The following is a 71,523-nucleotide window of genomic DNA, read 5'->3' as shown; positions in this document are numbered from 1 at the left end:
TATGTTTAACCAGAGAAATGCACCCGTTCATCTTTGCAGACATTTACTGAGCGCCTACTATGTGCCAGCCCTGGATGCTCGCCATCCCAGCCATCTAATCAGTGCTACGCGCGGGTACGGCCGTCTTTCTGAATGTCAGCCACCCAATCCTCGGCTTTGTGCTAGGTCTCTTTCTTCTTCACTCTCTTTCTTTCTTTCTTAAGCCACCAACAAAACTCTGACCTCTCCCCGCACACACAATGCAGGCAGTCACTCATGCATTAACAACCACCGGGCCCCAAAGGTCGTTTCTATGACAACCCCGGGGTCCTTAATGACCCTGGCAGGCCAATGATTTTGTTTTGTTTGAGAGTGAAGGAATAATAAGTCAGGCCGGCTCGCTCGGGCGCTCGCCCCCTCCCCCGCGCCCCCTCCGCCAGCCGCGCTGATATACTGTTCATTATCTTGCTGCTACATCAGCCCCAGAGACAGGGCGGCAGCCAGCAATGAAAGACAGGAGCCCGGCTGCAGACAAAGAGCCGTAAAGGACCAGAGTGTGCCCTGCGTACGGGGCCGCCCGGGCTTCATTAATTCCATCGCCGGCCAGGGAGTGGGAACAAGGGCCCTGGGGTCCCCGGCTCCCGGACTCTGAGCCACAGTGCAGAGCCCAGTAGGGAGGTGTCTCTGTCCAGGAGGTGCACCGGCTGGCGGCAGGCAGTGCCACTCCCAGTGGCGAGACCTATCATTTTAATGATGTGATGAACAAGGCAATTAACGCGCAGCCCCACCAGCTTCCATGTGATCCCCAGTAACTTCGGAGGCTGGGCCCGGGCGCCCAGACAAAGGAAGGCCGCGTGGCCTCCCAGCTGATTCCTCCTGCCCACCGACTCCGGCTGGGGCCTTGCCTCTCTAGGTTCTCCTGAGGGCTTCTCTGGCTCTGCCCTGAGAAACTTCCTGGGGAGGAAGCTTTCATTGTCTTCTCATCTTGGGGCACACCGGCCTCCAGCTTGTCACATTAATTTTCAAATGTGATGTTTGGCAGCATGGGATTTTGCTAGCAGACGCTTGGAATTATTTTTGTTGTGTGTGCACGGCTGAAATCCCCCAGAATAAGTCATTATCCTGTAAGGAAAAAAAAAAAAAATCGGCTCCTAGTGGCTGCCTGGTGGCCCAATCAGCTGACTCATTTTCCACGCTTTCCCTCAAGTAATTAGCGTTTTCATTTTTCCCAACCTGCCTATTAGATAAACTCCGGGATCTCATTCTGTGGAAGCACATTTTTGTGAGTTGACTTGCCCCAGCTTCTCCCCCAAGAAACAAAAGGAGGGGTCCTGGAGAAAGGCACAATAATGTGTGATTTAGGTCCACGTTCTCCCCAGACTGCTTCTTAATCAAAGAGGTGGCCAAGAAGGGCAGCGTGTCGTTGTTGGGGGGGGGGGGGGGGGCGCCGCGCCCTGAGGGTGAACTCCAGCCTCTAATGTTGGTCTCCCACTTGATGCGCCAAGTTCCCTGATCATCCTGGGTCAACCCCAGGGCGGTTACTGAACCCCTCGCAGAGCTCACCAATCCACAGGTGCAGAAACAAGACGCTGCTGGCTATGGGAAGAGCGCCTCCCGTCTCCTAGCCCTCTCTGGCCTCAGTTTCCCCTCTGTCGAAGGAGGCGCTTGTTCTAGATCAGGAATGGAAAATTCTAGGGCCTCACAGGCCAGCAGCCGGCATCGATGATGAGAGAGGTGAGGCGCGGTTGGGCAGACTAGAGGGTGCACGTCCTGCAAACTCGGGCAGTGGTGCCCAGCTCCGGAATCCACTGCCCCGTGGGAGTATAGACCCAGGATGGCCAGAGATCCCAACGTTTCTCCAGAGAAGACAGGGTTTGGATTTTTTTTTTTTCCAATGTGAAATCTTCAGATTTTAAAACGTGTTCCACTAAGTCTAATATTTGAGGACCTTGTGCCGATCAGAGAAAACACACGTGCATATACTGTGTGGTCCCAGGGCTCTCGGTTTGCATCTGCTCTACACTTTTGCAGCTCCAAGTGTGGGCAGACGACCAGGCACGTCAGCATTACCTAGAGGCTCACTGGAAATGAAGACTCTCAGTCCTCCCTCCAGAACCCTTGCCTCATAAGCCCGTGATCCACAGGCCCTCAAATGTTCGCGAAGCTACGGAGCGGGTCTGCCAGGTCTTTGCAATCTGCTCTCTGGCTTTCCTTACCTGGGACGTTCTCCGGCACCTTCCCTGAATTCAGGTTTGCTCTTTGTGCCTCCCATGCACACCTTTGTCACATCCCAGGAAGGAGAATGGCCCACTGAGGCCAACGTGTGTAGGCTCACCCGAGGGGCCCTGGACTCATCTGGTCCAAACATTTCCCTAGGGCCATGGGGTGGGCGCTGGGGGTGGGGTGTGGAAGAGTTAAGCCATCCAGGGCAGATGGCTGTTTATTCTATCCTCCAGGAGCTGAGGCCGTTCAGTCCCATACTAAAGGTGTACTTTCTCAGTCCTCCTTTGCTAGAATTTATATTCTGACTGACTGCTATTCTTTCCTTAATTTCCCTTCTCAGAAGGTCTTGATCTGACGTCATCCTGGTTTGTATCCACTTCCTCAAAAGACTTCCCGGTCTACCCTAGTGTTTCTTTCCTTCTCTAGCACTCAAAATGCGGACCGTCCCCGGGTCTCTGCGATCTGCTGCGGCCTCCACGACAGTGTTCTTCTGAGCCCTCAGACCTCTGACTCTGCTTCTCAACTTTGATCTCTCTGAGGGGTAGTGGCATTTTTTCAACTGCCTGGTGGCACCAGGCTCAAACGACCTAGAAGGGAAGCACGATGTTTGCTCCAAAGCTCATCCTGCTCTTGGTTGCACAACTAATTTTAGTGGCTTCTTCGCTCAGGCTCTAATCTGGGGATCAGCTTGGCATAACCTAAAGAGCCCGGAGGCCTGTGCCCTGATGTAAACCATGCAGCTTAAATTTTCTCATCCCCAACACGAAGTGCTTCTAGGAGGTGCTTGCTCTAGAAACTGACAGGTCAGCAAAATGATTTTATGAACGTACTTTGTTTGCAACTCACAGTTATCATTCGTATGTTTCTCACCCTCCTTCTATCCATGTCCAACAGCTGCATGATTCGGTGTATGCCACCTCCTGGATCTCGCTCACTCACCTCTCTCCACCGTCACCCCAGGCTGTGCCCTCATTCACTGTCACCTGCAATGCTGCAGGAATGTCTAGGTGTGAGCGTTTCGGAGCCCTCCAGACTAGTCTGCCCAAGGCACAGTGCTGAGTGAAACTCCTCTCGTGTGGAATCGAGAATGCATCCTCCGTGCTTCCTACAGGAAGCCCACAGTCTTCATCCTGCCTTTCAGAGCCCTACGCAGCTCGACCCTGTGTGTCCCACACTCTTCGGTATGACACACGCCAGAGTCTCCAGACAAATGGAAGATGTGTGTTCTCCTACCGCTGGGCTTCCTGTAGCTGGAATGGTCTTTGACGATCAATTTCACCTAAATCTAAGTGCCTCCTAAGTGTTTGAAGCTCAGCTCAAGGTCACCTCCCCTGCGACTCAGCAATTCTCTCCTCTCCTCCCTAGTTCAATGCCGCTGTGCTCTTGCCCCTTATAGAGGAACGTGATGGGCATTATCTTAGTCGGCTCGGGCTGTCGGGACATAATACCATAGGCTGGTTGCCCCGCGGCAGCAGAAACTTATCTTCTCATGGTTTGGGAGGAGCGAAGTCCAAGATCAAGGTTCTTTCTAGCTTGTAGATGGCTACCCTCTTGCTGTGTTCTTGTATGGTCTTTCATCACTTCAGGCTTTTGGAAAGAGAGACAGAGATGGAGACAGGGTGGGGGTGCTCCCTGGTGTCTCTTTTTAGAAGGACACTAGTCCTGTAGGATCAGAGCCCCACCATTATGATTTCATTTAACCTTAATGACTTCCTGAGAGGCCCCATTTCCAAACACAGCCGCACGGGGGGTAGGGCTCCCCATACAAATTTTGCAAGGACACGGACCTTCAGTCCATGACAGGCACCTTGCCTCGGTTGTGTGTGCATCTCACTTCCTCTTCTAAGCCGCAAGGTTTCCAGAGACAGGCCTGTGTCTTGCGTGTTTAATGGTAGGTAATGATTCCATCAGTGTAATAGGTGCTCAGCAAACATGTGCTGGTTGAGCCTGCAAACAAGGTCTCCATCACCACCAAGTCATTGACCCAAAAGTCACCTGAATGGCTCTGGGGCTTTGTAATTCAGTGTCTTTGCCCACACGCTGCCCTCTACCTAGATCTTCCCCTTCCCTCCGCCTGCGATGCAGGAATTAGCTCATCCATCACTTTTTTTGAAACTCTGCCTGATTCCACCAAGTAGATCAAGGGCTTCTCCCCAGCCGGGTGACTATCTACCTGCCTATCTTTACGGCATAGTGATGCCCATTTTGTTCATATGCCTGTGTCTCCAGGTGAGGTTCTTGGGGCAACGACTGGAGCTCCTCGTTTTCACGTACCCAGGACCTGGCATATTGCTTGGCAGCCAGTAATAGCACAGTTAAATGTTTGTTGAAAGAAGAAATGAATAAAAACAGGAACATTCGGAAAAGTTTTCCTGATCATTCCTATAAACTTCCTGAAATTGCCTTTTAAAAGCAAAACTATGATAACAGCTCGGACAATCCCTTCACATGACCGTTCACGGGATATTCTGATTTCAGATCCCATGTCAATGAAAAAAACATGATTAGTGTACAGAGAAGGTGAAAGAAGGGAAATTGGAGATCTGCATTAAGTCCGAAAAGAAAACTCCTCGATAATTGTAGCGTCTTGCCATTCATGAGAAGTAGGTTAGAAAACCGTCACAAATAGTCAGTTTCACTTATCCCCGGACCGCATGCAGTTTCCATCCAGGAGAACACAGGTAAATGGATGGTCTGTAACAGGTCTGATAACAGTCACATCAGGTCTGTAACAATTCTGATAACAGTCACAATAAATGGTAATATAGCACTGAGCCAAGCATTCTGCTAAGTTATCAGAACATGTTCCCATTCAACGCTCCCTACAATCCTGAAAGGTCAGAATTATTATTATTCCCATTTTATAGTTAGAGAACCTGAGAATCAAAGAAATCAGGTAAGTTGCCCAAGGACACGAAGCTTGTGAATAGTTAGTGTAGTCAGTCATCCACTTTGCCCAGGATGTGGGTCTTTCAGTGCTAAAATCAGAGAGGTCCCCACAAAGCAGGATGAGTTGGCCATCTTATGACTGATACGTATAGGGTTTGACACGAGCATCTGATGTCGGAACTTCAGCTGTTAAACGCTTCTCAATACCTGCTTGGCAAAGTTTCCAGCTACCTTATTTATGAGCTAAGATAAAATTTTCGAAATGGTGAGTTCAGAAGTACTATTAGGCATCATACAGTGTAGGAGTTTATCTTCCAAGATGGGCAGCTCCCTGAGGACAGGAGCTCTCACTTATGTCTCTCCCGTCATCTCACGATCCCAACATTAGACTTTGCACACGGTATATGCTCAGGAAGGGCTTCTTCAGTGTGAAGTTCTTCTCCGGTCACCAGGAGTGGCAAAATGCAGCCCATCCTTAGCTGGTCACTGGGGTCCTTGAGTGCCGTACCCATCTCAGTTCTCCCTCTTCTTCCCTCCCCCTGCACACACCCAAATGGCTGCCTTTCTCCCCCTGATGCGTCCAGGTTTCTCAGCTTGTCTGCCGCACTAGAGAATGTGTGCCCCAGAGCATGTTCGGTGGCTTGCTTTGCCTTTCCTTCCTCAACACTGCCCTGTCATGCTCTTGGAAGTCGTAGGTCCCCTGTTTGCCTTCCTGGGATTCCTGTCCTGGGGAATTACTTACTTGGTACACCCATGCTGGGGGTCAGACATCCAACTGCAATTGCCAATAAGCCTGCAGGCCATTGCACTGTCTTTGCCCTTCCCCTAATTTAGGACTTTGTGAAGGATCAATCGATGTGGCAGAGATCCTCGGTTGTCACCCGGTATCCATTTTCCTTTCTCCCCTGGGAATAAAACATTTACCAGGGTGCGTGGCTGCCCTCGTCAAGGCCAGTCTCTCTTGCATGGCCATGTGACTAAGTCCTGGCCACTGGGGTGTGAGTGGCAGTGTCCCATAATATCTCCCAAGACCTTTGCTGATGAGAGCTGGTATTCTCCATCATTTTCTCTCTCCTGGAACATCAATTCCACCTTAGATTATGAGGGCAGAGACCACACTATGAGGATGGCAAGGTGGTGATCTAGAAGTTTCCTGGGCGCCTGATCCCATGGGGCCCTATGTGGGCCCTTGATCTGCCTACCCAGATTTCTATATTAAAAATAAACAAGTTTCTATCTTATTGAAGCCACTGCTATTATTTTGCTTTTTGTTTAGTTACAGTTTTAACCCCAAGGAAAATAGTTGCGATGATTCAAGTCGCTGCCTGACATGAAGGATGTGTCACCTTATGCTCAATTACACCTGCAAAACACAGAGCCACCGCTCAGCTTTGGTGTTCACGCCGTGGAGATGGAAAAACAGAAGCCCTCAGGGGGCCATGGGATCGTCTGCGTACCCCTCGCTGTCCTGTGGTTCCTGTTGCTCTGTGTTGGAATGGCCATGACCAGGGTTTTATTCCGGCTTCAGCCGACTCTGCCAAATTTCTGAGGAGCGACTTCTCCCTCTGCGCACCTGTGTGCCCTCTGTTGCACTTCTGGTCTACATCACAGCCAAAGAAAAGATTTTTGTAGGTCCTGATTCTCGATGTGTTTAAATGAAGAAACTTCCGGAATAAATATAACATGAAAAGAGCTCCCCAAGGTGCTATGGTAGAAAAACAAAACAAAACAAAACAAAAACTGCACAGCTGCCCCCCTCCCCCAACCGATAATGGACTAGAGGCTCCCGTGCCAAGTCCGCCCGAGTGACCAAAGCTCTCGACGATGACCTGGCCTAAGGTAGCATAGGGTACTCGGCAAAGTTAGCTGACTCTGAGTCATGGCTTGGAGCCCAAGTATGAGGTCCTCTCTCATTTCAGCTCTCTTGGGCACATGCTGTCTCTTACCCTTTATAATATAAAGCTTATATTAGCTTTAACCAGCAGTTTGTTATGTAAAATGTTCCACATGACAGCTCAGCTTTGCCCTAATTCCCCCATTTCCTGCAACCTCTCAAAGATCTTTCTTAATGTCCTTGCTCTGTAATCCATTAATTTCTATTTTATGAGTAGAGACTTCCCTTGATATTTCTTGGCTACTACCTGTTTTTTTCTTCTTCTCGGTCTTTTTTCCCCCTCCTCTTGACATCCTTTCTCATCAGGCGCTTCTCCACATTGGATACAAATCTCCCCTGTTTTAGGTCAGGCCTATTGCCCAATATTTCATCCTGCATACAAAGAGAAAATAAACGGTCAAGACAGCCTTCTCAGAAACAAAAGCATAAAAGGTTTTCTTTGTGCAGTTCAGGGGTAAGACCTATCTCAAAATGCCCATTTCACCCTCTTGGATCTTTTTCCTTTCCTTTTCTTCTCTGAGCTCCGTTACCTCTGTGCTCCTCTCTTCCAGCACTGACGACACATATCTGATATAATAAGGCACTCGCTTCCCCTCCGCTGCCACACTATGAGATCCCTGAAACCAGGGATCATATCTTTTACTTTTTTTGCATGGGGCCAAACAGCCGCATGCACATAGAAGGTTCTGCACAAATGTTAAAAGATTGGATGCTGTAAATCCCTCAGCTGTCTTTGTTTTAAATCATTTTCCGATCACGCATTCGGGAGTTGCTGGATATCCTCAAAATTACCTGATGAATGGGGCTTCATCAAAAGTTAAAAGTTCTGCTTTTTGAAAGGTACTGTTAAGAACGTGAAGGAATAAGCCGCAGACCAACAGAATGTAAAGGTCTTGTATCTGAATATTTAAATAATTTCAAAAATCGGTAATAGCCAAGTAACCCAATAAATAAGTGGCAGAATATTTGAATACGTGAAGAAGATATATGGAGAGAAAATAAGCACATGAAAAGGTGCTCTTCCTCATTAACATTGGGGAAGTGCTCATTAAAACCATAATGAGATACCATTCTCTATTAAAGTGGCTGAAACTAAAAAGATTGATCATTCCAAGTGTTGATGATAAGAAGGAACCAGAATATACACATTGCTGGTGGCCATGTAAAATGGCACAACCACTTTGGAAAATAGTTTGAAGGTGTCTTAAAAAGTTAAACATGCACCCACCATATGCCCCAGCCATTCAATCCTCAGTATTTACCCAAAGACACACAAAGACCTATGAATGAATCTTCAGGGCAGCTTGCTTTGCAGTAGACCAACACCGGAAACAACTCAGATGTTGGTTAACAGATCAATGGACAAAAAAACTGTGGTATGCCCATGCAGTGGAATACAACTCAGCGATAAAAAGGAACGGATGTTTGATACAGAGTACAACATGGACAAATCCTAACACAATTTTGCAGGGTGAAAGAAGCCAGACAAAAAGTGTGTACTCTATGATTCAATTTATGGAAAATCCTAGGAGATACAAACTAATCTATAGCCACAGAAAACACATGAGTGATTGTTTAGGACTGGGGCAAGAGGGTCAGGGAGGGGCTGCAAAGAAGCAAGAGGAAACTTTGAAGGGATGACTGGACATGCGCACGATCTTGATGGTTTTATAGGTGTACGTATTTGTCCAAACGTATCCAACGGATACTTTAAATATGTGCAGTTTCTCACCGCAAAAAAGAACGGTAACTATGTGACAGGATGGAGGTGGTAGCCGAGAGGACCGTGGTCATCATTTTGCAGCGTATAAATGTATCAAATCAATATGCTGTACACTTTAAACTTACCCAATGTTACGTGTCAATTATTTCCACGATAAAGCCGGAAATAAATAAGTGTGGTTTATTATATTGTTTATACGCAGTTGTGTATGATAATTATTGTCTGTGTATTTGTGTATTGCTTATTGTTTATTGCGTATTTATTTATTTTTATTTTATTTTTTTATTTTTTTTTCAACGTTTTTTATTTATTTTTGGGACAGAGAGAGACAGAGCATGAACGGGGGAGGGGCAAAGAGAGAGAGAGACACAGAATCGGAAACAGGCTCCAGGCTCCGAGCCATCAGCCCAGAGCCTGACGCGGGGCTCGAACTCACGGACCGCGAGATCGTGACCTAGCTGAAGTCGGACGCTTAACCGACTGCGCCACCCAGGCGCCCCTTATTGCGTATTTATACCTCAAAAAGCCAGATAGGCAGAGATAGATGAAAGATAGATAGATAGGCAAATAGACAGATACCTTTGATTACTACCCACCATCCTTTCAATCGCTTTTGTTTTCCTCAAAAACTAGTCTCTCCACTTGTTTCCACATAAAATAAAGGTACCACTCACAGAGCTTGAGTCAAGGGACAGATGTGGCCTTTTGTGAAACTGGATGAAAGTTTTCTTGACTTTGCTATTAAAACGAGTATGTCTGGGAAGATGTGAGACTGTCGTATTATTGACACCTATTTCTCACTTTTTTCCTCGGGTACCTTGTCGTCAGCCTCAATTAGGAGCAGTGAAGTGGGAGGAACTTACAGTCCTGGCTCATTTTGAGACTCTAGGCATTAGCACTAAATGCATCAATGATCCTGCTAAACAGGGCTGGCTCTGAAGTCCCAGCCTGGGCCAACAGAAATTACCCAGAGGAAGGAGAGTTTCCATTATGACTTCTTGCCCACCCCCCCCCCTTTTCAGTGCCAGGACACAGAGATGAATTTGCCCCAGCTCACCCCTTTCGTGCTGGGGGTGGCTGCGGGGGTCAGCCCTTCACCTGGCCGGCCCTAACACAATGGGCTGAGTCCTGCCAGAGAGGCATGAACAAGTGCATAGGGAGCCCAGGACAGCAGTGGTGGTTTCCCCCTCAGACGTCAGTGAAGACAGCTTCTGCAGCGAGCACTGAGGGTGAGTAGAGCTGACCCAGGAGAGGGGCATGTGCATGTCAGCTAGAGCAAACAGCACGGAGGTAGCAAACAGTGCAATGATGAACCCTGGTGGGCAGTTGGTGGGGGGGTGGCTATAAAGAGAATGGATGGACTATGGAGCTCGACTCCGGGCTAATGAGGGGAGGTCCCTCAGCTGCTAAGCGGGAGGAGCCCTTCCCACCGGGCCACACTGCCGCGACCCGCTCAAGGCGACCTAGGGGCTGCTTCTCTCCTTACTGGGATTGCCCAACCGGGGGACTGTGCCAACAAGCAGTGACGGCAGCCTCCGAAGGCAGAAGGAACTCTACTCGGAAGGAGGAGAGTTTGCAAAGGAAACACGGGAGCAGGTGTGAAAACCTGAAGCCCCTCATCGGGCTCTCAGATCCCGTGTCTCCCTCTCTCTGCCCCTCCCCTGCTCACGTTCTGTGTCTCTCTGTCTCAAAAAGAAAGAAACATAAAAAATAAAGAGTCTTTCAGCCTCAAATGGGCTGAGGTAAGAGACCCTGACACACAGTAAGGTCCTATTAACCAGAAGGTGAGAAACAGCTGTTGTAAAGCCCATGCTGCCACCCCAGAGAACACAGGAGATGGTTCTTCCTTCAGGGGGCCTTGGACACATAATTATTGTGGAAGGAAAAAAAAAAAGCCAGAAGATAAGAGCGCTGAGGATTTAGCAGAAGTGACAGCTGAGACCAGAAAAAGTAATGATTATTTGTAAACACGACTGAGAAGGAATTAATTGTGGCCAGTGTCTAAAGATGGAATATATCTGCTAGAAATAACTGATACGTGCATGGTGATTCATAGTTTTTATGAAGTGCTTTCTTAAATCTTATCAAAAACATTGTAAGTACTTTTTAACCAAAATAGCAACGTCAACAACAAAACCCACGGGCTCTGGCATGTAAAAGTTTAGTTAAATTTAGCCGGGACGTAGACAAATGAGGTGCTGCTATATATATTTTGGAGATTTCTACATTGTCAGATGACAGAAATGACTATGTAAAAAATCCTTTTGTTTACTTGAAAAACTTTTATGCCTTTATTACTTTCTTCCGCAAGTAGCCCAAGATCTCGATGGGGATGTTATATAATACATGGAAAGGAAAAGAAGAAAACTGACCCATAAGTCTGACACCTAGAGATAAATATTGTTAACATCTTAGTGACTGTAATCTATATCTTTATCATAAACCATTATCGGATTATGCACGCTATATCGTGATTATTTATTCATTCATTTAAAAATATTTGTTTACTGTTTACTTATTTTTGAGAGAGAGAGAGAGCAAGTGGGGGAGGGGGCAGAGGGAGAGGGAGACACAGAATCTGAGCTGTCAGCCCAGAGCCCCATGTGGGGCTCAAACTCACGAACTGTGAGCTCATGACCTGAGCCAAAGTCAGAGGCTTCACCAGCTGAGCCATCCACGTGCCCCTATATCATGATTATATTGGGGCACCTGGGTGGCTCAGTTGGTTAAAGCATTGGACTTCGGCTCAGGTCATGATCTCGTGGTTTGTGGGTTCAAGCCCCCCGTCGGGCTTTGTGCTGACAGCTCGGAGTCTGGAGCCTGCTTCAGATTCTGCGTCTCCCTCTCTCTCTCTCTCTCTGCCCCTCCCCTGCTTGTGCTCTGTCTCTCTCCCTCTCTCACTCAAAAATAAATATTAAAAAATTTTATAAAAAATTAAAAAATATATATTGTATTATGGTCTCCCTCCCACCTAAGTATTCTTATAACAACGCCAGTTTTGATGGCTGGGAAGCTGTGCTATATTTTGCAAGCACTTTTATTATAGACAATGCTATAGTGAATATCATGCGTCACCTTTAGATAATGTAAATGTGAGAAACTCCCTGAGGTTTGAGGAAGGTTTTTTTCCTGTCCTTTAGAAAAACATTTCAAGCAAATATGACTGCATTCCAAGTAAGTTCCTGCATTCTGTGTGTACCCTGTCCTTAGGCCAGCCTGATGTGATGGTTAATTTAGTATGTCAACTTGGCTAGCCACGTGTGGTCAGACATTCTAGAAGCTTCTGTGACAGTGTTTTTGGATGCGTTGTGCATTTAAATTGCCAGACTTTGAGTAAAGCAGCTTGCTCTGCGTAAGGAGGGTGGGCCTCAATCAACCAGTTGAAGGCCTGGATGGGATAAAAGAATTAAGTCCTCCGTGCAAGAAGGAATTCTGCCAGCAGACCGCCTTTGGACTTCACCTGTGGCATTAGTTCTCCTGGTGCTTCAACACACTGCCTTTGGATGCGAACTACAATTCTTTACTGGGTTCCCAGGCCTCCCCAGTCAGATTTTGGACTTCCCAAACCCTCCCAATCACATGCGACAATTCCTTAAATAGATAGATAGATGATAGATAGATAGATAGATAGATAGATAATCTGTCGTTGGTTCTGTTTCTCTGGAGATCCCTGCCTACCACACTAAGTAAAGGCCCCTCCTCTGAGTCTTGGCTCCCTCAGTGGCATCTACAAGGATGAATCATAGCTGACTTTATAAGGAGTAGATACATTGTGACAACAGTTTCAAAAGGACAGCCCTTCTTTGTCAACATCAGGAATAGAATACTGGTATCAAGGGGCGCCTGGGGGGCTCAATCGGTTAAGCGTCCGACTTAGGCTCAGGTCATGATCTCACGGTCCGTGAGTTCAAGCCCCGCATCGGGCTCTGTGCTGACAGCGCGAGTCTGGAGCCTGCTTCGGATTCTGTGTCTCCCTCTCCCTCTGCCCCGCCCCCTGCTTGCACTCTGTCTCTCTCTCTCTCTCAAAAATAAATAAACATTAAAAAAAATTAAAAAAAAAAAAGAATATTGGTACCAATACACAGTCACGGTGGGGGCCTATGGCTACCCACATGCCAGTGATCACACTGGAGTTACGCACTGATACCTCTGATAGCATCTTATAGCATCTTCTAGATCCTCCCATTTTCCAGCTAAGTAGACAAGATCAAGAGGTTGTTGCAAGAGAGACCCTGGGTACCATCCCAGCTGGTCAAACTCCTTGCCTAATGGTCTACCTGCCACACCGGACTTGGCGGTGTGTTGGAGGTTATTTCCTCCCAAAACAGAAGAGAGTCTGGGGTCTTGAGGGGCCAGGAACCCAACTGCACGAGAACGATGCAGACAAGTTGTAGGGACAGGAGACATCTGGGTTGAGAAAAGAGCAAAGGAGGACCATGGTTGGTGTCGTCACTAATGAGCTCCTTATGGAGGAGGGATTTGGTTGACATGTTGCAGAGGCAGAACTGGGATCCGTGTGGGTGGAAGCCACAGGGAGGCAGATTTCACATCATCGTAAGCTGTCTGGGACAGGTAATGAGCTTCCTTTGCGCAGAGGAATGTAAGAGAGGCTACGGAAAAGAAATTCAGCCTGCATTGGACAGGATGGTCTTTTATATCCTTTCCAGCCCTGGATTCTGTGACAGCTAACCAAGCACACATAGCCTGGGTGCCCATCCCCTCCCTGCCCAAGCGGGATCATAGATAACAAAGCAGCCATCGCAGAAGAGGCACGAAGTCACCTAAGACGTGTTTCTAAGGCTGGCACAGCCGGTCACCCGGGTTCCCGTTTCCACCAGCCCGCTAGGACACGGGCCTTTGACTCGCTCAGGGTACCGACGATGGCTTCTGTAAGCAAGGCTCTGCTCGGCTCGCGACCCAAATGGTCTGTGCCTCACCGCACAGGGACCCCGTGTCTGTACGCCCGGGGTCTGCACATGTCTACAGGGCTGCCACGCTCCGGCCAAGTGGCCAAATAATTGATGACAGGGCTGTGAATGGCAGGGATTGAGCTGAGAAAATCCCTTGAAACTGGTTCCGGTTCATCCCAGCCTAATTCCCTGGGCCCAGCAGGTCCTGAGAAGATTCTTCTCCACCAGGTCGGGCATGGAGGGGCTCTGAGACAGATTGTATCTGGCTGACCCGAGAGAACCTGGCCCTGGTTCCCACTTCTCAGAAACTGGGGGCTTCTGAGAAGTCGCTCCCAATCACTGAGTCACTGCTGCCTGCCGCAGGACCCCCCCCCCCCCCACCTTCCGGGGAATGCTAGTAGCAAGAGTGGTTAGAAGGAACGTAGATTTCTTTCTTCCAAATGCCTTGGGACACCTGGCGACCTGAGGCTTCAGGAGGGCAGAGAGGCCCGGTGTCGAAACCGTGTGTGTGAGAACGGCTTGGACTTGTCTGGGGTCAGCTCGGGCTGTGTCAATGTTCTGGGGCTGCCAAAAGAGCTCCCGCTTCTCCGGGGCATTGGCGGTGCTGGGAGTGGGGACGGTGACAGCCGGCCGCTGCTCCGGCTCTGATCAGCTCATGTCAGCTCCGTGTTTCCCCCTGGGCGTGTGGAGCAGGAGAAGGACAGAGCCGGCCCAGTTTGGCAAAGTCGCAGGAGGCAGAGGGCTGGGTAAGACAAGGGGGACCTTTAACCCAAAGAAGCAAAGACAGGGGAGGACAGGAGAGTACTTCTCACACCTCTGCACACCTGTTGGGAGGAAAGGAGGTTGTATTCATCCCCGGCGGCCCGAGGGCCAGGTGGAAGGTAGAGGAGAGGGTGTGACGCGTGTTAGCCCCTCCATAATTCTAAACGTGACACGGGCTGCTTCAGGGAGCAGTGCGTTCCCCATCCCCTGAGGTGCGCGAAGTGCAGCCAGAAAGCAAGGTCACCTGTTGGATTGGTGATAGTGGGGAGATATTGCCAGCATCACAGGGAATCCCGTCCGGACCCAAGGGTCTCTGTCGTACATACGTCTCTGAGTCTCTATCAGTTACCTACTGTCATAAAAATGTAAAGTGACAAACAGAAAGTCGCAGCAGCAGACAACTGAGCACTTATGTGGCTCCTGCGTCTGCAGGTTGGTTGGGGGCAGCTGAGCCGGGCTGGGTTGGTTGGGAGGAGCTCTGTGTCACGTGATTCTCCTCCTCCTCGGACCAGGGAGCCAGCCTGGGCTTCTCCATCTCACGGGGATGGCAGGAGGGCAAAAACATGCAAACAGAAGACTGTAAGGCCTCCAGAGTCCTCGGTCCGGGTTCCATCACCCCTGCCTCATCCCACTGCCCCAGGCAAGTCACACGGGGGAAGAGGTAAGGAAGTATGTAGTGTCCGTGGGTACAGGGTGGGGCGAGGCCTCGGGCCAATAGTGCAGTCCACTACAGTGGTCACTATGTCAGTTTTGACAGACACACACAAAGTAGGTGTGCAAACATTGAGTGAACATGTGACAAGTTTCCTAGCAAACCGAGTCGTTCCTGAGGCAGGTTTGCGAGGAGATCGGAGCTCTCTGTAGAATGCGAAAGTTCCTGACCATACAAAGCCTTGCTGGGCACATACAAGCCTTCGGATTCTATGCTGTGCCTAAAAATCTATAACTTACAACAGGAAGGGGCCCCAGGCATCATCTAGCCCAAATATCTCACTTCACAGACTGGCAATCCAAGATCCAGAGAGGGGAAGAATCCTGCCCAAGCCCGTCCAGTTGAGATCTAGCTGTTGCTGTGGTGTTCCTTCTCCCCTGCACGGCCAGGGTCAGCGGGACTTGCTAGTTTCTGGGGTGACACTGCAGGGACCAAGTGTGGATGCAAATGAGACATAAAATGCAGCTCAGAACCCCCACCTATGATCGTTGTAAGATTTCGGTCAGATGACAGGTCTGTAATGCCTGGCACATGGCAGGTGTGTAATACCCGATGATCATTGCCAATATTACTCCATAAAGTATTTGGGTGCTCAGGGCAGGAAAAGAGGCTTGACGGGGGAAGCAGGAACAAGGGCTGCCTTTCAGAAGGCTTTCGTAGGAGCTGGGACTGCAGGGTATGGCTTGCGGGTAGCCTGCGGGGGCACACAGTTCTCTGTGCCCTTGTTCACACTGGCTTTAGCTGGGCACACTGGCAAGAGCCGATGTGGTCTTGGAGAAAAGGAGGCAGAGTCTGCCCAAGTGGAAAGATTGCTGAGTGCATGAGATGTCTCATGTCCTCAGTGTTATGCAAGCTGTGGTGGGGGCAGAGATGTGGACAATGCCCTTGAGACCCACACAGTCTGACAGGGTAGAGATAACTGCCAGCAACGACGGCAAACCAGTGACCACATGGCTGTGAGGACACTGGGAATGGACCCACTGATTCTATTTCAGTGTTTCATGAGTTTGGTCAAAACAGGGGCTGTCTTTCCCCAGTCCCTAGAAGAGTGTCTGGCATACAGAGGGTGCTAAATAAGTGTTGGTGGAATGAACGAGTGTCAGATGAGTCTGAGAGGTTTTTAAAGCCTTCCTGGAGCAGATGTAACCTGGACCAGGTGCTAAAGACTAGATGGGATTGGGAGCCACGGCGGTCAGTTATTCTGGATATGGATTTGCCTTCCGTGCACACAATATTCCTGCCAAGATTCCCATGCAGAATGCCTTATCCACGGCAGGGCCCTCCACACGTCTGCCTCTGATCGACTTACTTCACAGCCAAGTGAAGTGCCCTCGTGAGCCTGTGCTCATGAAATTCACTGGTCTTGCCATGTTCCTCACCTACGTGAAACAGCTGGCTTGATAGAACGGCAGAACAGTTAAGAAACAAAACCTTGCAGGGCTGCGGTGATGTCCTCTGTGGTGCTGCATCTACTGTATATCAGCATCCGATACGTGGTGCCACCTCTCTCCTTGCCAGGCTTCACAAGCCCAGGAATCAAGGAAGGGAAAAAGGAATGGCCCGCTCATTACTACCCCTAGCGAGTTTTTAGCAGAATTTTTGCTTCCTTGTCTCGTGACTTTATGCGCTGTTGGCTTAGAGGTCTTGGTTCCAAAGGAGGAATGCTTCCACCAGGAGACACGACAATGATTCCATTGAACTAGAAGTTAAAGATTGCCATCCCGTCCATTTGGGGCTTCTCGTGCCTCTGAATCAACAGGCAAAGAAGCTACCGTGCTGGGTGGGGTGATGCGTCCTGACTACCAAGGAGAGATCGAGTTGCTACAAAACAATTGAGGTAAAGGGAAGTAGCTCTAAAATACAGGGCATCCCTTAGTACTGCCAGGCTCTGTGATCAATATCAATGGAAAACCACAACATCCAATTCAAGCAGAGCTGCTAACGGCCTAGATCCTTGAGGAATGAAGATTTGAGCCACTCCACCAGGCAAGAGCCATGATCAGCTGAGGCACTTGCTAGGGATAAGGGAAGGTGGGGTGATAATGGAAAAAAATTAGTTATAAATACCAGCCATGACCACATGACTGGTGGCAAGAATGGAGACTGTGAGTGTTGTGTTTCTTCCTTATTTTGTTATGAATGTGTGTGTGCGTGTGTATGTACATATATGTATGCCAAATATTTTGTTTTATTTTATCTCCTATGCCCTCATCATCTAACATAAGATGTATTTGTAATAGTTCAGTATATATCACAGTATTTAAGTTGCCAGATATCAAAAGAGAAGAGTGAATATCACCAAAATACATTGTATCTTCTTGTATGGAAAGGGTTAACATGTTCCTGGTGTGTGCAAGACAGGTGCATCGTTGTCGGTGGAAGTATGGCTTTGTGATTATCTTTACTTGACAATTACGTATGGTTTCAGGGAATATATATTGGTGCCAAGTTGACAAGGGGTGGACTGTGATGGTCAGATTTATGTGTCAACTTGGCTAGCTTACAGCCCCTAATTATTCAATCAAGCATTAATCTAGGTGTTGTCATGAAGGTATTTTATAGATGTGATTAAGGTCCCTACTGAGTTGACTTTAATTGAGGGAGATTATCCTAGATAGTCTGGATGGGCCTGATTCAATCAGTTGAAAGGCTTTAAGGACAGAGCTGAGGCTTCCTAGAATAAGACGAAATTCTACTTGTGGACTACAGCTCCAGCTTGTGCCTGCAAATTGTAGCCTGTTCCTCCTGACAGTCTTCCCTACAGATTTTTGACTTGTCTAGCCAACCCTCACAACCCACACAATCCTGACAATTCCATAAGCCACCAGTTGTGTTTCTCTGGTTGAACTCTGACTGATACAAAATATGTGGAGGTCAACCCAGTGGAAAGGGCTAGGGAGACATGTTAGGGGGTGGGTCACAGGGACTGATTACTGCAGGGAATAAAAGGCACTTGGTCTAGTTAAGCCAAGACAGTAAGTAAGAGCTGGATTAAGTAGCATGATGTTTGGAGGCTGAAATGTCAGGCTGAGGAGTTAGAATTCAATGTTGTAAATGATGGAAGCCATCAAAGGCTTCCATGTTGGATACAGACTAATAAAAGTCTAGGCCTCTAAAAGATCCATCTGGCTCTCTTATAAGAATGGACTGAAGCTAGGAGAAAGTGAAAGCAGTGAGGTTCCCTTTGATCTGTTCTGTTTTAGGAGAGCTGAGTGCCTGTATGCAAGAGGTTAACTGGGAACCATTAATTTAACAGGAAGCCATTTTGTGCATTTCTGATGGAGGCGGGGGTGGAGGCAAAGATGTAGGAATGGTGGTGGCATATCGGCTGAGAGACAGGGAGAGTGGGGAAGTTAAAGCCTCACATGGTAGATTGGGTCATTTTCTCAATTCTTTATAGCCTCCCCGCATCAGAATTACACATCTGTAGCCATGGCCGAGATATTTTAGCAGTTGATGCTAAAGCTGCTACTAGACGTGGTATATGTCCCTGATGCACTGATGGTCGGGTGACTTTCTTTGGCCAGTGGAATGTATGCAGAAGTTACAATACATTAGTTCTGAACCGAGGCTTCCAAAGGCATCGCCGTTCCACTCTTGTGCTTCTGTGATTCTATGAGAAGAATTTTCCAAAGAAAGTAGCTGCTATCCCCTCAGCCTGAGCTCGAGTTTGAATATGTGTTGGGGCCATTCAGAGCCCGACCCTCAGTCTGGACCAGCGGAGGACCAAAGTAGGCCCGTGCAGCCAGGGTCGGCCTAGACCAGCCAATTCTCCGTTCATCTGCAGACCCTGGAGCCCGAGAACAAATCCTTACTGCTGTAAGTCCTTGAGCTCCGGGGTAGGTTGCTACCTAGCACTAATGTAGCAATCACGATCCTTCATACGAAGAGAGTGTGGCTGCTTCATTTCAGTGGCTAAATACGTACTGGCTCCAGAGGAAGAATCTGTTTAGCTGTTGGGCCAGAGCTGGAGGTGAAATCTGAGACGCTGCAGGGGAGTGGAGAGTACATTGTACTGACCCAAGTTCTAGACGCGTATCTGCCACTAATTCTCCGAATGACCTTTGGCTGATCACGTCCCCTGACCCAGCCTCCATTTCATAGTCTATGCAACTTAGTGGCTCACTAAATGCCCACCGGTCTAACTCTGCCCGGTTCCACTATCGGACTTGCTAGTATGTTGATCGACGACGCTACTAGCCGGTAAAACTGGCCTTGCTTCAAACCCTTAAAACTTTGGTAGAAAGGGACTGAGGTTGCACCCAAGCTCAGCAAGAACGAGCTCCACGGGTGGCCCCCCGGAAGTTAGGAAACGGTGGGGTGGTGATTTGCACTCCTAAGGTAACCACTCCCCGCTGGGAAAGGTGCACATGGGGGTCCGTGACAGCGATGCTTTGGGGCTACCTGTTCAGCAGGAAAGCCTGTGGAGCCGAAGCAGGTGCTGTCCGGTGTTCCTGGCACTGAGAACCTTCTGCCAGCTTCCCTGTGCCCGGTGCTTGGGAGCAGATCTTCTGACATCTTTGAAGCAACCAAATGAGCAATAAAATTGTTGCTTCCCTGAGCTTCTTAGAAGCTACATAGGAAGCAGGCTGTGTGTGCTGCTAACTTCAAATTCCCCGTGGCTGCCCCCGGAAGCTCTCGCGATGCCAGTAACCACTGTGCTTTCCCGAGCTCTGCAGTCCTGATGGAGCGTGGGTGTGCACACAGCATCCTCTCAGGGGGCTCGAGAGAGGAGCACAGCTCTGCCCTAGGATGCACGGGGCCCAGCTCTGTCCACAGCTCCCTGTGTCGTCTTGCGAGAACTGCGGGGCTTCCTGTCAGCTTCCTCATGTCTAAATTGTAATCCTGCAGCACAGGTAAGAACCAGGAAGGTGGACTTGGGCTTCAGGGTCCCTTATAGCTTCTACATGCTCTGTTTCTACTAAAAGGGAGCTTGGAGGGGCGCCTGGGCGGCTCAGTCGGTTAAGCGTCCGACCTAGGCTCGGGTCATGACCTCACAGTTCATGAGTTCGAGCCCCGCATCGGGCTCTGTGCTGACAGCTCAGAGCCTGGAGCTTGTTTCAGATTCTGCGTCTCCCTGTCTCTCTGCCTGATTCCTGCTTGTGCTCTCTCTGTCTCTCGAAAAAATAAATACATGTTTAAAAAATCTTAACATAAAAGAAGCTTGGATAGGAGACGTTTTACAAGAGACCGAGGGTTTGAGTTTACAGTCTTTGAGTCATAAGTGACAGAAAACCTAGGCCAAACTGGTTTAAGGGGATACATTTGACTGATAAAACCACAAAGCACAGGGATAGTGTTTGGTTGCAGGCGTGGCTGGGCCCAGGGTTTGAAAATCACCATAGGATACTAACACATTCAGCACTCCCTCCAGGCCTTGACTGTTTTCCTCAGTACTGGCTCTGCCTCAGGCAGGATTTCTCCAAGGGGTGGCTCTCAGCAGTTCCAGAATCTCCCACCTCCTAAAAACAAAAGACCAGCAGAAGACGGGCTTCATTTCTCTCCTTTTTTTCTAGCGAAATTTCCGGGATTGCATTTCACCGGAGGGCTCAGGCTCTGCGTCCATCCTGAACCAGTCATGGGACCAGGAGTGGGGGGCCCACCGCTAGCCCAGAGTTGACCCCACTTTCAAATACACGGACAGAGAACGGGAAAATGTTTCGAAAAGAAGGAGGGATGGATGCTGGAAAGACAAAACAACAGACACGCACACTCTGGGACAAGGTTTCTGTGTTTGTTTGCTGACAGCTGACCCAGCCAGGAGACATTCCTGAGGCTGGGAAAACCAACAACAACAAAAAAAAACCACCTGGTCACTCATTAGCTGGTGCAAAAACACCTGCCAGTATGTATGTGGGTATCTCTCATGTGCTCGGCACCACGCTAGTGATTTTTAGGAGGTAAAAAAGTGGCCTATTAAAAGACCCCCAATCATTGGGGGCATTCAAAGTCGTTGGGGAGAGAAAGATGAACACAGACAGTGAATGAGGGAGACGGGCTGAAGTGGCTGATTCATAGCAGTGCTCTGGGAAGCAAGACAGTGCAGGGATCACAGGGACCAGAACAGTGAGGACACGGGCCTTGATGGGGAGACTACCTCTGGACGAGTGCCAGGAGTAAGGTGGACATTACAGGTATGGGGTGGGTGCTGGGGGTGTCAGGATGATTCAAGGGCTCCACGGATACAGAGTAGAGCTGGCTGAATAGACAGGAAAGAACGGGACCAGACTCTGAGGAGTCAGACGCCACGTGAGGGATTAGATTTACACAAGGGGCGGCAGGGAGCCATAGAAGGCTTTAGAGCAAGGGCAGGGCTGGACACAGAGCTTGCTCTTCCTGCCAGCCCCACAGGTCTGCCTGGCGCAGCACCAGCCCCATCCCAGAGGACTCCAGAACGCCCACGTTAAAATCGCACACGTCAAACTGTCAAATAAAAGGGAAAGGGCATGGGGCGCCTGGGTGGCTTGGTTGGTTAAGCGTCCGACTTCGGCTCAGGTCATGATCTCACGGTCCGTGAGTTCGAGCCCCGCGTCGGGCTCTGGGCTGATGGCTCAGAGCCTGGAGCCTGTTTCCGATTCTGTGTCTCCCTCTCTCTCTGCCCCTCCCCCGTTCATGCTCTGTCTCTCTCTGTCCCAAAAATAAATAAACGTTGAAAAAAAAAAATTTTTTTTTTAAATAAAAAAAAATAAAAAAGAAGATGTTTACTTATTCCTTTTGAGAGAGACAAGGAAAGAGCACACATGAGCCAGGGAGGTGCAGAGAGAGGGGGGGAGAGAGAATCCCAAGCAGGCTCCTCGAGGTCAGCACGGAGCCCGACGTGGGGCTTGATCTCACAAACCGTGAGATCATGATCTGAGCCGAAATCAAGAATGAAATGCTTAACCGACTGAGTCACCCAGACGCCCCGCCACTTGCCTTTTTCATTCACCAGGATGCCTCAGCTGTCCTCTGGAATTGGGAAGAACCAAAAATGTCATCCAAGCAATGCGCGTGGCTCATTCCCAGAAGGAAGAGGTTTGTGCCTCGGACTGTCGTGCCAAGCCTGAGCGTCTCGCTGCCTGTAGGGTCGGAACGCTGTCCACGAAGGGCCACCAGGTGGCCGTTATCATTACCGGCCACCATCATCATTGGGACATCGTCAGGAACTCCAGAAGGGAGTCATGGCACCTGCATGAATACCACAGGGGCCCTTAGTTCTCCTCCCCGACGGGGGCCGGTTTCAAGGATCAGGCCTAGAAGCAGAGAGAGGAGCTGGAGGGGAAGGCCTTGCTTCACCCAGGAAGCCAGGAGACGGTGGGGCAGGGGAGGGGCAGCCAGCAGGCGCGGTCTTCCCCGAAGGCCAGCGCTGGCAAGGGACAGTCCACCGCAGAGGCAACAAGAAACTAATGAAGGCGACGAGCTGAACCCACATCCGCTCGTCCTTTGCTTACATAGCAGGAGAGTCTGACGTGCGGAAGGGGGTCCGAAGGAAAGACGGTGGGTTTCTTGGGACCCCTGGGGACCCCTGCTGGTTTCATCCGGTGGAGAAAAGGTGCAGACACCTTGTCTTGTATTCTCCATGTCATGGTCGCATCCAATCCCTTTCCACATCCCTGGGAAAGTCAGGAGCTTGTGAAGCTCTCCCGACAGGCACCGCATTCCGGGAGGCCCCCACTCCGCACACAGGGCCGCGCGAGAGAGTGCCCCCTAGAGCTGCACCGCCAGCCTCCCCGCCACACCCTAGTTCTTCTGACCACCTCCAGGAAGTGACCGTCGGGAAGTGTGGACCAGTGGAGAGAAGCCCCGCTGAGGGTTCAAACACACCCAAGTCCACGACCCCAGGAGCCCCCCACTGCTGTCTCGGGCCTGGCCGGCCCTCCTCTCCTCCACTCTGCAGCCCCAGACGGGAGGCGTGCTTTGGGACAACAAGCGGGAGATGACAGAAGCTTTTCAAAGGGAGGAACCCCCGCTCTTCGGAGCAGGCTTCTTTCCTGCTATGCCAGTCCCCTCCCCGTCAGGGCCCGCGCGAGGTTGTTTGAGGTTGTGCCACAGGCCTGGAGGGATCGCTTCCTGTGACTTTGTTTGTCTGTGCGGCTGATGCCCGTACTGAGCAGTGGGGCCGCAGGAGCGCTTCCCGGAGCCCCTGGCTGGGCCGCGCTCTCGCTGGAGGTGAGACATCACTCAAATGCACACACATGCCCCTGTGCGGCCGCGGAGAAGTTCCCAGAATAATTACTTATACCCAGTCACTTCGCCCAGATGTTTATACAGCTGGGGAAGATGACAGTGTTGGGGAATAAGGTCAGAAACCACAGTTATCGTGAGACTCCTGTTGGGAAATAGACGGAAAGGTCCTCTGATTGAACCTAGTGCTGGGAACACGGGGCGTGTTAAGCTACTTACTTCACCGGTCTGCTGGGAGACACCATGGTCCTGGGGCACACCTTGCCTGAAACCCTTTTCTGACTCTGCCACCCCGGATGGGCCCCCGTTTGAGTTCCCACAAGGTCCCGCTGCCATTTCTGCCTCCCTCCGTTGCGCTTTCGTTCTGGAAAGTTCTTCACCAGGGCCACAGCTCTTTCAGGACCCGTGTGTAGCCCCATGTCCGATTCATCTCCCCACTGTGGGTGCCAAGCACATGGCCTAAAGCAAAGTCAACTGTCACAGTAGTTTGTTGAATAAAAAATAATAGTAATTGGAAGAAAGGAGCCCCAAGTGAAAGCCCTGAGTAGAATGTCTGCCATCTGGGCAGCCCTCCCACTGTTGTCTGTGTAGCATCGGCAGGGCAACAGGATGCCAGAGGGAGGCTGTCAGAGCCCCCCGCTTGGTCTCTGGCTTCTTCTGAGGTAGTTCAGTGCCCCCGCCATCGGCCCCATCCCACAGCCACTATCTTTGTCCCATCTGTGTCCAAGCAGATACAAAACACCGACACTTCCTCAACCTCAAAATAAACACGCCGTCCCACAAGGCCTGTGAGCGTGGCCTAGCGTCTGTGTGCGGGGTCAGCCGACGACCCTGGACACAGCACCCCTGGCTGCCCTTCCGGACTGAGGCTCCTCTGTTCGGCTTCGCAGGCTCCATATCCCCCTTCCTTCGGATCCCTGGGAGAAATATCCTTGTAGCCCTCTCCCTTCAAACTCTAAAGTTCAGAGCTGGAAAATTCCACCATCATGCTCTGACACAGAAGAATTAAAACAAAAAAAAACAAAAACAGAAAAGGAATCCCCTGGTGACCAAGGTTCCCCAGCTTTGAGAACCACTGGGCTGCGTTCTCGTAGGAGAGCACAGAGAAAAGGGAAGAGGTCTGTCCCCAGGCAGACCTGTACCCAGGCAGGTCTGTACCCAGAACCAGCAAAAAGGAGACACCGAGAATGGTTCCCAGGCCCACCTGTTCAGCAGGACCTTTTCAATCACCCTCACTCTCCGGGACATCCGAGCCAAGCCATCGTGTACAACTTGAACTTTGGGTGGTGGTCCGTGGGGTAAGAGCCCAGCCCGGGTCTCACCTTATTGGGCTAGAGATTCCAAGCTCAAGGTGTCCTATAACAGGGGTCCCATCAGATGGGTACCCATGGTCAGTATAATTAGTGGAGCTTTCTAGGCCTATCACTCTAAAAACTGTTTGTTACGATAATGGGCCTTGAGGTTGAATGAGTGTGATTCTCCCTGAAGAAGAGAGAGAAGTAACTGGGTCCATGTGGCTCTGTCAGCCACCCTGCTACCGGGCCTTGGATGGAGAAAGCTCTCCCTGCACGGGAGGCTGTGAGCCTCCAATTCTAGCGGAGGGCAGGCATCCCCCTTGGCTGCCTACGCAGGCTCCAGCAAGGTGGGTGAGGCCGGGGCATGGCCTTCTGCGCCCTTTGTGCCAACAGGTGGTGGCAGGAAGCAGGGAGTGAGCATGTGTGTTTAACTGGAACACTTGGGTGGGGCTGTTTCTTGTTTGGCTCAGCCCAAAGAGAAAGGACCAGATAGAAGCGTGTAACCACATTTATGACTCAGTGACAACACAACACTTGTCAAGAGCTGCGGGGGTTACGGTGCTGAATATGAGCTACACAGAGAGCCGGGCCAGGACGGACAGCAGAACCTCGGAGGGCCCAGGGCACATGGTGCTGGCAGGGCAGGGAGGGCAGAGGCAGAGGAAGGAGGGAGAAAGGCCTGACTTCCGTGGGACTCTGTGGGCACCGTGAAGAGTACGGGCACTGACCCCAGGGCCCTTCCCCGTGCAGGGGGAGAAAGGTCCCATGGGTGAACACCGCGGCCAGGACACCAGGCTGCGGTAGGGAGCAAACAGGACAGGGCATCTAGAGACTCTAGTCTCTGCTCTTTGGCTAATTCATCCTGGGATCTTGGGCAAGCCTCCTGCCTTCTCTCAGCCCCAGCTTCCCCATCTATTACATGCTTGTAGTGATCTATAGGAGAGCTTCTGGTGGCCTCGGGTGTTGTCCCAAAAAGGAAGGAAGTGGAGGGGGAGGTGAGTTACCGGGGGGGGGGGGGGGGGAGGGGGACAGAGAACCCTACACCACGGCCCCTCGTCTCCTCTTCTGACCACACCAGCAGCTCAGCAGCTGCCCCCGCATGGGTCCCATCACCCAGAGTCCCAGCAGAGCCCTGAGCTCACAGAGCTGTGAACGCTGGAGATGGATGGCCAGGCAGAAGAGCAAGGAGCAGGCCGGCACACAGATGGCCTCACACAGACGAGCGGCTCAGGCAAAGCAGCCGTTCCCCACCCCCTCGCCCCAAGCTCCCCCTGAAAAGCCCAGATCCTGGCAGATGACCTAGGGAATGGGGTTCTCTGCCCGTTCTTGGCCAACCCAAGTATGGCAGCCCTCTTCTAGAGAGCTTCCTTAATTCAGGGCCCCTGTATCCTGGGCAGCCTGCAGAGCCATGCGGACCAGAGCTGCGTCCTTCTGGGGGATCTCAGCTTCAGCCCCCTGCACCCCAACATTCAGGGCCTCGTGGGGCCAGAGGATGCAGGCCTACTGAAGCCAGAAACAAGGATCAAAACACAGAAAAGAGAAACCCACATCTGCCCCCTTTGAGCAAGAAGTTCAGCCTTCTGTATATGGCCTGTCCCTGGCCACGTTCCTGGTTAGGGATGAAGGTGTGGCATGGGAATGCATCCACGGGGAGGTCTTTGGCACGTGGCCCTGGTGATTCAGGTCTCCTCTCACATGGATCAGAATTCACTCCTTTCCTCAAAGGTTTAAGTCCTACTCACCCTTTAGGTCAATGTTGTACCTCCTCCAGGAAGCCTTCCCAGCCTACACTTACGGCTCACGGGATGGTCTCTCACACTTACCATACTCTTGTTACAAAACCTTGTATGTAATTTTTCCCCCATCATCCCACGCCTGTTATATTTTTCTCTGCACCCAACACAGGATATATCCTCACCCTAACACTATTCATAGTCCAGCATTGATGTTGGTTGGATTTCACCAACATTCAAGAAGTATCCTCTGCTTTCTTCAGGGTAGCCAAGGGCTCATGACTGACCACCTGCAGTCCAAAGTCTTCATTTTACAGATGGAGAAACTGAGGCCCAAAGAGAGGATGGGCTCTACCTCGGGTCAAATAGTGAGCCGGTGGTGGGGCTGGGCCTAGAGCCCATAGCACTGCAACTTTTGTCTCACTGCCAATTCTGAGTCTTTTCTGGAACCTCCTTGACAGATGGTCTCCCTCTGCATGGATGCCTCTAGTTCCTGGGAGCTCAGCCTTGCGGAAGGCAGCTTAGGCAGTGCTGGGCAGCCAACAGAACCCTGTTTCTTCTGCCAAGCAAAAATTTGCTTCCTTGCAACCTCCCCTCCCTGATCCATCTCTGTCACTCGGTCCTTTGTTTGGTCCCTCATTCGCTCATTCAACCGCCATTGGGCACCTGCCTTGTGCCAGCTGAATGAAAGAAGCATGTCTTGCCTACTAGAGCAGGGACAGCTGCATAGAGTATTAAACGCTTGGTGTGAACCTGAGCTCCAGGAGGGCAGGGACCACTTCTGGGTTCTCTCACCGTGTCTTCAGGGACAACCACAGTGCATAGCACTGCAGAGGTGCTCGTAAGTCTCCCTGGATACAAAAGAAATAGTGAACGACATGGATGTGAAACAGGAAAAGGCTTGTTCAGGTAGGGTAAAAACCGAGAGACAGCAGCTGGTTCTGCGTGGGTTGGAGGAGGGGAACAGTCAAGGTGGACTTTGAATTAGGTGGGGAAAGGTGGGTTTCAGCAGACAGGGCAGGCGGGGAGGGCCCAGCAGAAGCAGAGATGCTACCACAAAGAACAGGGTGTTACCTGGCACTCCTAAAGCCTTCCATCCAGAACCATCATAAGGCAGGAATGGGGACTAGGAAGAAATGAGACAAGTAGGGACAGCTGGGCCATGAAGGGCCTTGAATTCTAAGCTAAGATACCTGGACCTGGCCCAACGGCAAAAGGAAGGCAGCAGCGTTTTTCAAAGTGAGTGACAGGATCTGAGCAGTGCTTTGGAAAAATCACTATGGTGACCGGGTATGGAACGCATCCGCCAGCTCACGTGGGGACCCGTCGGGAAGCCGGTGCAATTGTCCAGGTGAGAGATGATTACAGGGCAGCCAAAAGACCAATCATTTCCCAGTTGAATGGTAATTGGGCATTCCAAACGCAATCCCCAGGTTGTCAGTGTCCCCAGCTGTAATCTCCTCCCTGCGCTCTGGCTGGCCCTGCGTGAGCAGTTCAAGCAGCTTATAGTTAATCCTCCGGGCTTGGGCACCTCCTCCCCACGCCGCCATGGCCAGCCCCTTGGTGGGCAGGGCCGTGTCTCTGCATAAGGACTCTGATGGGCCACCATCAGGCCCCCGAGTTTTCCAGGCTCTGTCCAGTGAGCCCCGGGCTGGCAATACCAAGATGGCTTCCGTGGGTCTTGGGCCCAAACTGATTAATCATCACTTTATTCCAGCTCTCGGCTCTTGCTGCAATTGGCATATTTATTTCTAATCAGCTCTTAAAAATGGCATCATTCAAAGGTGCTTAGCCACATTACTTAATTCTCAGTCTGTATTACTATTGATTTCAAATATTCTCCTCAAGATATGGCTCATCATTCAATGCAGAAGTCTGTTTATATAATAATCTTATCTGGTTACTAAAATCTGTGAAATCTCTTCAATTGCCTCTAATGCAAGATCGGAGGCTGGTTGCTAAATGAGTCAATTTTACTTTAATTTGGTTTATTTACAGTACATGTTTTAATGCTCTGCTTTCCCATCTTTTGCAGCAACACTGAAAATAAAGGCAAATGTAGGCAGAGAGAGGGTCCTGTGCTTTTCTCAGTCTGCAGGAGTCGAGGCAGCCTGCCTGAGCTCCCGGAGCAGAGCTTTCCACCTCGGCCAGCCCGCGGAAGGACCCGCAGGGGCCTGCAAATGCCGACAGCAACCGCGCGGGGCCATTAAAAGAGCACCAGAAGGAGATCCCAGATTTGGTTCCAGTCCCTGCTCTGCCATTCCATAAAGATGATCAGGTTGCTTGACATCATGGAGATTCAGTCTCCCCATCTGCGAAACGGGGATGATATAACATCTTCCAAGCGCAGGTCTCGGGAGATGCGCAGCGACTAGGAGGTTAAAGTGCACGTGGTGGGGGCTCCACGCTCCTCCTGCACCGGTCTCCCGTCCCGGGAATCACTTTCCTCTTCATGCCGGCTTGCTCCTGGGCCAAAGGGGTAGCCCGACCCTCTCCATCACGGCACATCCCCCGGTACTTTTTGCTTCGGACCCGCTGCTGAGTGGCCACCTCTGTCTGTGTCTCTTTGATGCGATGGCAAAGGAGAGAATGCATTCGAGCCAGCTCTGTGTGTGCGAGCCAGGCCCTGGAGCCACGTCTTGCTGGCGCCCCTGATCCCTGGCCCGGTCACCTGTGGCCAGGGAGCAGAGGCCAGGATCAGTGCTCGAGAACCCAGCCGTGCCTCCTCTACAGAGCTGGAACATGCCAGATGCTGGGCGAGGCTCTGGCTGTGCAACATGGGGCCCTGGCTTTGGGCTACCCCCCAGCTGGCTAGAGACGCGCGCAAAAGCAAGAGGAGATGCTCTTGGGCTGCGGGAGGAGGGGCCGAATGTTCGACGAACCCCACCCTCTTTTATTAGTAAGTGTTGTGCCCGCTGAGGATGCCACAGGGATGGCAGCCCACTGCTGTCTCTGGGCCTCTCCTTGGCCCAGGCAGAGCTGAGGAACCCCCTGCCTGCAGCAGGCGGGTTCCATTTGCCCCTTGATGCTGTTGCTCTCTCTCGGTCAGGTGTGAAAGCGGCCATTTCATGCTCGTCTTCCCCAATTAACAACAGCTGGTCCCCTATAAAACCGACCGGTGAGATGGTTTGTTATTGGAAGACAAGGCGACATCATTAGGCATTAATGGCTCAGCCTGGTCGCCTGGCCTGAGTTCGCGGGGTTAATGCGGTGAGATGTCGGGCCTCGCCCTGCAGAGCTGCTGGCCTCCTCTGCTGTTTCCAGGCCGTTTCTCCAACCTCCACCCTCTGGATCAAGAACCGGGAGGCGGAAGGAAGTCAGAAGAAGGTCCTGATTTCCTGCAAGGGAAACTGCAGGAGGCAGACGATATGCCGCTTAGAGGAGAGAGAGTTTGATTGAAAGAACAGAGTTTAATTGAAAGAACAATTTTGAATCCGGAAAGTTTTTTTAAACATTCCTGCTTGTGCCTGGGTTAATCATTCTGTTTCCCTCAGCGCTTAGATACGCCCTCCTTTTGTCTCCCCCTCTCTGTTTATCCTTACATCACGGCTGCTAGCTCATGTGAGACCCTTCATGCTCCTGGTTTGAAGGTTAAGAAGAGGCTCATGGGCTATATTCAGACAAGAGCCCTTTCCCTGGCAATTTAACCGCGTGACTGCGAGAGACGGTCTGGGGCAGGCTGAGACCCACAAGTCACACTGACTGGGTTTGGTGCCGAGAACAACTTTGCCTTCTAAGGTGACCGTTTCATCGTGGGCTTGTATATTTCCTTGGGCCCTCAAACCAAAGCCTGAGTCTGCATGGCCCCCTTGACCTTGGCAACAAAGTGACCAACACTGTTCCACAAGGAAGTCTCCCTTTCATTAGGCAAATCACGAATCTCCATGCTACTCATTAATTCATTCATTCGCTTGGCAAACATGAAGTGACCACCTATTTTTATTTCTATCTATCTATCTGCCTGTCTATCTACATATCTATCTGTCAGGCTCTACAGACAAACACATCTGCCACTCCCAACCAATCGGTTAGAACAGATGCATTCAAGGATTTTGTTAAAAGGAAAATTTTCTATTTATCCTTCGCTCCTTCCTTCCTTCTCTCCTTTCTTATTCTGTCCTTCTACAAAACTTTCTTAAGCATTTATACTCAATATAGACGTGATTCGATGCTAAAGGAACAAGAAACTTACCATCTGCACAGAGTGACAAAATGGCACCCCCACCGAGCGGAGAATCAAAGCCCCGTTGAGGAGTCCTTGGGGCTGCCGGCAGCCAGCTCTTCTAGCATGAGCTTTGGACAGAGACTTGAGGGGGAGCCAGCAATGGCGGGACAGAGTCCCTGGGCTGAGTTCACACTCTCGTTCCTTCTGTGCTTACCGCCCTGTCATCTTCCCTTGATGTTCAGGCGAGTGGATCCTATCTCAACCCTGCTAAGGGAAACCAGCAAGGAGACGTGGAGTCCATCCCTGGCCAGAGCTTCGTTGGGAGAAAAGTACTCCTAGGGCCAGCCTAGAGTGGCAAAACCCTTTGCACCCACCCCACCCCGGGGGAACCACACCAGGACTGCTTGATCTGGCCCCTCCAGAGTGCCTGAGTGAACTCTCAGCCCATTACTTTCTGTGTTAATAAGGGAAGACACTCCCTGCTCGTACACCCTGGGTGGGAGTAGATTAAAAGAACTCACTGTCTGTCCCACTCACGAGGCACTTAATCAAAGAGTGACACGAGCATTCCCTTTTCCTCCTTCTCCTGTTCTCTAACTTTTCCTGGGGATAAGGCTTAACCTCCGCCACAGGTTCCCAGAGGGAAGAAATAGAAACCTATCTATGTTACCTTATTGTTTTGAAACCAGAATTATGGCGTCAATTCCGCCACAGGATCGTCACACCCATTCTGAGAATAGGAAGTGATCTAGAAAATGCAGTAGCATAAACACCAAAAATATTGCTGTTTAAGGAAGTCAAGTGGGGCGCCCGGTAGCCCGTTCGGTTACGCGTCCAACTTCGGCTCAGGTCATGATGTCACGGGCCATGAGTTCTAGGCTTGCATGGGGCTCTGTGCTGACAGTTCAGAGCCTGGAGCCTGTTTCAGATTCCGTGTCTTCCTTTCTCTCTGCTCCTCCCCCATTTGCACACTTTTTCTCTCAAAAATAAATAAACATTAAAAAAAAGAAAGACAGTTAAGTGACTTAATAGAGACTTTGGGTAGCTTCCCAGCTTTACCACTTGCATACTTACTGTGTGACCACGGGCAAGTGTCTCACCTCTGTGGGCCTCAGTCTCCTGTTTGAAGGCAGACTGTTCTGGAGAACCAATGGTGGGCGCCACAATCACAATTCACTGCTTCTCTCTACTTCTAGCATCTCACACATGAGCCCACGCCCAGCATACAGCTGGGTGCTCAGAAGCCCCTCGGCAAGGAAGCTTTGAATGAATGAAAAGAACATTTTCTAAGCAGGAGACATGCTCCAAGAGATCCGCCCCCCCCCACCCCAGGCTCTTTGCAGTAGGACTTTTGGAAAAACCTCTCTAGATGCCGCTTCATCTGGACGCCGAATTCCTGCAAACCAGCTGACCTGTATTTACAGTATCCACGTTTGTTTTGGAGAAAATCCAAATGTCCACTTAACCGGGCCGGAGGCCAGCATAATCTTCCTATGTTGTTTGTAACCATGAGATTAATGGCGGGCCTTGCTCTGAACCTTCTGGTGACATCACTCACCTGGGGGTGTCTCTTTGGTATGGATAACAGTAGTGGGTTGGTCTTCTCTGTGGCTGTGCTCTGGTTTAGGAGGCTTGCCTTCTGTGGGACGCAGCTACTTGGCTTTGGAGACAGACACTGGTGAGTGCTGAGATAAGTCCCAAGCCCTGCTCTGTATATCCTGTGCCAACTGAGTGATCTTGGGCAAGTTGCCTAAGCCCTCTGACCCTCGGTTTCCTCACACATGAGGGTCACATCACTTACTTCCTGCAGTTATGGCAAAGATTAAACGAAAGAAATGCTTCATAAATGCCTGCACTCTACCCATTGATACACACACTCACATAATTTATTTTCCAATGGACGATGGTTGAGCAGCTCATCTGATGTTAAAATAGAGCACGAGTTACAACCCAACAACAACAACAAAACAAAACCCATTAGAAAGCACGCAAAGGACTTGAACCGATGTTTCTCCTGAGAAGATAGTCATATGGACGGCAAACACATACAAAGATGCTCAACATCACTCACCATTATCACCAACCACCCTTTGGGATGGCTATAGCAACAGCAACAACCAAAAAAAAAAAAAAACCACACACACACACCAAAAATAGAAAATAAAGCGTTGGTGAGGGTGTGGAGAAATTGGAAGCCCTGTGGACTGTTCTTGGGAACGGAAAATTGCACAGCCGCCATGAAAGACGGTATGGTGGTTCCTCAAAAATATCTAACAGTATCACCGTATGTCCAGCAAGTCTGCTTCTAAGTACACACCCCAAATAAGTGGAAGCAGGGACTCAAACAGCTATTTGCATACCCGTGCTCATAGAACATTGTTTAAAAAAGAGCTAAAAGGTAGAGACAACTCAAGTACTCATTGATGGATGAACAGACCAACAAAATGTGGTACCTCCATATGCCGGAAGATTATTTAGTCTTAAAAAGCAAGGAAACTCTGGGGCATCTGGGTGGCTCGGTCACTTAAGCATCTGACTCTTGATTTCAGCTCGGGTCATGACCCCAGGGTCGTGGGATTGAGCCCTGTATCGGGCTCTGCACTGGGCACAGAGCCTGCTTGAGATTCTCTCTCTCCCTCCTTCTTCCCCTCTCCCCCACTCTCTCTTTCAAAAAAAAAAAATTAACAAGCAAGGGTATTCTGACATGTGCTACAACATGGATAAACCTTGAAGACATTACGCTAAGTGAAATCAACAGGGAAAGTACCATTTGATTCCACTTATGGGAGGTACCTAACGTCGTCCAACTTGTAAAGACAGAAAGCAGGACGGTGGTTGCCCAGGGCCGGGGGGAGGAGGGAGTGGAGACAGTGTTAAATGGTGGCAGAGCTTCAGTTTGGGAAGATGAAGAAGTTCTGGAGACGGGTGGTGGTGATGCTCGCAAAGCAATGTGGATGTACTGAACGCCATGGAACCCTGCACCTAAAAACGGTCACCATGGTAGATTTCATGTTATACATATTTTGACACAATAAAGCATTCTAAAAAATAATAATAAAATAAGACACGGGTGATATTATTTGCAGCAGAGAAATCAAGTTCCTGGGGGTTTCGATTTCCAGAGGGACAACAACACTTCCTGAATGCATTTGCTATGATGATGGTGATGATGGTTAATGGTGATAATTGTAGTCATAACAATCTTACGGTTTTTCTAATCATCAGAGGAAACACCCTGTTTTGTTTTGTTTTTTGGGTTTTTTTTTTTTGTTTTTTTTTTTACAGATGAGTAAATTGAGGCTCAGAAGGGACTCACTCTTAGGCCAGGAACCCGGATCACCCAGCTGTTTGTGGGGCAGAGCCATAAGGGCAGTTGAAGGTACATAGGCACATCACAGTGTATTTGGGCACAACACAGGCATGTCCACCTGAGGCACGTCTCCATAAGCCTCTCCAACTAAGGCCTGAAGCTCAGGCAACCAACCCCTAGTCGGGTCGAGGAAGTCTAACCAGAAGCAGCTGACCTCTGCCAGCTGGACACAGGCCATAGAGGAGTTTGGAGGGGGTGAGTTTCCCCAAGGGGGTCACCGGTTCCTTACCAAAGATCATTCCTGACTGAACAGGGGATTCTGGGAAGTAGCAGCCTGGACACCTGCAGACCCAGGGACTGAGCTCCATCCATTACTTCCTGTGTGACCTGGGGTAAAGCATTTACCTCTCCGGGCTTCCAGTTTCTCTGTGCATCTTATACTTCTCAGGAGGTGGGTCCCAAAGACTGGGAGTGGATGGAAAGGTCTGTGTGAGGGCTGGGCGCCCCCTCACCAACCAAAGAGCCCTTAGGCTGGGGCAGTTTCCAAAGCATAGTCAAAGATTCACGTTCGACCAGCACGTATGGAACGTTTATGTGCCTAGCTTTCTGCCACGTTGTTTACAAACGGTTGTTCTACTTCTCACACAGCCTTGCAAGCTGGGCGTTGTTATCTCTGCTTTCCAGGGGAGCGTCTGAGGGGTTAAGACATGCGTTCGGGTCACCCAGGTACTGAGCGACAGAGCCATGATGTCACCACAGACGTGCCTCCCTCAGAGCCGCTGACTCAGGCTTCTTCCCTTGAGACTGTGCTTCAGGCCGGTAGAGGATGCGGGGGGCTGCAGGCAACGGTGGAGAAGACACAGCCTCTGCATCTGAGGAAGTGAGTCGCATCAGGAGACGATTCCAATGTAAAGTGATGAGCGCTGAGCTAAGGGGCATTACAGGGGCGCAGAGCGGGGGGGGGGGGGGGGGGTGTGGCCCACATTTACAGGTCCTGGGAGGGATTTCTGGAAAACTTGTACCTGAGCTGGGCTGTGACAAGTGCTGGCCAGATGAGGAAGGGGAGAGAGGCATTCCAGGCAGAAGGACCAGCGTGCTGTGTTTGGGGAAGCGATTTCTAGTCCCGCCGGGGTATGACTGAAGGTGTGTTGGAAGATAGAGCCAAAGCAATGGGCAGGGCCTCGGTCACGGCCCCGGGGGCTTCGGGTGTACCCTGTGGGTAGTCACGGAAAGGTTAAAAGCCGGGAAACCGGGTCGGGTTTGCACGCACACACACGTACACACTCAGACTGAGAGACAGAAGCCTCCAGCTGCAGCACCAGGAACGGGTGGAGTGGGGGTGGGGGGCAGCCACGTAGACGTCGAGTCTGAGAGACTTATTTGGAAGCTGCTGAAGACTTGGCCAAAGCTCAGAGAGCCCCTGACTCTGCCTGCCGCAGACTGTAGCCCCAGTAAGCGCAGGGCTGGGCAGCAAGGAAGGTGGTCTAGAAGGTGGGTCTCCAGGCAGGTTGCCTCCTCGCAGCCCTGGTAGCAAGAGGGCCAGCCAGCACCTTCCAGGGCTGCACCTTCCTGTCTTTCCTTGGCCGTCAATCAACTAAGGATGACAGTCACGGGACCTTGGTGGTGGCAGGGATCCGGGGAGAAGTAAGCCACGCAAAGGTGGGATGCGGTGCCTGGTGTCTCCGTTGTGACTCAGTAACTGTTACGACCTGCAGGTGAGCGGCTGGGGCCGCTTGCCACCCCCGGGAAGGTTCCACGCCCACTCCCTGTGCACCCCCTCCCCACCCAAGCCTCCAAGGGGGGCGGGGGTGGGCCGTGAGTAGCAAATGGCCCGGATGAAATGCGTTCTCCTGGCAATTGCCTTCACTGCCGGCCATAAAAATACATCTATATTTAAATATGCCGGGATAATTCTTAAGTTTTATTAGTACTTAAATATTTTGGCATGTTTATTTCTCCTGGAACAATTATGGAGGTTTCATTGTTTTACTCACAAAAAAAGAAACTAAATCTCCTTTTACAATACCCGCCCCCCTGACAGGTTGAATATGGCACTCTCTCGAGTGTGTGTGTCCTATTATTGCCTAGACGGCTCACAGGACGCAGAGGCAGAACCAGTCGTGTCAGACCCCCTGTACTATGTGGCCCGGGATGGCTCCTGTTTGCTCCTCGGACCTGCTCTCTGCCTTCCCCGCTGCGGCCTGCCCCGGTGGACCATGTGCTCCCCGGCTGCCCACTGAGCTCGGCCGGCAGGCGGCTCAAGCAGGAGACCCCGGGGAGGGACAAAAAACCGGTTGGAGTGCTGGGCCTCTGGCTTCTTCCCACTAGGATCTGGGGGTTCCTGTGCAGTCAGCAGCCTTTACCCCCAGGCCTGGTTGTCTCTGTTCTCATAACCGCCCCCCTCCTGCACCTGGGACCTGTTGCAGCAAGGGCTCCCGGCTCCCGCTAGCCTTTGCACGCTGTACTGTGTCCAAGGTTTCCTCTGCTTTGGTGCCACTTTTGTAAACAGTCTCTTAATCCGTCCTCAGTGACCCACCTGAGTGAGCCAGCTGTATGGGGACCCTGAGAGACACAAAGCCCTAAGTAGGCCTTTGCCACTGGGTCTATACAGCATGTGACACTTTGGTGAATGCTCATAACAACCCTGTAACTGGAGAGGGCAGGGCCGTTGTCCCTCTTTTCACTGATGAAGACACCAAGGCCCAGAGAGGTTGCCCGCCCTTCCTAAAGTCACACAGCCAGTAAGAGAAGGAAGCAGGACTGAAAGTCAAGGCCCCTGAGCACAGGTTCCAGATTCCTCTACCTCTTCACAGCTGGCAGTGATAAACATTTTGATAAAGTAAAGGAAAAGCATATAAGCCAGCCCTCCTTCCAACCTGGAGAAGATCCCACTCACACCTGCTGTCCAAACTGTGGGTCTCCTTCCCGGGGCAGGTGGGTATGGCAAGCGGACGGTACAGCTCATGACAGGAAAGACTGAGGATGGGCCCAGCCCCATTTTAGCTGTGTGACCTTGCACGAGTTACTTAAACTCTCTGGGCTTCTGTTTTTCATGTGTTTCATGGAGACGATACTTGCTGAGCAAGTCTTAGAGCCCGAGAAACCACTTCGACCTTAATGTGACAATAAAGCAGGGTTACTGAGCACGTGCCATGCAGCCGGGACTATTATCGTAAGCGCTTTATGCGCAACGTCCGGTGGAGGCAACTACCGTCATTATCCCATGTAGCGGGTGGGACACTTCCCCCCATCCCGTTGCTGATGTGTGAACACGGGCCATCAGGCCCCGAGCCGACCCTCAAATCCTCATCGAGGAGGAGCTGGAGGGGGACTTAGAGTACATCCAGCCCGGGTGACTTTACAGGCGAGCAAGTGAGTCCAAACAGAGTAAGCACCCTGGCCAGTGTCGCGCAGTAATGGGCAGCCAGGATTTCAGCCTCCAAATCCATGGTTTGTTTCCCATGGAGTTACCAAAACGCAACCAACTACAAATCAGCGTCTGCGATCCACTTCTCCTAGTGGTGGCTCTCTCCTTCACTCCCCTTCCGTGTAAACCTAAGGACCGCTGACCCCTGTTCAGCTCCAGCATCGCGGCAGGCCCCAGGCGCCCCTGCATGTCAGCACAGATGCAGGTGTCTGCCCTTCAAGGGCAGGGCTGGGCCCAGGTGGAGCGGCTTTCTCATGAACAGCTGGGCTGCACCACCCGGAGGTCCAGTTTGCAGGAGAACCAGCCCCTCACCCACCGCCGTGTGAACACTGACCCCAGGCCTATCGAGGGTGGGAGAAGCCTGCCATAGCGGAGGAAAGGGAGGGATCAAAGCCAGGCTTTGAGGCTGAATGGTGTGCTGGTTAAGTTACATGTGCCACAGACATTCCAGGCTTCAGTGCCCAACTCTGCCAAGACCTAACTGTGTGGCTTTGGGTGATCTGCTTCTCTCCTGCAAGCCTCAGTTTCCGCATCCATAAAATGGGGCAACCGTAACAGCACATGACTTACCGGCAGGTGCAGTACTAACAAGTCTGACGAGGAGTACACAGGGCACTGACCAATCAGAAGCAACACCAGCCATAAACACCAGTGTGGCTATTCTGAAGCCGACTGAATTACCGTCAAGAGTCAGAGAGAAAGGCTTGCAATGGCTCATTCGGCAGATGTTCCATGAACAGAAGCCATTGTTTTATTTGTAAATTTCAAGAGCTCTGGCTTCCTCCGGGTTGTGACATTTTCGACATTTCAATCCTTTACAGCACATGGTGGAAATTCCATTACTGCAACTTTAGGTGCAAGAAAATGCCAACCACTATGTGGAGGGGTTTAATTCAATCCTTCAAACACGGACTGAGCAGTCCCTCCGCACAGCTCTGTGGGGGAGGCAGAGGAGAATGGAGCAGCCTCTGTTCTCCGGAGACCCCGCTTCAGAGGAGAAGCCACACAAACAAGCCAGGGTAAGTGACCCAGGAAGAAAGAAACGCTTGGTGCAGAACAGTGGACCAAAACCCCGGCTCTGAGCGCGGGCACTTTTCCCACTTTCTGGCTGTGTGACCTTGGGCAAGTCAGTTAACCCACCTCCTATCCAGCCCCCTCCCCCACTGCCCCAGTTCCTCACCTGTTAATGGAGATATGAATCTTTATCCCCAGGGGTTGCTATGGGGACTAACCGGGGTCCTGCTCTGTTGAAGCAGCCAGCACAGGGCTCAACACCATAGCCTCCTCTCCTCTCAACACCCAGCTGACCAGGGGTTACGCGGGAAGAAAACCTCACTCTGGTTCGGGTATCTGGAAAAGCTTTGTAGCGGAGGTGGTGTGGAGCTGTCTTGAAGGGTGGAAGGGGCCTTGAGGGGTGGAGAAGGCCAAAGGAACGGCCCACGGGGAGGCACAGACGTGGGAGGAAGGGCACCTTGGCCCCAGAAAGAAACCGCAGGCAGCCGGGAAGAGCAAAGGTCTCTTAACAAGGGAGTGGAATCTTGAAGAAGCGGACAGGGAGAGTCAGGGCTCCATGGGTCGTCACTGGTTGTTCTTATGAAGCCATCATAATTTCGAGTGGGAATCATAGTTTCCCTCTAAAGAATGTCGTATGATCTGAGTCAGGAAGCAAACCCCAACAGGAGCTACCTTGCGGGTCGAAGAGGGGTGGAGGGGCTGGAGGGCTGGGGGTCTGGGGTGGGAAAGGAAGGCCCCAGGGCAGGCGTACTGCAGGGGGGGAGGTGGAGTGGCCAGTCATCCACTCCAGGCAGAGCACTTGGGCGGGGGAACCTGGATCCTGCTCAGTCTGGACTCCTGGGCCCCCTTCCCTTAGCCTAGGGTTTGCCAGGAAGAAGGCGATGCTGTGGGTGGTGATGGAGGAAGGACACCAGGAACCCAGAGGCTTGGGGAGGGAGAGGGAAACCACTTTGTTCTTGCTCAGATGGTGCAGCGGAGGCCCAGAGCGCTCCAGACCTCATGTGTGAGTCTGGCCCCAGGCCTGGCCTGGTGGGCTGGAGACAAGTCACAGCTATCTAGGCCTTGGTTCCTACTCCTAGAAATCCGGCTGTGCCCTCACTCCCAGCTCTCTGTCAGCCCCACTGCGGGAAGCCTGGAAAGCAAGCCCGTGGTGACGCTTCCTTGGCCAAAGGAGACCCCCAACTCCCATCATCCGGCCATTTTAGACAGAGCTGGGGGAAGAGAAGGAGAGAGTGAATGCCTCAAGTCTTCAGAGGGGAGAGCCATTCTAGTCTTCCTCCATAAGAACGGGGCTGAGTTGAATGCTAGAGAGTCTATTCTGAATGCCCAGGACCACTGTTCCTGGAGAAAAGCACATTCTCCCCTACCCCAGCACACCGGCTTCTCAGCTTAGCAGTGAGGACAGCGGCCCCACGCACTGCGGGAACTCTCAGTGGGTGTGGTTGTGAAATGGAAGCCCAGCATGGACACCAGGAAGGAAGTTGGCTATAGTCCTCTCCCAGGCCACCCATTTTACAGACGGTGAGACTGAGGCCACCCAGAACAGTACAGGCACAGCCCAATGGAGCTGAACCCAGATTACAGCTAAGACCCATGGCCGCTCCCTCCCAGAGCTCTCTACTCTCTCCAGGTTTGCCATCTGGGTCCCAGAGCTCAGATATAGATTTCAAGGAACTCCCCGCTTGCATCTGATGCAAAATGTCAGGGGTCTGCGTCTTTTTTTCCAGAGAGAGGACCCACAGGGTTGATTAGGTTTCTTGATGGTTTGTATCCTCGTCTCCCAAAATGCCTTAAGAAAAGCAAGTCACAGCAGGCACGACTTGCCGTGTCCTGCCATCCTGCACCCCAGCCTACAGGCACGGAGCCCGCAGCCCTCCCTTGCAGTCGAGAAGCAGGTCCTATTTTCAGTCTGGAAGTCTGCTGTCTTTATAGTGACAGCAGGTTCCCCTCCGTGTCTCTGACACGTTTTCCCAGGCCCCGAGCAGGGGTGCTAACTCATGCTTGCTCACATCTCCTCCTCCAGTTCATCCCACACAAGGGCCCCGCTCCCTCAGAGCCCCAGGAACCCGCAGTGGAGCTGCTAGAGGAAGCAGCTAGGACGTCATCACCACATCTGCCTTCCTTCTGGTTTTTCCTGGAATGCTAGGAAAGCGTCGGGATCCTCTGGGGTGGCCTTCACGATTCAGAGGGGAAGACGAGGCCCCGAAAAGGGAAGGACCATTCTCTCCCTGCTCTAAAGGTGGAGTATTAGGAAAATCACGTGGCCTGCTGGATCCAGGAAAGGTCTTCCTCCACCGGAGGCCCACGCCATTCAGCCGTGAGGTTGAGCATTTTGAAGGGGGAGGCACCATGCTGTAAGGGGTCGCTGGCCTGAGCTGCTCCAGTGGGCTGCAGGCCCACCGTCCCAGGCGTAACCCACCCAGAGAACCATGTGAACCACGTACAGATGGTCTTGGTAAACCAGGGCCTCATAAGGAACACAAAAGGACCCAGTTCACTCACTGATTCATTCCTTCAATCAGTGTTTATTAAGTTCTTATATGAGGTTCTGCACCAGGGGCCGATGAAAGCAACAGTGACCAAGGTAGACCCTGGTGTCTTGAGACTTGTACTCTCACAGAGTAACAGCACCAGGGAGCTTTCAGTGGGGGGTGGGGGAGAACGAGGCACGGCTCCTTACAGAGCTTACGGCAGCATAATTACACGCAGCAAGCCAGAGATGATGTGCAGCGGGGCCAGCTATTAACTTCCGGTTTCTTCTCCTTGCTCGCTTACTGGGGAAACCCTCGGACCAATGTAGCTGACAGAAGCCTCCCTCCCTCCCTCCCTCCCTCCCTCCCTCCTTCCCCTCCTTCCCTCCTTCCTTCGCTGCTTAATATGCACCATATGCTGGAGAAGATGCTGGGAATGCAAAAGGAGTTTCTAGGAAGGAAGCAGACCGGAAATCAGATCATTATAATGCAATGTGACACTGCTTTTGTGATGGGCAAGCCCGGGGTATTATGGGAGCTCCAAAGGGGGGCCCCAGCGCTCACTGGAACCTGTAGGTGAGCTTCTGCGGGGAAGAGGTGCGGGAGCACCTTCCTTCACGTTGCTGAGCACCTGCTGTGTTCTGCATGCTGTGCTGGTGGCCAGGCGTGGCGTGGCATTCACCTTTCCACCCGGCACTTGCCCTGATTGCCTGGTCCCGGTTGGATATTTCCACTTGCATCAAGCAGGTCCTGGACCCTCCTCTCTGCACCCCTCACCTCGCTTGCTTTTCTGGGCTGGGCTGTTTCATCCCCCTGCACGGGGAAGAACACTCATTTTCTGCTTAGAACGGCTTAGAATTCCTCTCACGTTTCTGGGGTCCTGCTACCTCCTAGGGCACAGAACCCAGGAGACCATCCACCCGCCTCTGTGCATGCCCTGCAGAGGGCCTGTCCCCTGTGACCCATTGCACAAGGAATCCACTCGCTCCCTCTCAGAACCACTTCAGGGTCCTGCCGTACTGCAAGGGCGGATGAGGACTGAGAAGGAGCAGGCAGAGTAACGACTAGGTCAGATCCGAAGGAAGTACTTCCTCCACTGTCCAGAGGTGTGTTTCCCACACCCGTCCTCTATCACCCTGTCATTAAAGTCCTGAGTTGGTGGTGCCGGGGTCTTAAATCATGTCTGTTCTATATGCATTAGTGCAATCCACGATGAAATTAGTTGACCCTGTTAATTAAATACAGTTCAGGCATGGGGTGGCTTAAATGATATACGCAATATGGCCATTCATTTAATGATAGATATTTGATATTAAAAAAAATAAGACTTTGTTATTCCAAACCAAATTTCAATGAAAAATGACCAATTTCCCTCTTATTAGTTTCCAAGCTGTTCAAATAGAATAACACGATCAAAATGAAAACGGGTTCTATGCCCCCGAAGGCAGTGTCTGGTGGTCAAGATAGAAATATTTTTCACTGTGGGTTTGCTGCGTGACCCCGGGCAAGTCACCGCACCTCTCTGCTTTCGCCTCCTCATCTATAAGATGGGGTATTCCCTGCATCGTAAGGAAGGGTGGCTTTTACGTGGTATTGTTTGATCACTTGCTTGGTTGTTTTTTTTCTTTATTTGCAGCCCTCTTTGAACCACTCAGTATTGGAAACTGGGATAAAAAGAGAATGCTACACGGATATGAGGGGTCATTTCTCACGGCCTTAATCTCACAGGGAGACCCAGTTTCCAAGAGCTGAGAAATGGTGTCCCCCAGGGGGGGCCCACGGGGAGGCAGAGGAAGTTCCTATACGTCAGGCTCAGGATTTCTACATCCAAGGCTGAACGCAATTTTCAAGGGGCTGGGAGTTTGTTCCCGAGTTTGGGATGAAAGAGACAATAGACAGGTTTACCTTCAAAAGCCAACCCTGGTTTCTGTGGCTTCCTCACTGCATCCACAGCCGTCGCTTTGAATTATACATGAGGAGCTTGCAGGGGCTGTGATGATTTTTCAAATATTTCTCTAATTGATGAGCGAGGCTTTGATAAATGGCTGTAGAATCAGGAACATCTGATCACAAGGAGCTCTGTCTTGTTCCTCCTTGACGGATGTTTATTTGACTTCAAAGGGGGCAGGGTCCGAAGGCCCTACTTCTGCTTCCTGGAACTTTTACTGTATTGAGGGAAACAAGGTAAAACACAAAGTCTGTGGTTTTGTTTTTAAACACCAACGAGGAGAGCTCTCCAAGGTCCCAAGTCTTGTGCCTGCCATCATTCAGACAGGGAACTTGGGGTGGGCCACCAAAGACCCTATCCGATCAGCCTGGGTTCTTGCTTTCCCACAATGTCCTCCTCACAGATGTCAAAGGGGGGAGAGACCAAATATCTAAGAAATAGATGCACAAGCACCAGCTATGGGCCGAAGCGGGGGCCTGCTAGATAGCGGACTTTTACTGCTGGATGGTGGTGGGGCCCAAGGACCCCAGGGGAGGGCAGCAGAGTGCAGGGGTGGGGACAAGAAGGGCAACAACGCAGGGGACCTTGAACAGGGGGACTTTTTGCTAATGGAATGGAAACATTTCAATGCTTTTAAAACTGGTGCGCCTAACCCAGGCTGTTCTGGAACACCTCCCTAGCTCCCCCTCCCCAGAACGGTACAGCCCAATCTCAGCATGGAATTTAACGCCCTTCTCCTTCTCATTCCACCCCAGATCTCCCACCTCATCCCCCTCCGTGCCTCCCCATTTCCCCTCTCTCTGAGTTCTAGCCACCTTGGTCTCCCATCCCATGCACAACCATGCCCGATCATTCTGTATTATCACAACATTGTCATAAATGTCCGATCCAGCATTTAATGTACCCCAGTGTGATTTTTCTAACCTGTGCACACATTTACCTGTTTATGACATTGGTCTAATAGATGAGCCTTACTTGGCTCTCATTGCTGCTTGCCATTGAAGGACCAACAGACTGTTGCCTCCCCACCCCTCTTCCTCCTCCAGTGATTTCTGTAGTCATTAGAAGGCAGCTATTGTGTGCTCACCAGAAACCCTTATCAGAGGCTCATCTGCTTTCCCCTGGCTTCCAGCTTCCTGTTTCCACACTGAAGGACCTCATATCTTCTCTCCACTGAGCTCCTCTGGTGAGTGTGGGAGAAGGAAACATGTACGTAGTGGGTCTTGTCCATTCGGGCTTCTATAACAAAAACACCATGGACTGGGGGGCTTAAACAGAAAATACTTCTCACAGTTTTGGAGACCAGCAAGTCCAAGATCAAGGCACTGGAAAATTAGGTGTCTGGTGAGGGCCTGCTTCCTTGTTCATGTACGACCATCTTCTCCGTGTCTTCTCATGGTGGAAGGGGCAAGGGAGTTCTCTGGAGTCTCTCTTATATGGGCACAAATCCCATTCATCTGGACTCTGCCCTCATAATCGCCTCTTAAAACTCCCCTCCTCCAAATACCATCACATTGGGGATTAGGTTCCAAGATGCAAATGAGGTGGGGCGGGGGACACACATATTCATTCTGTAGCACAGAACTCACCTTGTACGTCCCTTTTGGGTCTACTACCTGCAGAGAGCACATCTTCTCCAAGCCACGTGTTTTACAGAGGCTGGCTTGTGAAAGGAAGCCTGTGGTTTTCAGGACTAGCATGATAAGATGGATGAGTACAATTTCAGGTGTGTTAGCAAGCCTCCTCTCTCGTTCTAAGCAATGTTCTTCAAGATGCTTTACCAGGATCAAAGGCTACTGTCTGATTCCCTGGGCAGGGATAAATAAGAGAGGTGTTACTTTTAAGTTCCCTCAAAACTCAAAAGCCACAGACCCCACAGGCACCAAGAAGGTAAGAAGTAAACATCACAAATGATTCTATGCACACAATTTCAACAACTTAAATGAAATGGGCCAATTTTTTTGAAGCAATAAATTAAAAAAAAAAAACTCACCTAGGAAGAAATAGATCACCTGAATAGTCCTATATTTATTTAACAAATAGATTTGTGGTTAAAAAATCTGCCATAAAAGAAAACTCCGGGGGTGCCTGGGTGGCTCAGTTGGTTGAGCCTCTGACTCTTGATTTTGGCTTAGATCATGATCTCACCGTTCATGGGTTCAAGCCCCACCTTGCGCTCTGTGCTGACAGCATGGAGCCTGATTGGGATTCTCTCTCTCCCTCTCTCTCTCTGCCCCTTCCCTGTTCTCTCTCTCTCTGTCTCTCAAAACTAAACAAATAAACATTTAAAAAAAGAAAATTCCAGGCCAAGATGGTTTCACTGCCATATTCTGCCAAATATTTAAAGAAGAAATAACACCAATTCTATATAATCGTTTCCAGAAAATATAAAGGAAATACTTTGCAATTAATTGTATAAAGTCGCCATTACTCTGAAATCAAAATTATACTAAGACAAGACAAGAAGAGAAAACTAGATAGATCAATATCCCTCATGAATATGCAAATATACTCCACAAGATATTAGTAAATCAAATCCAGCAATATAAAAAAGGAATAATGTGCCACAACCAAATGGGGTTTATTTCAGAAATGCAAGACTGTTGCGATACTTGAAAATTAATCAACATAAGTTATATTAATAGATTAAGGAATAAAATCATGTAAACATATCGATTGATATAGAAAAAAGTAACAAAATTCAACATACATCTCTCATAAAAACTTGAAGCAAACTATGATGGGAAGAGAATTTCTTTCATTTGATTATCTACAAAAAATCCAGAGCTAATATCAAGTGCAGCAATGAAGGACTGAAGACTTCCCCATAAGAAAGAGAACAGAGAAAAGTTTTTCACTCTCAACATTGCTGTTCTAAGTCCCAGTGCAATAAGACAAGAAAAAGGAATCAAAGTATAGAAATTGTAAAGGAAGAACTAGAACCATCCCTATTCACAGAGAACATGACTATTGAAAAGCCCACAGAACTGGCACACACAAAAAAACCCTCCGTATTGAGTGTGGTGAGGTTGTGGGATATAAGTTTAACATGAAAAGAAAAAATGAACCATATGTTTATATGCTAGCAATAAATAATTGGAAACTAGAATTTCAAAAACCAATACCACTTACAAAAAGTTCCCCAAATGAAATACTTAGCTATAAATTTAAGAAAACATGTGCAGGACCCCCATGATAAAAACTACAGGACACTGATGAAACCAGTTTGTTCTATAGATTTAGTGCACTTGCAATCCAGATCTCTACAGAATTCTTTGTACATATAGACAAATTGATTCTAAAATTTATAAGAAAAGGAAGCAGAGCTAGTATAACCATAATAATTTTGAAAAAAAAATGATGAATAAGTTTGGAGAATTGACATTATCCAATTTTAAGGCTTATTCCAAAGCTCCAGAAGTTAAGACTGCAGGGCATTGGTGAAGGTGTGGACACACAGATCAATAGAACAGAATAAAAAGACCCAGAAATATACACAAATGTGAACAATTGATTTTTGATAAATCCAATGGAGATACAACTACCTTTTCAACAAATGGCATTGGGACAGTTGGACATCCATTGCAAAAACAAAAACAACACAACCAAGACCCAAAACCTCATATATTCCTTACATAAAATGGATCAGAGATCTAAATGTAAAGTGATAAAACTTTTAGAGGGAACATAAGAGAAAATCTTCATGACCTTGAGTTGGGCAAAGAGTTCTTAGATATGACACCAAAAGCCTAACTCATAAAAGAAACAAATTGATAAATTGGCCTCCATCAAAATGAAAAACTACAGCCTGGGAAAAGAAAACTGTAAATCGCATATCCAACAAAGGACTTGTGTCCAGAATATACAAAAAACTCTCAAAACTCAACTGAGGGAACAAACAACCCCATGCAAAATTGAGCAAGCAATTTAGACAAACACTTCCCCAAACAACATACACAGATGGCCAGTCAATTCAAGAAATTCAACATAAAACAGAGGCGCCTGGGTGGCTCAGTTGGTTAAGCATCCGACTCTCGGTTTAGGGCTCAGGTCATGATCTCATGGTTTGTGAGATCAAGCCCTGCATCGGTCTCTGCAGCCTCTCTCTCTCGCTCTCTGCCCCTCCCCCACTCGCTCGCTCTCTCTTTCTCAAAATAAATGAACATTAAAAAAGGAAATTCAACATAAAACAAAAACACAAGATACCATTAGAATCTATTAGAATGGCAAAGACCAGAACCAAAACCAAAACAAACAAACAGACAAATGAAAACCCCACAAAAGCTGGCGAGTATGCAGAGCCAATGGGGACTCTTACCCGTTGCTCGGAGAATGCAAAAAGGAATAGCCACTCTGGAAACAGCCTGGCAGTTTGTTAGGATGCTAAACACACACCTACCACGCATCCCCGGCAGCCCCACTCCTGGGCATTTACCCAAGAGAAATAAAAACTTGTGTGCATGCAAACAGTGCTCTATTTATAATTGCCAGAGCTGGAAACAAAACTGAATGTCCTTCGGTGGGTGAATGGATAAACAAACTGTGGTCCACTCAAGCCCCGGAATACTACTCAGCAATTAAAAAGGGGCTGTTGCCAAACGTCCCAACGCGGGTGCATCTCAAAGGCACGGTGTTGAGTGAGAGAGCCACCTCAGCGGTTATATACCGTGTGGCTGCACTTACGTGACATTCTGGAAAGGCAACCCGTAGGGATGGAGATCAGATCTGTGGTTGCGTGGGCTACGGGTGGGAGGAGGGATTGAGGAAAAGGAGCAACGAGGGGGATTTGGGGGGAGGTGACGGAACTGCCCTGGGTCTTGACTGTGGCGGTGGTTACACAGATCTGTACTCTTCTAACTGTACATACACACGTTTGGACATGCGTGTGTGCGTGCACACACCTACCCTTGGCACGGACCCAAGCACTGCCAAGCACCCCACCCCAGGCAAGTCCCCCAGTAGGAAGGTGCCACACTGGACTGTGCCACAAGGGAAAGCTATTTTTTGCTGAAGGAGAAAAGACATCCGTCCCCTTCACTGCATCGCACTTCCACGGAAATGTTGCAAAGTACACCTGACTCGTGGAAATTTCTGTCGAAACAGCTCATGTGGTTTTATTTTCACTCACCACTGAACCCCTGCCCCCATTTCCCTCACCGCTATCTCAAGACCCAGCGGTGTGTTTCGAGCTGGAGAACAAACTTGAGTGGGAGATCCCATTCTGTACTCAGACTTAGCCCTCCCTCCAACCCCTGAGCACCCTCCCCCCACTCTTAGGGATGAGACCCATCCCTTAGGATGAGGGGCTCCCAAGAGACACAGGACCCCCCAAAGATATGCATTCTGCGGCCTGGGTGTATGTTACGTCTCATGGCAAAAGAGGCTTTGCAGATGTAATTAAGGTTACGGGGCTTCAAATGGGGGGGATATCTGAGTTACTTGGTGAGCCCGACCTAATCACCTTCAAAGCCGAGAACTTTTGCAAGTGCAGACAGAATTGAGGCAGAGGAAGAAGAAGTCAAGGAGATGTACGCATGCGAAGGACACTCTGCCTTTGCCAGCTTTGAAGGTGAAGGGCCAATGTGACAAGGAATTGCAGGTGGTCGTAACCGGCTGAGGAAGGAAATGGGCGCTCAGCCCTGCATTCTGCCAGCCACCTGGATGAGCCTGGAGCAGATAGATCCCCCCCCTCCGGTGCCTCTAGAGAAGAGCCAGGCCAGCAGCATCTTGACCGAGGCCTGGCGGGATGTGGAGCAGAGAAGCCAACCCAGGCCACCTAGACTTCTGACCGACAGAACTGTGAGCCGATCAGCTTGGGTCCCGACCCCCTAAGCTTGTGGTAATTCTCAGGACAGCAGGAGGAAACTGATGCAGTCATCATGCCCATAAACCCCTGGCGGGCCCGGCTCAGGCCCGCCGAGCTCCGGCCCCAGCATCGGCCCCAGTCTCTGAGATGTCCACCGTCTCTCCCACTATGCTCTGTCTTCTCCTCCCAGCAGCCCCTGTCCCCAGCACACAAGGGCGGGCTGGCTGACAGGTGCCTCACTGAAGCCACCGCGAAGGGACCCTCCCAGAGCCCGAGAAGCATTTCATTTGGACAAATGTGTTCTAGCTCCTCCCTCACAAGCCCCCACAGACACAGCGTGATTCACAGCTTAAATTTAGGCAGGGATGCGAGCTCCTTGTCAGTCTCCTTTAAGTCCTTTCTGGAATGCAAGCAGAATATAAATGGTGGCCAAGGAGAAATGGGGCAGGCCTAGCCTACTTCCTCTGGGACCAGGAGCCAGCCCCTTCCCTTCCCTGCTTCAGTTTCCTCTGCTGGGACATGAGGGGGTGGGCCAGATGGGCCCCAAGTTTCTTCCAGCCTAGCGACCTAGAAATAGAAGATGCCCCCGCCCCCACCGTCACTACCACCAGGCTGCGTTGGCTCCTGAAAAGGAAACCCTGGCTCTGCCAGGAAGTGGCAGCGGGCCCAGTCCAGCGGGGACCCTTCCGGAACAGAAGCCAGGAATGGAATAGCCCAGGACATTTTTGGTATTTATTTAGTGTTAGGATTGAATCATGTCCCCGCCCCCCCCCCCCCACCATCAAAAAATATGCTGGAGGCCTAACCCCCACTTATCTGTGAATGTGACCTTCTTTGGAAATAGGGACTTTGCAGATGTGATCATCTAAGATAAGGAAATTAGGGTGGGCCATAAGTCTGGCATGCCTGGTGTCCTTATAAGAAAGGAGAAGCCTTGGGGTGCCTGGGTGGCTCTGTCGGTTAAGCACCTGACTTCGGCTCAGGTCATGATCTCACAGTCTGTGGGTTCGAGCCCCACATCGGGCTCTGTGCTGGCAGCTCAGAGCCTGGAGTCTGCTTCGGGTTCTGTGTCTCCCTCTCTCTCTCTGCCCCTCCCCTGCTCATGCTCTGTCTCTCTCCCTCTCTCAAAAATAAATAAACACTGGGGCGCCTGGGTGGCGCAGTCGGTTAAGCGTTCGACTTCAGCCAGGTCACGATCTCACGCTCCGTGAGTTCGAGCCCCGCGTCAGGCTCTGGGCTGATGGCCCAAAGCCTGGAGCCTGTTTCCGATTCTGTGTCTCCCTCTCTCTCTGCCCCTCCCCCGTTCATGCTCTGTCTCTCTCTGTCCCAAAAATAAATAAAAAAACGTTGAAAAAAAATAAATAAATAAATAAATAAACACTAAAAAAAAATTTAAAAAAAAAAAAAAAAAAGAAAGGAAGGAGAAGCCTATATCCTGTGATGGCAGAGGAGAGATAAGAGTGGCACATCAGCCAGAAGCTGAAAGAGGCCAGGAAGGATTCTCTTCTGCAGTTTTCAGAGGGAGCGTCGCCCTGTCAACACCTTGACCTTGGACCTGTGGCCTCCAGAACCGTGAGAGAATGAATTGTTGTTGTTTTAAGCCACCCAGTTTGTGGTACTTTGTTACAGTAGCCCTGGAAAACTAACAAGTTGGTTAAAATATTAGTTAACAAGTATTGACTTAGGGGCACCTGGGTGGCTCAGTCGGTTAAGCCTCCAAATCTTCATTTCAGCGCAAGTCATGATCCCATGGTTCATGAGTTCGAGCCACCATGATCTCATGGTTCATGAGCTGGGATTCTCTCTCCCCCTCTGTCTGCCCCTCCCTGGCTTGCTCTCTATCTCTCTCTCTCAAAATAAATACAAATAAACTTGAAAAAAATATTTATCGAGCACCTGCCATGTGTCAGGCACTGGCCTAGGCTCTGGGGATGCGGCAGTAACCCAAACAGAGAGAAGTTTCTAGTACTGGGAAGTTTTCACTGGATTATTGTTCTGAGGGAATAAGGAATTTGTCAAAAAGTGTAAATAGCGCCCATTGACTTCCTTATTTATTTGGACCGGGATATGCTACTTTTTTTCATTTTTATTTTATTTTATTTTATTTTTGTCGTTTTCCAGACAGAATCATAGAATTTTAGAGCTGGAAGGGACTTGAGAATTTCTCTCACAAATGATTCATGAGTCCCCGCTGCAGGAACTTAAGTTTAGAGGGAGGAAGTGCCTGGTCCAAAGTGACCCCTCAAGTCAGTGTGGGGTGTGATCAGGGCTCCAGTGGGTTTAGACATTGGGTTATGGGATGAGGTCCACGTGGATCATGGTTGGTGGGGCTCTGGGAATGAGGTTTTCTGTGACCCAACATTGGGGACTCCAATGATGCTGTCACTTGGGGGGCTTGCCGAGTCAACAAGGAGGCTTTTGCCTGGCACACGGCACCCACCACTCCGTTCCAGGGGCCTCACCGTTTGGCAGTGTTTCGGGAATGCGTTAGGGCGACACTTTGGTCAGGTTCCTAAGAGCTGGTCCGAGTGGATGAGCTGGAGTCGGGTCCTGGTGTGCGCTCGATATTTCTCCTGCTGGACACCACAGCCCTACTGTGCCAAGGCCTCTCCGTCACGGGGAAGGAGTTTGAGGAAGGTGGGGATGTGGGGGTCAGCTTCACGCCCCTAGCTGAGGCCCGTCCCAGCTACCGGGCTGAGGAACCAGCAGGGGAAAGCGGGTAGGGATTAGCCGCCACGCCTGGCCTCTGGATCCGCACGGACCAAGCTCCAGTTCCTGTCTGGCCCCATCGTCTTGCCAAGGGCATGACCTTGGGCAAGTTAAGTCGCATCTCTGGGCTTCAGTTTTCTTCATCTGCAACATGGATGGATACGCATAAGACCAGTACTTTCCACAAAGAGCTGCTTGGAGGATGAAGTGGTTTGGGCAACGTAACAAGGCAGCTGCCGAGGCAGAGAGTGTGGAGCGGGGATGGGGGAGGGGCCCCATAGAGTGGCCCACGGGGAGAAGGGGGAAGGGAGGGGACAGTGCTCAACCTAAGGCCGAAGACTGTGCCGTCAGCCCTTTCCCTCCCTGTGCACAGTACCACGCAGGGCCTGGACGGGGCAGGAAGGAAGACAAGACGTGGACCCAGACGACCACAGCTTTCCATGCTACTTTGCCTCCGTCTCGAACCCCGGCCCGTACTTGAGTGTTACTCTGGTCTCATCTCTCCCTCGGCCGGACATGCACTTTTGTCCTCCTGGGAGATTACAGGCGGAATCCGCGTCTACAGTATCGTCCACGTTTAGAAGAACAGGCCAAGGGGGACAGTGTCCATGGTTTCCCACGGCCGTAAATGGCACCATGTCCATTCCGCCTGCATAGTTCCCGGTACCCCACCCCTCCCAATAAAATCTATCACCAGCTCCTGTGGATTTGACCTCACAAGCACCTCTTGAATGCCTCAGTTTCTCTCCGACTCCCTCATCACTGTTGACCAATGACCGCCACCTCTTGTCTGCCTGGGCGATGCAGAGGCCTCCCGTCTGCCTGTCCCAAACGCCCACCCCTCATCCCCCAAAGCTGTCAAAGAGGCCTTCCTAACACAAACGTAAGGATGTCCCTCCCTACTCCATACTACCTGATGGCTTCGATTCATCTCATGAGGAAAAGGAAGTGCCCAACCTGGCCTACAGTGCCCACAGTGCTGCACCTGCCTTCCCGTGCCCGGCATGCCTCACTCTTTCCTTCTCATGGAGCTGCAGGGGCCTTAGTCTACCTTCAGTCCATCAATTGTGCCATGTTCCTCCCTGCCACAGGGCTTTTGCACAAGCTGTGTCCTCTGTCAAGAAAGATCTTACTCCCCTTCTCCCCTTTCCCCTATTTACCTTCTACCCATCCTTCAGATTTTAGGCCAGAGGTCACTTTCTCATAGACTTCTCTTCTCCAGATTAGTTCAGCTTTACCTGTATCTTCCTTTCTAGCATTTTCTCATCGTGTAATTACATATTCATGTGTGCAGTTCCTGTCTGCTTCCCTATGTGGGAAGTGTCTTCTTTGGAAGGGATGCGTCTTCCCTGCTCACCATTTAGCCCAGCCCTTGGCACTCTCTGGAACATATAAGCTCAATGAAGATGCCATCGAATGAATTAATGACACCTCGGAGCTGGTGGCTTTTCCTGTGTTCTACTTGTGTCCCTGTGTATCTTCCAGCTCCCTTTCGTCACCTCCAGCCATTTTCAAGAACTGTACACGGACTCCTACATACTCACATCCCTCAGGAGCTGCCATGGCTCACAGTGCGTTTGATTGATCTTTTTCACTTTTTATCAGAGTCTCATATGCTGGAGCTGCCCAGTGTAGGGGAGAAGAACCCACAGAGGAGGAAGCTGGAAATTTGTGTGGGGCCTTAAATGCTCTATCCTAGAGCCTGAGGAATCTTGGACGGTATTTAGTAGAATAACGTGATGTGAAGTCTCCCAAGATGCATCCCGAGCTTTACTCCCGGAGTTCAGAGCTCCTGGACCAGCACAGTCCCTGCACTCCTGGGGTGGCTGAGGCGGGGGCCTGGGCTGGGGACAGGTTAGCTGGGAAGGGCCCCACATCACATAAGTGGCAGAGCTGGGACCCAATTCTCCGTGTTTAAAGTCAGATGCCTCTTCTGGGGCGCCTGGCTGGCTCCGTCGGTTGAGCGTCCTACCTCGGCTCAGGTCATGATCTCACGGTTTGTGAGTTCGAGCCCCGCGTCGGGCTCTGTGCTGACAGCTCAGAGCCTGGAGCCTGCTTTGGGTTCTGTGTCTCCCTCTCTCTCTGACTCTCCCCTGCTCACATTCTGTGACTCCCTCTCTCAAAAATAAACATACATTAAAAATTAAAAAAAAAAAGAAAGTCAGATGCGTCTTTCAGTTATGGGTTAACCTCCTTCCCCCGGGGAATTCTTATACTGCTTCTCTCTTTATGACACTGAACAGAAGAGGGAATGAGGTCGACACCATCATCACTAGAAGGACAGGGAGGAAGGCTCAGGGAGCTTCCAAATGGAGCTGGAGGAAGAGCACTCCTGGGCAAGGTGGAGGTGGAGGCAGGAGGAGGGGTGGGAGAGACAGAATGGCCCAGGCACAGCACCACCCTCACTCTTCTATAGATATGCTCCTTCTAGAACCCTGCAGGGCAGGGCACAGCCTTCTTGCCGTCTACAGTCTCCCTTAGCTGGGCCCGGAAGAGGACTCAGCTTCCAGTGGGCTCTTGGAGAACCTTTTTCACAGAGCCAGCGTGGCTGTGACATTGAACTATGCCTCTGAGTCCCGGGGCTTCAGTTCTCCCATGTCTAAGACAAGAAAGTGGCTGGGGCGTCTGGGTGGCAGAGTCTGTTAAGCATCCGACTTCAGCTCAGGTCCCGATCTCCTGGTTTGTGAGTTCGAGCCCCGCGTCAGGCTCTGTGCTGACAGCTCAGAGCCTGGAGCCTGCTTCAGACTCTGTGTCTCGCTCTCTCTTCCTTTCCCTGCTCACTCGCCCATGTTCTCTCTCTCTCTCTCTCTCTCTCTCTCTCTCTCTCAAAAAGAAATAAACGTTAAAAAAAATTTTTTTTTAAAGAAGGTGGGACCCAACAGCTACTCTTAATTCCATCCAGAGCAGAAGTTGCAGGGGTGAAGAGGGGCTCCCAGGATCCTGCCCTTGCTCCATTGTTCACATGACAGAAAGTCGAATCTTTCTCTGCAGCGGTCCCTGGAGCAGGGGAACACTCAGGGATACTAGCTTCAAGACCTGAGTTTCAGGCGCCCCTTTCAAGTCGCATGACCCCCGAGCCAGTAGCCTAACCCCTCTCTACCGCAGTTTCTGTCTCTGAAATGGGGGGAAGGGAGCTTCATTGTCAGGTTATTTGAGAGTCAGCAAAGTCACGCATGTCCCATCATGCACCAGAGCCAGAGAGGGCATACAAAGGGTGCTTCCTTTTCCGGGTGGGAAGGGTTGCCCGTTCCACGGACTTCCTGTGTCTGTGGGGTTTGGGGCTACCCTGGGGGCCACCTTCCATCTCGCCCATCTAGCACACAGAACCCCAGCGAAGAAACACCAGGTGCGGACATGGCGCACAGTGAGGAGGGAGAATCACTTAGCATCAGGCAGCTAGTGAGGACCACACCGGCTTCAAACTCAGGCTCTCTGACTCAATGTCCACGGCTCCGCGGGCCCAGAGGGATTACACCAGCTGAAGGATGAAAACTCTTTTGAACCCCACCCAGAGGGCATGTGGGCCCAGCTCCAAAGGGAAGGACTGAGAGAACATGTTCCAAGTGCTTGCCAACAGGCCTGGAAGTGAAAGCTTGACCCAGGAATTAATGTCTAGAAAATTAGTTGGAGCTCTTCCCCGGCCAGTGTGTGGCTCTTTGCCCGACACAGTCCGGGAAGGAAGTATTCTGAGATTTCCAACAGACCGGTCCCAAAGTGACAGAGTGACCCTGGGCTGGTGACCAGCTTCACTGACCCCTGTTTCTACCATCTGCTGAACGGACATAAGCCTGGTTGTGGTGACCTTCCAGGGCCGTGGCGAGCATCCCGCAGAGTCAGGCCATGGAGCAGGTAGAGTGAGACAACGTGGAGGAACCACCCAGGTCCCGAGGGACCGGGCTGGATAGGAGTCCCAGGGCTGCACCGCCTCCCCAACCAGCGGCACAACACCCGACAACGTACAGAATCTCCTGACGCTTCAGTTTCTGTAGTTTCCAGAGAGTGAAAAGGGGCTGACCCTATCCACCGAAGAGAGGTGTCCTGAGATTAAATCCAGCCCCGCGAATGAGTGCTTCACTCTGTGGCCAGTCAGAGGTGCTGGAAAATGTTACCTGGACGAGTGGGTGGGCGTCAGGAGGCAGGCACCTCAGCGCCACCCCCCCCCCACACACACACACACATGCCTGAGGGCAGCAGGGTGAGGGCATAACAAAGAGTCTGTGTTTCTCTTCTCTCGGGACCTGTGTCTTTTACCAAAATGGCTGCCAGGAGCATTACACAGGGAACATGGCTGCTTTTGTGAAATCAGACCCTCTCTCTGTCCCTTGGGCCAGGCGTGACTTAATGAAATCCTGTTTACCTCTGGCTGGAGCTGCAGTTTTCAAGATTTCCTTGAAAACACATCCCAGATGGCCCCGGGCGGCTCACTTCCTGTCCGCCAGGAACACAGCGTGCGTCCCTCTTGGGCCGCCCGTTCCACTGCAGGGAGATGGCTTAATTGACCACAATGAGCTCAGGGCCCCGGGGATCTTCTCCTCGTCTCTCTGCCCCCTTGGCGATGCCCTCCTCCGCTGGGCCTGCAGAGCCCAGGGTGGGTCGTGGGGGCCAGAGAGAGAGGCCGGCTGAGTGGCTGTGTTTCACGCAGGGGAGGCCCTTCCCCAGACCCGCGGCCCAGCAGGAGCAGATGCGCCATGTGCACGGCAGGCCCGGCACGTGTCCCGGTCAGATGCCAGCAGGCTGCCCTCCAGGCCTCTGCCCTGCCACACGGGATTCCTGTGAAGTCAGCCTTGTCCCCAGACAGACGCCTGGGGCCTGCGCCCATCCGTCTGCCCCGTGTCCTTCACGCGCCTCACCTTGGAGGCAGGATTTCTTGGTAGCGACCCTCTGATTTGACAAGTGGGCGACGTGAAACACAGAGACGACGCCCATGACTTGGGCTCGTGATGCTATGGCCGCAGAGAGAAGAGCGAGAACACAAAAACAGTCTTCCGGGACTCGAACGTCAGAGGTCTCTGCTCCAGCATGAATCCTTTTTAGGGAATCAAAAGAAGAGAGTGATCCCCGATTTTAGAGATGGGGACGTTGAGGCCTAGCCATGGGAAGAGAGCCGCTTGAGACTGTCAGGGGCAGAATGAGGTCAGAGCAAAGGCATTTGGGGGGGTTCACACTGCATGTTCCTGTTTGTCATGTGTCTAGGGCGGAGCCCAGGCAAACGGAGCCGTGGACGAAGCGGAGAACTCGGTGGCTGGGGTCAGGCGGGCCTTCCTGCACTGCTCAACTGAGTCTCAGAGGTAGAGTGTCCATGCTCCCCTCCCCCTCCCTCGCTGGGGTCACACCGAGAGGGACCGGGAGAGTGAGGTCAGGCAAGAAGGGCTGGGGCCTCGGTGTCCAGCGCCCAGCTTTCGCCTGCATGGTGCAACGAGGCCTCTGCCAAGAGACCTCCAACTGCATGCAAAGTCCTGGCCTGGGCCCAGAGCTGCCTTAAGGAGAAGTAATCTGGGCCCTGGCTGGGGGAATTCTCAAGGCCCTGAGACCACCTGCTGCAAGTCTGCTCTCTGCTCTTGTGTGTGCCAAGGAAAGCAGAGGATGCATGTGAGAGAAGAGGTGTCTCCCAGGGAGATGGTCCCAGGAAGGGGTTCCCCTCAATATTTTCAGGTTCACCCTTTATTTCATGACTGGGACTTAAGACTCCAAGGTGGGCACTCTCCACTCCTCTCTGCTAGTAGGACCTTGATTTTGTTCAAGGGCAGTGACGTGTCCAACTCAACATCCACTCCCCATCTTCTTCTGTGTCAGGTAACAGTGGGTTGCCATGTGACCAAGTGCTGCCTAATGAGTTGGAAATCTCTGGAAAAGCTTTTCCTTTCATGGTAAGAATAGGGAGAAGTGGCAGGTCACACTGACTCTCTTCTTCCAGTCCACACTGCAGATGAGATGCCCGGAGTTGCAGCAGCCATCCTGTGATCAAGAGGCAACAAGTGTTGAGGACCAACCCAGAGACCCACAGAGACGTCAGCCCTGGTTTTGGAGCACCAAAACACTGGAGCTCATTTTTTCTCCAGATGTCTTATCATACGAGAAAAGAGAAATCCTCTTTGTTGAAGTGACTGCAAGTTAGGTTTTTTATTTCTTAGAAACTAAAGCATCCCTAACTAATTCATACCCAGAGGAGCCAAGTGAATTGGAAGGAGAGGAATGAGTTTAAGACCTACCGCAGGGGCGGAAGACTAGGGCCCGCATCCTGGCATTACCCTTAACTAGCTTTATGGCCCTACAGAAGGTGCTGCATGGCCCTTCAGGAGTCCCTGTTTGCAATGTCCTGCTCTGACTTCTCCCCTGGGTCTTCTCCTCCTCCTCTTCCTCCCTCAAAGCCACCTGAGATATCATCTCTGCTCTGTGGGTTTCCTTGACCATGCCCTACTTGCCACCTTAGGGTATCATTGTTGCCTGGGTATCATGCTAGTTCGTTACAAGTACCTTGTTTATAGCACTATTGGGGTTTGAGGATGCTAATTCATCATGAACGTCTTTCCTCCCAGTTTTGACTGGTTGAGAAGGGATGTCGTAGCCTAATGGCCACCACATCCCAGTGTTAGCATGGCAGAGCCAGTGGAACCACAGTGCTGGGCAGCCCGACACCCTTGGTGAGCCAACAGTGAGCCAACAGTGAGCCAACAGCTCATCATTTACCTTCCACTCACTGATTCCAGCCCAGGTTTATCCAGACCCCACCACACGTCACACCGTGCTGGCTCCTGGGAGTATGGGTGATACTTCCAGCCCCTCGTGAAACTTGGAATCCTGCAGGAACGACAGTTTAAACAGATAATTACGAGCAAGTTTTAAAGATGAAAAGTGCATCCGAAAGAGATCTTCCTCGTACTGTAAGAATATACAATATGGACCTAACCCAGCCAAGGGAATTCTTTTGTTTTCTTCACCGTGTGTTGACTAAGAGCCAATGATGTACAGGTTCCGTTCTGGCCCTAAGAATGCAGCAAGGGACACGGCCCTGCCTTCGAGGGCGGCAGAAAGCTGGGGCCGAAATCACACGTGCCATTTGTTAGTGAACAGAAGGCAGCATGCAGGGACAGAAGATGTGGGGAGAGCTACCTTAGACAGGGTAGGAGGAGGACGCACAGCTTCCCTGAGGAAGAAACTTCAAGCTAAGATCTGGAGGATGCACGGGGAACTGCAAAGTGAGAAGCAGGGGAACGTACGCGGGGCTGAGGTGTAGCCGGGGTGCAGGGGTGCAAGAACATCTGCCTCCAAGGGGTCCCCACCAAAACAAGGTCACAGCTGACAAAATCCAAAGGCAAAGAAATGAGTGGAGGTGAAGCCAGAAAGACATTCATTTCAGTGAGGCCAACACCGGGAAGACAGTGAGCAGTGGGCAGTGAAGGTCAAATCCATCAGGGTCATGAAGACCATGACAGGAGAGATGTTGCTAGCTCAGGGAGTTCTTTATTGTTTGTGGGGTTAGTTTCGGTTCCCATCAAGGGATGTTTTGCCCTCCAGGCAAAGCCTGAGCTAAGAGATAAGCCAGGAAGAACCCAGTTAGAAAGTTTCAAGTCAAACTGGACGCAGCCAAAGTCCTCTTCCAGAGGCAATGGTCAAGGGAAGGGGCTTGCCTTGGCTGGGTTGGTCCCTCCCTGGAGCACAGACGAGGGGAGAGAGTCCCTTGCAGGGCTGGAGCAGTCCGTGGACACAGGACACTGTATCAAGCGCAGAGTATCCGGAGTGGCATGTGAGGAGCACTGCGTGTGGGTGAACATTTTAAGCAGGGGTGGGTGCCATGACTTGCATTTTAAACAGTTAATTCCGTGGGCACGAATCCCTACGGCTACTGAAATCACCCCCAGTGCTGTATGACTTGGCTCAGAGACAGAAAGGTCAAGGTCTTCAGATCGCGTCACAGCTACTCATTCACTGCCCATCTGCCTGGCCCGCAAGACCAGGCCTCATCCGTCTTCTGCTCCCCAGGCCTGTGGCTCACCCCCAGGGTCTCCCTGGGCAAGATAAATCATGCTCACAGGACTTCTGTTTCTTTTTTCGTTCATTCATTCATTCGTTCATGCATTCAATATCGATTGATTGCTTACTATGTGCCTGGTGTATAAGATATAGCAGTGAACAAAAGAAACAAAAATTCCTGACCTCATGGAGTTTAAATTCTAGTCGGGAGCAGGAGAGAGAAGGGGGTGGAAGTAAGAGCAATAAATCCAGTTAGTTGGTGACAATGCGGACAAAAAGTGAAGCAGGAGAGAAAGCCAGAGAGAACCATCAGAGGGAACGGAAGGCGCTGCCATTTAAAACAGGCTGGTCTGGGACACCCTGGGAAGGTGGTAACGTGAGCGAGATGTGCATGAGGCAAGGGAGCAAGGCTCAGGGTTGGCTGAGGTGGAGGGGAAATCGACACGTCCCATCGGTACAAATGTCACTCGGAAGACAGGCACCATAGGAGGCTTGCAAGGATGAAGTGGGAGACTGAATCTGGAAAGGCGTGACTCATGGTAGGTGTTCAATAACTGTCACTTTTCCTTTCAGTTTTCTTTTCAAATTTCTTAGCAAAATGAAGCTTTATTTTAGGTAGAGTCCTTTTTGAGAAATACAGGCTGTTTTCCAAGGCGGTTAACGAAATGTAATCAATCACATGGTGTCTAATGACAAATAGAAAAGGAAACCGAGAAAGCACATAGATTGGAAAGGCTGACGGGACATGTCACCCCTGGAAGGAAGCTAAACAGTCATCTTCTCCAATGGTTTTTTTTGTTTTTTTTTTAATTTTTTTTTTTCCAACGTTTATTTATTTTTGGGACAGAGAGAGACAGAGCATGAACGGGGGAGGGGCAGAGAGAGAGGGAGACACAGAATCAGAAACAGGCTCCAGGCTCTGAGCCATCAGCCCAGAGCCCCACGCGGGGCTCGAACTCACAGACGGTGAGATCGTGACCTGGCTGAAGTCGGACGCTTAACCGACTGCGCCACCCAGGCGCCCCTCCAATGGTTTTTGTCCTCGGAAAGGAAACTGGGGTCCGGGGAAGGGAAGAGACTTGACAAAGGTCAGCCCAAGAATAAGCAGTAAGTCAACTTCCCGTCACTCAGAAATGAACAGGTGCTCTGATGGCAAAGGTGACAAAGGTCCTGGGGCCAAAGGGCGGGAAGGGTGCCAGGCAGTTGTGTCTCGAATGATACAGACCTTGGTTTCAATCTTGGGGATATCAAGTGTTTGTGAGGATGTGGAGAAATCGGGACTATCAGATACTCCTGATGGGAATAAAAATGGGACAGCCAGTACGGAAAAACATCTGGGATTTTCTCATCAAGCCAACAATACACCTAACCGAACCTGAGTATTTCCACCCTTAGGGATTTCCCTAAGAGAAATAAAAAAGTGTCCACACAACTTCTTGAACGAGGGTGTTCTAATCCACTTTATTCACAGTAGCCTCAAACTGGAAAAGCCCAGATGTCTATCAGTATAAACAGACAGTTGTAGTGTAACCGTAAGATGGAATAATACTCAGCCATGAAAAGGGACAATCCACGAGTACATTCAAAATACGGATGAAGGGGCGCCTGGGTGGCACAGTCGGTTAAGCGTCCGACTTCAGCCAGGTCACGATCTCACGGTCCGTGAGTTCGAGCCCCGCGTCGGGCTCTGGGCTGATGGCTCGGAGCCTGGAGCCTGTTTCCGATTCTGTGTCTCCCTCTCTCTCTGCCCCTGCCCCGTTCATGCTCTGTCTCTCTCTGTCCCAAAAATAAATAAACGTTGAAAAAAAAAATTAAAAAAAAAAAAATACGGATGAAGCCTCACCACCCAAAAATACTTTGCACAGAAGAAACTAAAAGTAACAGATGAAAGCAACCAAACTGGGGAAGTAAAGATGATCCAAGAACTCTAACAGATACTCAACACGTTTACTAGATGCCTAGGACCTTTGAACAGCCTTGTGCTTCTTTTGTTTCTTTTTATTTAAAAATTTTTTAGGGGCGCCTGGGTGGCTCAGTCGGTTGAGCATCCGACTTCGACTCAGGTCACGATCTCGTGGTCCGTGAGTTTGAGCCCCGCGTCGGGCTCTGGGCTGACGGCTCGGACCCTGGAGCCTGCTTCCGATTCTGTGTCTCCCTCTCCCTCTGCCACTCCTCTTCTTGTGCTCTGTCTCTGTCTCTCTCAAAAATAAATAAATATTTTAGAAAATAAATAAAATAAAATAAAATAGAATAAAATAAAATAAAATAAAATTTACACACGGGCAGTGGATGTGTGTAAATGTGGGTGTCTGGGGGGACTTGTCCCAGGAATGCAAGAGACATCTATTCATGCGATTCAGCATATTGATGACAAAAAAGGAAAAAACAAATCATTTCAGTCAGTGCTGCAATATAAAGCTTAATAATAATTTATGATTAAAAAATCCTTTTACAAAAAAATGAATAGATGAGAACACCGTTAAGTCGACAAAGGCTATATATTGACCATATAGAGAAAACATCACACTCATGGGAAATTTCTTTTCAGGTCAGGAATATAACAAGTAGAGCCACTATTACTGCTGTACCAAATAATTCTAGATTTTCTTCTCTACACAGAAATAAAAATAGAATAGTGATAATCAGAATGAAAACGGAGAGATTTTTTTTCTCATCATTTACAGATGAGATGATCATTTATATACAAAACCTAAATCAACCAGCAAACTAAGAACTAAAGGGAAAAATCAACATCTTCCCCACATGCAAGATGAGTATGTGAAACATAATAACGTTCTTCCTCCATTAGAAACAAGAATATGTAATAGAAAGTAAGATATCATTTACAATAGCAACAAGAACTACAAAGTAGCAATTAACTTACTAAAGAATGTACAAGACATTTATGGAGAAAATTCAAGCCCAAGGAAATGAAATATAGTCCATGTTCATGAATGGGGCAACAGCATTATAAAGATGTCAATTCTCCCTCCAACTAACCTGTACATTCAGAATAATTTTGATCAGAACCCCAACAAGATTTTTAGGGACAACTTAACAAACTGGTTCCAAAAATCATATAAGACAATGAATTTTAACAAATAATTAATATTGACAGAGACCACAGTTGGGAGCTTGGCCTACCAGACACCTAGACTTACTACAAAGTCGTAATTATTATGCTACTTGCAAGTTAACAAGTTAACCTACCACAATTTCCTGGTTGTTGGCAGAGTGTATGAGATCCCTGGATCAAAGACAAAGGACACTTTGTTGCTCACACCAATAGAAGTAGCCAGAGCATCAGCATTTGCCCCAATTCCTACAGGAAGAGGTCTAGGTGACACCTGTACCTCCTGTGGATGAGGTCATAGGAGAGGAACTTCTCGCTTAAGGGACCCAAATCTTCATAATGATCGATAAGCCTACCTGGGCCCTGCTCCGCTGAAGATGCTATCTTTATTACACTGGACAGTAAACAGATCTAGTCCTTGCTCTGCATTGGAGACACTGTCTCTATGTCTAAGGTTGTTTGTTATTTTAACATCCTCAAAAAGATAATTGCAAACAAAATCTGTCACAACCTGTGATCACAAGATGTGCAGAAATGCAAGAGCCACGTGAAGAATTTGTCTCTCAACGGGTATGTGGTTAAATCAGCATCACAAATCACTGGGGAAAAGGATGAATTATTTAGCAAATTATGTTAGGAATGGAACTTTCTGTGCAGGAAAAAAAAATAAAGTGGAATCTTTACCTTATTATCTGTATAAAAATAAACTCCAATGCTTTAGAGACCAACATGGGAAAGTAAGAGTAAAAACTAATAGAAAAAGAAGTGTAGTGTTTTGTTTTGTTTACTTTGGAGCCACGAATTATTTCTAAAATAAGAGCCCCAAAGCACAAACCATAAGAGGAAAAGCAAGTGGATTTATATCAGAATTGTGTTCATCAAAATGCAGCATTGAAAACCTTAACGGACACATGACAATTTGGGAGGGAGACTTGGGCAAAGTCTAGATAAAACGAACAAATAATTAATAAGGAGACTGTTCCAGTAATTCCTATAAATTAGCAAGGAAAATAAATAGAAAAATGAGCAACGATACGAATAGGCAATTCACAGGACAGACCCAAATGGCTAATAAGTTTCCCAAGAGGGGCTCACACCGTCAGGAAAGCACAGAGGGGCACCTGGGTGGCTCAGTCAGTTAAGTGTCCCACTCTTGACTTTGGCTCAGGTATTGATCTCACAGTTGTGAGACTGAGCCCCGTGTCAATGCTTAAGATTCTCTCTATACCTTGCCTTCTGCCCCTCCCTGGTTCAGGCCCTGTGCACAGGAACACTCTCTCAAAAAAAAAAAAAAAAAAAAAAAAGAAAGAAAGAAAGAAAGCAAGCAAGCACACAAATGAGGTTCCCCTTTCTCCTCCACCTGATGGGCAAACATTAGGAAACTGGAAGATATTAACTCTTGGGGCAGATGTGGGGGGAAATGGGCACCCTCACGCAGGGCCATAGGAATTACGTTGCAATTGTTCGAGACAGTCATACAGACGCGCTTAGTGAAAGGGAGGTATTTATACCCTGTGGCCCTACAGTCCCGCTCCTGGGTATAACCCTCAGAGAGAATCTCATGCATGGGCACAAAGAAACGAGTTCTGTGATTTGCATGTCCCCCCGTCTCTGCCGGGCTTTGCCTCACTCATCCCAGAAGATGCCACTCAAGCTGGATTCCCCAAATGTCTCTTCCACTCTCATGATTGATTCCGTGCCCTTCCTCCGTGCTGCCATCCCATTCTTGGCTGCGTTCCGTCTACACAGAGATCACACCATATATCCGCAGTTACTTTAGATGCCACCTGCGTCTTCCATTAGGCGGGGAGTGTCCTTACGGCACTGACTATATTTTATTCAGCCTGTGTCTACCTCACCTAGCACTCTTCCTGGCACAGAGCAAGCACTCAGCTGCGTGGAATGAATACATTCATAAAATGCAGGGCCTAGATCCGGCGCCTGGTGTTTGTAAGGCAGAACTTCTTCCTGGCGCTCAGATCGCACTCTCACTCCAGTTATCTCTGCCGGTCTGATAAGGGCACGGAGGACAGTTTGCATCGGGGGGGTCCCCGTAGAGCAACGAGAATTCCATGCATCTCCTCCTGGCGTATCCTTTTGGGGTGAGTCTGCTAATGGCCTGTGTCGTTTTGAAGGAGACGTCTGCCAGGCCAGGCTGTGATGTGCACTCAGCACAGCTGGTGTTTGTCAGCCACAGGCCTCAGCGTCTCGCTAAACTTCCAACCCTCTAGTTTCGCCTCGTGTTCAAGAATGTGAGGCCTGGCTCCCTCTTGGCTCCAAAAATGCCTCAGGCTGGGTCCTGTGAAATCCTAACCTTTTCCTCCCGCCTCTATTCCCTCGGCATTACCACCTTCATCGTGAAATAATGTATGCAAGTGGAAAGGGGGGGGGGGGGGGGGGAATAATCCAGCACAGAAATACCATATGCAGAACAACGTCACAAAATCTCTGTAATGTCCCGAACGCTATGCTTAGGCCATTTGGAAGATACATTAGCTAGATAAGTATTAACAGACGGGCCTATCACAGAAACGTTAACCAAACTACCACCTTTTATTAAGCCCCTAGGAGAACTTAAAACCAGTCCATTACTCTAATGTCTGGGATGGGCCTGGGTCTGTTGTGTCCCCCCCCCCACCCCGGCCAAGGCAAGCTTAAGTATCCTAGAAAAGGGACACAGATCGACCACGGGTACAACCAAGCACCATCGGCTTCAGGTCAGAAGCTGGGGTGGAGGGAAGCTTGACCGCCAGCCAGCATTCAGTTGGGCCAATGTCAGTCATCGGTCACCTCTGAGCTTCTAGACAGCCTAAAGGGGGAGACAAGAGTGTGATACCGCTCTGTTGATTTCTTGCCCACCTCTTCAGTCTCTTCAGAAAGCAGGGCACCCAGGAGACACTCAGACTTGAGTTTTACCCCTGAGCCTAACTTCTGTGTGACCTCAGACAGTTACTTAAGCCCTCTGGGCCTCAGACTGCTGCTCCTCTGCATAAAAGGCAGAGGAGCTGGGTGTTCTGGAGAGGCCCTCCAGTCCAAGGAGTGCGGGCTTCGGGAAGGCAGACTGCCGGAGACATGGCTCTTTCAGTCTGGAGGAGATTTGAAGACTGTTTCCTCATGAGTGAAATGGGGCCCCCAGAACCAGCTTCCTGAATTGTGTAAGAACTGAATAAGGACTATAGAAGACAAATGGAAAGCACTCACAATGGTTCCCAGAGCATAATAAGTGCTCAATAAATATTAGCGGTTATCACTGTCACGACTGAGGTTCTGTGGTAGGCAATCTCCATCATGGTTCCCCATGATCCTCCCCTTTTGGTATTCACCAGGAATACCTTGTGAAATGCCTTCCTCTTGAGTGTGGAATTTCTGCATTTTCTCTTCATGAACAGAATATGGTAGAATATAAAAAGATGTCACATCCAAGTCTAGATTCCAAAAAGAGTACGCTTTCCATCTTGTTTATCCTCTCTTGTTTTCTCCCTTGCTTCCTCTGAAGGAAGCCGGCCGCCATGTTGTGGACCCCCAACAGTGAGGCCCATGGAGCAAGAAACTGAGGGCAGCCTCCCGCCAACAGCCAGTGAGGGACTGAACCCTCCAGTCCAACAACCCCCAAGGAAACACACCTTTCCGACAACGACCTGAGTGTGCTTGGAAAACGGGCCTCTTCAGTCAAAATGACCGCAGGCATGGCCTCCACCTTGAGTATAATATGGGAGAAGATCAGCCAGGGGACCCAGCCCAGCCAGATCTGGATTCCTGACCTACAGAAACTGGCAAAAACTGGGAGATAATACATATTTACTGTTTTAAGCCACCGAAGTTTGGGGCGATTGTTAAACAGAGATGGGTAACTAACGCAGGCTTCTCCTAGTTCCTATACACAGTCGTTCTGAGACAATTCGAAAACTCAGCTTATTTCCTGTCCTAGGGACACCTGGAGAAAACTGCAATCTACCATCAAGGGAGCATTTACAGAGCTCCTGCCACATGCAGAGTACTGGCAGGTTGTCCAGGTGAGGGGCCAAGAAGGCAAGGATACCTTTTCACACTTGGAGCTGAATGATCGAAACGCTGTTGAACTCTATAACATCCACCGTATGTACAGTGCGGACAAACCGTGTAACTCTGTAACATCTGTCCTATCTGTAGGGTGGAAACACTATATAAGTCGCTTGCACATGAGTAGCTTGAAATTGGCTATGGTTAGAGTATGACACCATGGAAATCAGCAAATGCTACAAATCAAGGCCTTGGGGTTTGTTGGGAGCAATGTTAAACATTTACCAGCACACTGCTGAAGTTAACCCTTAGAGGTCATCATTCTAAGAATTCCAGGGAAACTCAAAAGGGAAAAAGATCTTGGGGCGCCTGGGTGGCTCAGTCAGTTAAGCATCTGACTTCAGCTCGAGTCAGGATCTCGCAGTTCATGAGTTTGAGCCCCGCGTCGAGCTCCGTGCGGACAGCTCAGAGCCTGGAGCCTGCTTGGAATTCTGTGTCTCCCTCTCCCTCTGCCCCTCCCCTGCTTGTGCCCTCTCTCTCTCAAAAATAAATAAGCATTTAAAAATTTTTAAAAAGAAAAAGATCTCTTCTACTTGGACAGGACAGAAGACTCCGGACATGGGCTTCAGGCAACAAGAGCTTTCAAAGTCCCTTCTAGCTCTGTATTCCACAGTGGTGTAGGTACCTCAGAACTCAAACGCAACCAAAAACCCTGTCTCTGGAGTCACACAGATCTGGTTTCAAGTTCTGGCTCTGACGCTCCCTAGCTGATTGCCCCCGGGTTTCTCACCTCTACTGGTTTCCTCATCTGCAAAGCCAGGCTGTTACCCACCTTCCGGGGTTGCCAAAGACCAAACGCATGGGCAAGTACCCAGCACCACGCCTGGCATAGAGTAAGCACTCAACACACACTTAGGAACTTGCCTCCATCTCCTCCCACTGCAAGAGAGAGCTAGGTTTGGGGTCCCGGAAGGGAAGAGGGTGCGATGCCAGCCGCCAAACATCTACATCGACACCTGGCCCTGTCCTTCCCGAGCGAGCCCGTTTCCTCTCTCCTGACGTTAGGAGGCCCTGTGAGATGAGACTACGGGAGTATTTGCTGAGCTCCGAGGCCACTGGACGTGTGACACACCACCAGCCTCACCTTCACGGTCCTCCTCACCACCAAGGGTGACACGAGCAGCCTCAGTTTTGAGGGCACCAGACCCTCAATCTTTGTCGAGTAAAGAGGACAAAAGCAAGGGCTCATACGCTAAGCTCATGGCTGAATCCCCAGGGCGTGTCCCAGTGTCTGAAATGCATCCGATGCTCCCAAAGTGTTGTTCCTGGATGAATGAAGGTATTGAAGACAGTGCGAGCTGGAGGAGATCTCATGATATCTCAGCAACTCACGTGTCTCCATTTTATGGATGAGAATGCCGAGTCTGCCATCATTCAGGAGGGGGGTGTGCTTCGCTCGAGACCAAGCCAGTCCCCCCTGAACCACCCAAGGGGAAGCTTGCTGGCTCTGGGGTGTCTCTCACCCCTCAGATTCTAGACAAATTTCGGAAGGTTTCAGAATGATGAAGCATGTTTCAAACTCGGCAGGAAACAGACATCACGCTGGTTTAAAAAAAAATTTTTTTTTTTAATTTTAGTTTTCCTTTTTAACACTGAGAAAGCACCAGGGCGGCTGCAGGAATGACCCCTTACCAAAAAAAGTTGGGGGCACATGAGGGAGTGGGATGAGGAATCTGACAAAGTGGAAAACCTGCTGGTCCTTGTTAAAAAGAACAGAACGGCATTCTCCCCTCCCCCAGGGCTCTGCGGGTTTGACCCTCCTCCTCCAGAACCCCCGGTTTTATTTTATAATCTAACTCGGCTGCAAACTCCTAAGCTATGCGGCTGACTTTTTACAGCCACGACTGGGGAATGACTTCATCTCAGTGAATTTATGGGTCACAGCAGAGGATGGAACAGAGGAACTTTAAGGGGGAAATCGCAGCCAATCTTGCCCCCCACCCCATCGTGATGATTTTCCCAGCTGTGGCCTTGAGAGCCAGCTCTTGCCCCGCTGGGGTGTGAGTGTGCGAGGTGAGCTGAGGATGTCCAGAAAAGTAGGGGGGCGAGCATGCAGCCATGTGAGGCTCCTTCTGACTCGGTTAGGGTGACAGTTTTGAAGACAGCGGCTGCTTTAGAAGTGACTTAGCCGCCAGCGCCCCTCATCCGGGAAACCCAGCCCTGTGGCTCCCCCCATGGCACTGACTTTGCCGTCCTCTAAATGTGACACCTATGCCTCAGGCAGGCAACATTCCAGGTGCCAGCCTGCCTCCCGATCTTTGTTACAGCTACCTTCCTAAAACGGGAGTCCTAGAGCAGGCCCTTGGGGTCCTGCCTCTGTGACTTCGTGTGCCCGGAGCACCCTCTCCCCTCCCAACCTCCCCTGAGAGCATGGCTCTGCACCCGTTCCACCTCAGTGCTCTCTGTCTCTGCATGGGGTGCTGGCACACGGCTGCCGCTCAGAAAGCCTCTCACAGGCACCAGCAGGTCAACAGCCAATTCTAAAATCCAAGGCTTGACAAAGCAAAAGCACCCCCCCCACCCCTACACAGCCAATGAGGGCCCTGGCAGGGCAAGGACCAGGGTGGACAGGTGCCTGGGGCACCCATTCTAAGGAAGCACTCGCCCTTGGGCCAGAGCTAGGGCAGGACGGTGCCTAGAATGAGTGCCTTCTTCAATTTTGCATTTCTTTCCCTGGAAGCAGGGGTGTTGTCTAAAACAAATTGTGAACTTTATGCCCTCCTGTAGGAGAACTTGGACTCTCGCAGAGGTGGTGTGGGGCTCAGAAAGATCCCATTCGTAGTTCTGCCTGTTGGGTCTGGGATGTGGGCACAATGGTAACCCTTCTGCGTCAGTTCTGTCTTCCCTCCAGTGGCCTGTGAGCCCACCCTGCCCTTCCCAGCCGGGTCAGTCAGCGAACATTCCCGGCATGGGGTCTGGCAGGTGGAGGCAGGACCCTGGAAAGGTTTTAAAGTTGCGTGTGACCCTTGATTCATTCTAATGACTTACTCTGAGCCAAGCCCTGTGACCACTGGGAGCCCAAAGATTAGTAAGCCTGAGGCTGCAGCCCAGAGGCATTCAGGGACAAGGAGACAAGACAGACAGGCAGACCTGACCCAACACGATGGGAGCTTTAATATGTGCGCACAGTCAGAGGAGAGAGTACTGGAGTCCAGCTGGAAAAGCAGGAGGGTGTGATCAGGGCCATTCCGCTGCTGGAGTGACCACTGAACTTCAAGGAAGATGTTTTCAAATGGACAAGGAGAAAAAAAAGGTATCCCTGGTACAAAACCGACTTGCGCAAAAGAATGGAGACATGACAAATTCTAGGGACTCTGAGGCATGGGGATGAAGTAGGTTTCGCTGAAAGGTGGGTTATCTGGGGGAGAAGGGAGAAGATGAGTGTCCAGACAGATGAAGGAGTAGCTGACAAGTTAGGGAAAGAATTGTACAACTCCCTGCTTTAAGTCTGGGTGACTCAGACTAAGCGTCTGACTTTGGCTCAGGTCATGATCTCACAGTTGGTGAGTTCGAGCCCCGCGTTGGGCTCTGTGCTGACTGCTCAGAGCCTGGAGCCTGCTTCGGATTCTGTGTCTCCCTCTCCCTCTGTCCCTCCTCTGCTTGTGCTCTGTCTCTGTCTCTGTCTCTCTCAAAAATAAATAAGTATTTTAAAAACTAACTAAGTAAAATAAAATAAAATTTACACATGGGCAGTGGGTGTGTGTAAATGTGGGTGTCTGGGGCGCCTGGGTGGCTCAGTCGGTTAAAAGTCCAACTTGAGGGGCGCCTGGGTGGCGCAGTCGGTTAGGCGTCCGACTTCAGCCAGGTCACGATCTCGCGGTCTGTGGGTTCGAGCCCCGCGTCAGGCTCTGAGCTGATGGCTCAGAGCCTGGAGCCTGTTTCCGATTCTGTGTCTCCCTCTCTCTCTGACCCTCCCCCGTTCATGCTCTGTCTCTCTCTGTCCCAAAAATAAAGAAAGGGTGAAAAAAAAAAAATTTAAAAAAAAAAAAAAAAAAAAAAAGTCCAACTTGAGCTCAGGTCATGGTCTCGCGGTTCATGAGTTCGAGCCTCGCGTCAGGCTCTGTGCTGACAGCTCGGACCTGGAGCCTGCTTCGGATTCTGTGTCTCCCTCTCTATCTGCCCTCCCCTGCTCATGCTGTGTCTCTATCTCCTTCAAAAATAAATAAACATTAAAAAAACAAAATAAAATAAATGTGAGAGTTTGAGCACACGGTGGGAGTTTGTTTGGGGCAGTGAAGAAAGTCTGACTGTGTGAAAACCTGGACAGCCTACTATGTGAAGCAAGGGCTGGGGGGTGCATGTGGGAGCGCTGGGGTTCTCTGGCCTTGTGGGGCTTGGGTGGAAGCTTGTTCCGCGGGACCAATGAGACCAAAGATCTCAGGCTCAGCCTCAAGGGAATCAGGGTGAGACTTTCCCCAGGGCCCTGTCCCCGGGGCCAACTCGTGGCGGAGCTGGGGCTCTCTCTCAGGGGTGGGATTGGGCCCCTGGAGATTCAGGTCCCGAGCTCCATTCCTATGCCTCTGAGGGCTCAGTGAGCCTCAAAGGGGAGGCTCTGGTCACATGACCACACTTCCCTTCACTCGTCACCTGCTTCCTGCCACTTGGACCTGCTGATTAGCGCTGCCCACAAGGAATCTCTGGCCCCCCGGCAGCCCCTCCGAGGGCCTGGAAACTGCTCTCCAATTCCCCTGCCTGCTTGTCCAGGGATCCTGCCTCTCACTCTCAAAGCGCCTGGCATGCCTTCTCCGCCTTTCTCATCCCTTTGGAAAAAATCATTGTAAGAAAACCACGCTGCTCTCTTTGCTCAGCCCCATCGAGATCGGAGCACTCGCCGCCCCTGGAGTATTTGATCAGTCTTCCTCGCCTTCTTGCCTACTGTCAGGGAAATTGGAATCAGACTCCAACCTGTAACGAGATTAATGTTCTAAAGACGAGCGTGTACCTCAGAGTGGAAGTGGGGCTGCTGCTCTTTGATAATCTATTCAACTCATTTGGTCTCATCGTTAATAGACAGCTGTGTATTCTGTGATGATTACAATATACATTAATCAAAGACACGTTATGCCGAGAGTTGAAAATAACGCTTCCCTTTCTTCCCTTTTGCAGGAAAAAGAGAGAGAGAGAGAGAGAGAGAGAGAGAAATGTTTCTCTATTCAACAACAAGGAGAAAGGTACTTAGATCTGCAGAAAACAAGCAATGAGCCTCTTTTTGAGAGTCGGTTCTGAAAACACTGAGAAATCATCACGAAAATGTGTCTGTGGTTACATAAGAACAGGCTGGGGATCA

The 71,523-nt window shown here is 50.4% G+C and overlaps 1 long non-coding RNA gene across 1 annotated transcript; it reads right to left on the bottom strand.

Annotated features, from left to right (window-relative positions):
• Window positions 1-25,040: 25,040 nt before the first annotated feature.
• Window positions 25,041-31,785, bottom strand: LOC147576003 (uncharacterized). The gene is made up of 2 exons (XR_015241658.1): window positions 30,476-31,785; window positions 25,041-29,657 (listed from the first exon to the last, which is right to left on the bottom strand). It is a non-coding gene; the product is annotated as an uncharacterized LOC147576003 (long non-coding RNA).
• Between the last annotated feature and the right edge of the window lie 39,738 nt (window positions 31,786-71,523).

The sequence above is a fragment of the Puma concolor genome, chromosome D2, assembly GCF_028749965.1.
Source record: "Puma concolor isolate L17-30 chromosome D2, mPumCon1.1.hap2, whole genome shotgun sequence".
In the NCBI taxonomy this organism is placed as follows: Eukaryota; Metazoa; Chordata; class Mammalia; order Carnivora; family Felidae; genus Puma; species Puma concolor.
The sequence above is the reverse complement of the archived record's forward strand: the minus strand, read 5'-3'. Positions and strand labels throughout refer to the sequence as shown.